The following is a 72089-nucleotide window of genomic DNA, read 5'->3' as shown; positions in this document are numbered from 1 at the left end:
TAGAAGTAGTAAGTGACCCAGGGGAAGAAAACTGTGTTATTAGTGGTAAACGTAAACGCAATGAAATTAACTACCGCAGAAATATAATAAGAAAAATAAACTGAAGGCATTGGAACGTAAATTCCATTGGGAAGTCTGTAGCAGCCCGTACGACAGAACAATGTGTGTAAGAAACTACTCTTTGTTTATTTAGGCGCAACTTTGGGTCATCAATTTTCAACATTCACAATTTCAAAGACAATACGGCGCACTTCTATTCCTATCATGAAGGTATAGGCCACAAATCTTCAAATGAAGTGTGTTCCTTCTGAACTACATTGAAAATAATGTCCCTTCTTCAGTCAAGGAATTGCATCTTTTCTCTGATAACTGTGGAGGGCAAAATAAAAATCATACCTTAATTCGATTGTTGCTTGCACTGACCCAAATGGGGAGATTTAACAAAATCATTCATTATGTTCCACAACGAGGCCCATTTCTTCCCTGTGACCGCAACTTTGGTGTAGTGAAGCGCAAACTAAGGAAGACAGACAGGATATATGTGCCAGACCAATACAATACCTTGATCCATCAGGCAAACACAAACAACAGATCTTCTTTAGAATCAGTTACTACTGATTATCAACAGTAGTAACTGATTGAATTTTAAATACTGGTGGCCAGAGTAATACAAGAAAACCACCTGCTCATTAGCCATACTGAGGAAAAAAAGGAAAGATGAGAATATTTTTCTTCAGCACAATTCAGTGAATTTGTTTACTCTAAACATGATCCAGGATGTGTGACTGCCAGTTTGTTGTTCATTGGTAGTGAAATGAGGAAACACAGATTATGTATGAAAAAACCAGGTTCTGGACGCATAGTAATGCCTATACAAAAGCATACAAAGGGAAAATTCCCATTAATACGAAAAAAAACTTGGAGATGTATCGAAAGTGAGGCAATACATTCCATTGGAACACACTTTCTTTTACGAAGAGATCCGGAACTGGCCACCTTGTGACAAGGAATCTACAAATGACGTGGTTTCCAACGTCCAACAATACACTCTATAACAATTGAAACAAATGATTTTCTGTAGTACTTTAGTGTATTTTTATTGTGCTCTCCTATATGCAGTTTTTGAGTATTAGTTTAAACGTAGAGTTTTGATTTAAAACTGTGATATAAAATCATATATTGATACAGTTCTGTAATAGGAATAATGATCAAAATGCAAAAATAATCATGTAAATGGTGACAGTAATGTAGTAATTACACACAAAAACATCGTTATCATTGTAATTATTAACATTTAGTTTGTTTTCAAATATTTCATTAGCCCAAAATTGTAAATTATATTTTTCTTTCTTTTATATTTAACAATTCCTTGCAGAAAGGGGATAAGTCACGGTTCGATTAAACAACTTTAAACAAAAGTGTTTGAGATGTCAGATGTCTCACATGATGTATTAGACTTCACTATTCATAAACAAAGTAAGAAAAAATATTTATGATGATTACTCAAGTATTGGAAGAAGAAAACAGTTTTTACTGATTACCTCAAAAATAAGATTTTATGACTTATCCCCTTTCTGCAATGACCGATTCAATTATGTAATTATTTTATATTTATTTCTAACAGGTGCAGCGGAGCGCACGGGTACGGCTAGTAAATAAATAAATAATTAAATAATTATATAAATAAATAAATAAGTAAATAAATAAAGAAATAAATATATATATGTATAAATAAATAAATGAAAAATAAATAAATAAATTATAAATAAATAATAAATAAATAAATATTAAATAAATAAATAAAAATAAAATGATGTATATATAAATAAATAAATAATAAAATAAATGGGTATTATTTGCTACTTCACACTATATTTCACAGAATGTTTACTTTAACAATCATTACCCATTTTTGACTTACATCACTTCTCCTCTGAACGGCTCATGTATAAAAACATAAATTTATATGTGAGTACTAGAGTGGTTCTAAGTCATTTTAGCATGCAATAAATAACATTTAATAAAACCTGTAATATGTTAAAATTAGTCTTATAATGATAACAACACTTCAATTGAGTCTTTAAATCTATAACCAATTTAAGTCATGTTTTTTTTTCATGTTATTGGGTTATTTTACGACGCTGTATCAACATCTAGGTTATTTAGCGTCTGAATGATATGAAGGTGATAATGCCGGTGAAATGAGTCCGGGGTCCAGCACCGAAAGTTACCCAGCATTTGCTCGTATTGGGTTGAGGGAAAACCCCGGAAAAAACCTCAACCAGGTAAATTGTCCCGACCGGGATTTGAACCCGGGCCACCTGGTTTCGCGGCCAGACGCGCTGACCGTTACTCCACAGGTGTGGACTTAAGTCATGTTGTATGCACATATTTGAAATTTAACCCGTATTTGTTGGCCGGTGACGGTGAGTACCCTAGCCATTGTAAGAAAAGGAGTCAGCGCAGGTGGATGTGGGGAGATACTTTTTTTTCTTTTCCATTGCTTATTATGCAGCCTGCTTCCCTAATTTTGAAGAAAACCTAGTTAAGACAAATAAAAGTACTTCATTATATAAATTAAATTTTCAGTTTGATTTTATCTGAGTGCTACGATACAAGTCTCGAAGTTGGGGTAAGTGCAATCCGCAACCTCATCAGTTACGTGACTAGAAAAATGCCTCACCACTCAATGGTTAAAATATTTAGGACTTTAAAAATAGCAGAAATACTCGCTAGTGATACTATGTTCAGATAAGAAAAGTCATTGAAGAGATATAAGTTGGCATTCTATGTGTGTTTGATTTTCAATCACTCGTAGCGATGAGTTCAATGTGCCATTTATTGTTTTCTCCACCTGAAGATGGCTTTTTAAATAAGTAAAAAATATTTGTGGAAATATAACTTTGCAATGTAATAAAACAGAAAATTAATTCTGTATTAAAATAGATCCATAAGTTATAAACTGAAATTACATAACTGTAACTTAATATAAATTTCAACGTATCTGAAATTAACTCTCAAAATGACTTTCAAGTAATACGTTTTAATCCAACAATTTTATTGTACAGATGTAAGTAATCAAAAACCCTTAATGGGACAAATACATAAAATAACCAATCTTTATTGCTATTACTAAAGAAAAACATTACATATTACGTTAATACAAAATTACAATTTTCACATTACATTATATTACAAAAATGGAAACGACCTTCTCTATGCTAGCATGGTGGTTTGAACATGGTCATTAGGATCTTTATCGGAATTTATATGAAAGAACAATCAATAATTGTCCATTAGTTAAGCTTTACACAATTGAATGAACCCGCCTTTTCTTTTAAAATACAGTGGAATCTCTTAACGTGACAGGATAGTATTTTTTGGTGAAAAATGAGTAAATTTTCAAAAAAAAATCTTTAAAATACACTGTGATATGCGTGGAATGCATAGCATAATATTTTGTGGGTAATTGTGCCCTTATCGGATGTTGAGTCGCCATTTTTAAACTTCCTGCGTTATGGATTTTTAAATCACTCGCCCACTTTTATTGTTGTTTCAGGTAAATTAAATTTCCATTTTTTTAAATACCCTTTGATATGTGTGGAATGCATTTCATAACATTTTGTGGATATTTGTGCCCTTATCGAATGTTGAGACGTCATTTTTAAACTTCCTGCGCTATGGATTTTTAAATCTCACGCCCGCTTTTATCGGTTTCCAGTAACTTAATTTTTTTCTACATTACCAGACAAAAATGAATATAATTTCTGAACTATTAAAGACACATGCATGAAATGTAGCATACACATTGTTTAGATAATTAGGAAACTTTTCTCTGTAACAGAATTTTGTTAATTGATTTCATTTAAAAAATACGTCCGTTTGTTTGCAAGAAAGGAAATCAGGAAATTGTTATTAAATTTTAATAGTTTATTTTACAATCGCAGGGACTAATATCAAAATTCTGTTACAGTCAGTATGTAGAACATGCGTTTGCAAATACATTGCAAAAAACCGTTTGAATCTGTCTTTAAAAACGGTTTAGATATATCGGTTTTAGTACAATCCTGCATTGGGTATATATATATATATATATATTTTAATTTGGGACCCCCAATAATTTTTCTTTTTGCAAAATATTTTTATTTGGTTGAGTTGCCACAGCTATGAGCTCTCTACATACAAAAAATTAATATTTTACACCAAATAGGAAAAAAGTTAAAAAAATACCATCCTCTTACCTTAAGTTCAACAGAAATCAAATTCGACATCCTTTAGTTCAACTGCTTACGAAGGAGAATTAGACACGCTCCTATACGGGAATTAAGAAATGGGCTTGCCATTTGAATGGGAATTGGTTTTATGTTTTGTAGTGACACTTTTGTTAAAGTAAAACAGAATATTTCATTGAATAATACATCCGTAATGATCATTGATTTTAAATTAATGAACTCTTCTTTTTCTATTTGAGAATTGTGCCGTTTGTGAGACGGAACTGTCGAAACCCACTGTGGTACTAGAAGCGCATACACAAGCACAGTACTATATTCGTTGATGCATAAACAATAAGAATTTGTATTCATTTCACCTTACCACACTCACTACCCTTATTGGACTGAACTTTCAATTCTGTTTCGTCAAACTTAGGAGAGTCCAATGTATTCCTTTCTACCATAACTTTAACTTCAGTAAGTAAGCGACTACAGAAAACATATATAGGGGAACATGGGGCAAGACGGGGTAGTTAATGTTTGAATGTTTTCATTTGGTATGAAATAATGTAAATGTATGGGTTTTATGACATATATGCTTTTATTACACTGTAAACAAGTAAAAAAATATACACTTCGAGTGAAATCCGGTCATTATAATCTTAAAATAGATCAGTTTATAGAAATGTGTGTTTTTTCCCCGTTTTGCCCCACGTATGGGGCAAAATGGTGTATCTATATTTTGTAATAATTAAATGGCAAAAGTGACAAAAATTATATACTGAAAGTGTGAATACTACAACATTTTACAAGTTTACATGAGAAAAAGTCATTCGCAAAATACGCAAATGTGCGTGGCATCCTCGTCTTCACTGTCTACTCCTGCGCAAAAATTGTGAGCCCATTTCAGACACGATACGCATCTAATCCAACCTTCTACTGACAAACAACAGAACGAACAACCCATTACATGAGGTGAAATTTAATTAAATATGACGTGTGGCAGGACGGGGTACTGCCCTGTTATGACCCACCCCGTTTTGCCCCACAGTCACAATTTCTAAGTTACGAGGTATTTGCAGGAAAAATTACGCACGAAATTTAAGAAAGTTTCGGAATTAAAAGCCAGGTAAGCATCTATAATATTACATTAAAATAGATTATCTAAATAAATCTCTTTTCTACTTACGTGTGACAAGAGAACATTTTAAAGTTGCAAATGAATGATACAATATGATGCAGCAACCGAATAACATACAACAGATGCAAGGAATGGCAGTAAGTGTTGTGTGATGATATATTTACATGAGTTGAAGTCCTAAAAAAAATTCGGTAGATTGCACTACTTGTTGGGAAGATAGGGGCTATACCCCGTACTGCCCCATATTCCCCTACAGAGGCAACGTTGTGTTCATTGAAGCAGCTAGTATTATTCATGTAGATATAAGCTACGGAAAACAATAATTACAAAAGTTAGTTCAACTATACAAATAAGCGGTTTCATGATGAATTTAATTCATATTTAATATGTACCCAACCAAAATTTTGAAAAATTACACGAGAGAAATGAACTTCATATCCTATTCTAAAACGTCAGTGCCAACAACTAAGAAAGTGCAAGAAGGTAATAAAGAGCAAATACTGCTTTTAATATCCGGCTAAAACGCCCGTGCTAGATTTACTTTATGTATTTTCATTACAGTTTATACAGCCATATTTCCTGTGTTTAGACGTGCTTTAATTGCCAGCGGAAACAATATATCACATGCAAACAATTGTTCATACATCAAAAAGACAGATAAACTACACTGTAATGTTACATGCCCCGTGCTTGGTTTACATCGCCGGTAGTGTGTGAGATGTGAAATAGTGGAGTGCATCATCGGCAATTACAATTAAAGCAACAAAAATAATAATCAGATGCTTTAAGAAAACGATGCAGATAATCTTTTGCTAAATTACTTACACTCTGAGAGTACATATATTTTCTTACAATTAGTAACACATTCTGATTATTCTAGTGGTGTTGTCAGGACATTTGTATGCATTTGCATTGTACGAATATTTCGGAATGAATTGGATTAGTGTAAAATTTCCTTTATTCTTGTAACCTAGTTAAGTTCAGTTTTTAAACACGTCATTCTTAAATACTTTTTCATTCAAGATGATGTACGAATATAATGTGATTGTGTGCTGAAGTTTATGTGTTTAGTAATTACTTTCTTTTTAATAGGTGGTAATGGACATTACGTATTCTTGTACCAAGGATGTCGTGTGTCGTTTTTTTACTTTTGGTTGTTTATTTAAAGACACTGTATCAACTACTAGGTTATTTAGCGTCGATGAGATTGATGATAGCGAGATGATATTTGGCAAGATGAGGCCGAGGATTCGCCATAGATTACCTTGCATTCACATTACGGTTGGGGAAAACCTCGGAAAAACCCAACCAGGTAATCAGCTCAAGCGGGGAACAACCCGCGCCCGAACGCAACTTCAAACCGGCAGACAAGTGCCTTAACCGACTGAGCCACGCCGGTGGCTTCGTGTGTCGTATTTACACAGATATGATATGATATATATATGATATATGATACGATATGATATGATATGTGATATGATATGATAAGATATGATATATGATATATGATATATGTTACATGATATATGATATATGATATGATGTGATATATGATATGATATATGGTATTATATGATAAATGATATGATATTATATGATATAATATATATGATATGATATGATATATTATATATGATATGATATGATATATTATATATGATATGACATATGATATGATATGATATGATATGACATGATATATGATATGAATATTATATGATTAAGATATGATATGATACGTGATATATGATATGATATATGAATATTATATGATATGGATATGATACATTATATATGGTAAGATATAAGATATGATATATGATAAGATATGATAAAACCCGAGAGGAGACTAGTCTTAATTACGAATTCAGTGGTGTTGTAATTCCGCAAGAACAATGTTGTAAATACCTAGGAGTGCATTTAAACTCCAAACTTTCTTGGGGAGAGCATGTTGATAATGTTACAGGCAAAGCATGGAGGGCACTTCACTTCATTATGAGAATCTTGAGAAAGGCTAGCCCCAAATCGAGGGAAATAGCATATCTAACATTAGTGCGACCGTTAATGGAATACGGAACTACGTGTTGGGATCCCTATAGAATATATCAGATAAATTCCTTAGAAAGAATACAGTATAGGGCAGCTAAATTTGTTAAAGGTAAAAGAGAAGATGGGAACGATACGATAAAAGAACTTAAATGGGAAACTTTGGAAAACAGACGTAGGAAAACTAGAATAACATCATTGTATAGAGCACATCTAGGTCAGAAAGCATGGGTAGACATAACGGCTCGGTTAGAAAAGCCAACGTACTATGGTAGGAACGATCATGATTTTAAAATCAAATGTAGGAAACAGAAAACGGATGTAGGTAAATTCTCATTTTTAAATAGAACTATAAATGACTGGAATGACCTACCTGCAGCGGTCTTTGAGGGCTGTCCTTCCTTAAGGAGATTCAAGAATAATTTAAAGAGTTGTGTATAAAGTGAAAATTAAAATTAAGGTGACATTCAACATTTAATTTTTTTAAGGTGACATGTATTTATCTAGCCTGAAGAGTTTACTTCCTTGGTTTGAATTGTAAATTATTTAAAAATAGCGTGTAAGAGGGCCTTAGACTAGAAATGTTTAGTTTAAATGTAGTTCTGTTTATAAGTATGCATAAGAATGTAATTATTTGACTTATTTGAACTGTTGTATCAGTGAAGCGAGGTGAGTCAGTGAAGTTATGGTTTTACAGTGCAGTGAACAGTTCCGATCAGTGATAATTTATAGCGTCAATGAAATGTGTTCTATAGTGTCAGTGAAATGTGTTACAGAGTGTCAGTGAAATGTGTTACAGAGTGTCAGTGAAATGTGTGCTAAAGTGTCAGTGAAATGCGTCATAGTGCCACTACAGGGAATGAGATGAGAGTAAAGTGAAAGACTATTAAAACTTGTGTAGGACCTATACATAATTATGTAGGTTGTGTTGTAAAATTAGGTGTTTTATTTTATGTTTTATTATTATTGTGTTAAATTGTATTGTGTATTCTTATTGTATTGTGTATAAAATTGTATATGTGTTGTAAATTGTATTATGTATTGTAAATTTTATTGTGTATAGCTTATCATTTTAACTGTGTATTGTTAATATTGTACATACCACTGCCACCGGGTGCTTGCCCACTTGCAGTGTAAATACATACATACATGATATGATATGATATGATATAATATGATATATGATATGATATGATATGATATGATATGATATGATATGATATGATATGATATGATATGATATGATATGATATGATATGATATGATATGATATATTATATGATATGATATATGATATATATTTGATGTTGACATTTACATCCAAGTAATGTAGACCTCACAATTTTGTATCCGGTGCCACAATTACATTCATTACAGATATACCTTTTGTAGACGCTCTTATAATTCAACTTTCGACCCCATACAAATTTGTCAGTATTCGCACCTTTAAAACGTAACGACTTAATTTAGATCATTAAAAATTGACACTTTTACAACTCTGTTCTTGATTTTCAGTTCATTTGTATCGAACACAGTTTCTAAGAATACTTGTTACTAAACCCCACTACACCATTGCCCAATAAGTTCGTTATTATGTTTGTTTCTTGTGTAAATTTCATTTTCAGGTCTCACTAATTTTCTACATATTATACTTCACTTTCTTAGCTAGCCTCCCCCGCCATACTCCTCATCGATTTTAATCATCTCTATCGTCTTACTTAACTTCCTATTACACTACTCTAATTCATTTTTTATTTTACTTACTATGTCCTTAGCCGTCTCTGGACAAGAAACATCCACTTCACTCTTTTCTGTTATAAACTCGTCTTTAATTTTCTTCTCTTCACTTCTCCCCATTTTAGTTCTTGCATTCACATAAACAATTTCACTTCTCGGCACTGACTTTGCTTCCTACTAATCTAGTTGAATCACTTCCCGAATCACTTGAATTTTTACTGTGTCACTAAACTTCATTGCATTTTGTCGTACTTCAGCCGTTCTTCTCTGATTTCTTCACATTTATTTTCTTCTTCTGTATTCTTTATCTCAGCATTTCCAGGTTCTGTCTCATTTACTCCGGCGCGATCTACAATTCAGCCACTTCTCCGTCGTCTACACGTACCTGGTCAACGAACTTGTTTTGATAGTTACTTTCCACCACAGTTGCTGATTGAAAGACTGTCCATCACCTGTCACGTATTTTTTGTCCCAGTTCGAATTCCGATCTTACTTAAGCTCTATTTATTTGGGCTAGTCGGTATTACTCTATGCCAAAGATTTCCTTCAATGTCCCTACTTTCCAGTTTGTGCGATAACTGTGGTTACTTCATTTTATTTTCCTGTTGACCATTCTTCCTCCTCACGATTGTTATTCCATCAGTTTGCCCGTTAGTACCTTGCGAACTCTTGTCCATTTCTTCAGATCTCCTATGCTCTTTTTTCATATTGATATTCTTGCTTCTTTGTATTTAACGCAAAATATTGGATGATATTCATTTGCCTTATACAGAGTGATTTATATAGAACTGACACATTTCTTTCTTTAATTATTCCGTTAGAAATTCATTCAATGACCCAATTTTAGCACCAAATTAAGCAGAATGTTCTGTAGTTTCCATTCCTTGTCACTAGATGCGCGGATGTTTATGTTTTATTCCTATTGTTGGCAGCACTGACCCAATTTTAGCACCAAATTTAGCAGAATGTTCTGGAGTTTCGATTCCTTGTCACTAGATGCGTAGATGTTTATGTTTTATTCCTATTGTTGGCAGCACTAGATGCGCAGATGTTTATGTTTTATTCCTATTGTTGGCAGCTGTTTTCGACATTTTGTGTCAACGTGAAAATGCAGTACACATTAAATCAACGACTCTTCCTTGTGAAGCAATACTGGATTACGAATTCAATTACAGCTACTCAAAGGGCATACCAGAGAGAATTTGGCGTTCGCAATCCTCCCAAAAGAAACACAATACTGGGACTGGTAAACAAATTGGAAACAACTGGATCCCTGGTGAGTGAAAAGGGCAAGCATTGTTCATCTAGGCTTCCCACGGTTGTTGTTGACGTAAGAGCAAGTTTCTTTGACGACCGAATAATTTCCAGGAACCTGTGGCCACCGAGATCTCCGGATTTGACAACGCCGGACTTCTTTCTATGGGGTTACTTAAAAGACAGGGTTTACGCCACACGTCCCCAGACATTGGACGATCTGAAGCACAACATCACACAGGAGATTCAAACTATTGACAACAGAGTCCTCCAACGAGTGGCCAGTAACATGGAACGAGGTGTTGAGTTGTGCCTTATGCAGGATGGAGGACATTTTCAACATTTGCTATAGAGGTAAATAATCTCCCAAAATTTCTCTACATTTTAGATATAACAATTTGTCGCTAGCACAATTCGTTTTGAAACAATTAATGAAAGAAATGTGTTAGTTCTATATAAATCACTCTGTAGAATTGTACGTCATAGGATTTCACATTGATTTTTAATTCGTCTCCATATAGCTTTTCAAAGTGTCCATTCGTTCTTGCCGCCTTAATGAAAGGGAGTAGTAGCATAGTCTATTAAATACAGTCACGAAGCTTAATGCGTAGTAAATATGCATCCATAGATAGTTGCTAACCACTAGGATCGCAACTATCGCCTCATTACAGGCAATGCGAAATAGTACCTGCACAGTCATTTGTTCCTAGCACCCTCACAACTCAAGCTTCGTGACTGTATATACTAGACTGTGGTAGTAGCTTCCTTTTATATCTGATCTCGTAGCTCAGGTCTTTTTCAACTCTCATTCCCGTTCCTCGCACTCTGTGTAAGTTTCTTAATATTTTTTCTTTGCTTGATATATTTGAGAATCTTATCACTAGACTTCGTGGAATTGACACGAGAATCGCAAGGTTTACTGCGCACGCGGTATAGACTTATGAGAAGGGGGCGTGCAAAGGATGGAGTATGCCTCTCATGTAAACACTGAGCAGTGTACTGCGGTTACATTAAAACCTGTATCCTGCATTCAAGAAATATAATGAATCATCATTGAAGTAGGAAATGTCTAAATATGTACGTACACAATTATTTTATAGTGGGATATATTAACTCTTAAAATGTAACGTAAGATACTCACATCATCCTTGAATATCTGCATTGCAGTGAAGAGTTACGTACATTTTGAGCGACTGCTGAGTAATCACCACGATGGTCACTTAAACAGTTTTTATTTTGGGGAAATGTACTTTCAACATTACACGATGTAATACGTACACATTTGAAGAACGGAAAGCAAATACTTTTTAGAACACCAACTTCAGACGTCTTGTCATGACCTGATGGTACATCATTTATAATACGAAGTTGTGAATAGGCAGAATTTTTAGCAATAATGTTTCGCAACTTACATTTCACTATTTCTGAAATTAGTGAATTGTTATTTTGGATAACGGTTTGTGATACTTTATCTACTATATTAAGCGCTTCTGGTAGTTGTAGTTTAGACGATTCTAATAGGATGATGCTTTTGGCACGATTTTAAAATTAGAATCAATGAACAGAATATCTTCCAATAGCTGTTCAAAAGGCAATGATTTTACAGCTGCAACAGCGGAACTGTCTGTGCTATCCAATGCATGAATTACCTCCATTATTTCGCCATATTGTTCTGCATAATAATTAACAGCATCCAACCACGTTCCCCAACGGGTCAAGACTGGCTGCGGGGGTAAGGGTATTCCAGGGGCAATTATTTGGAACAGAAACACTCTCATTGTAGTATGTTTGATTGAATTCTTCTCTGCACTGAACAAATGTTAAGCTTTTTCCAACCACAATAATGCAAAAACAAGTGCTTACATAGGTATACATTAGCTGTAGCTGCTCTATCTATTTGGCCCGGTCACAACTCTTAACATGAACTGCTTATACTACCAGACCGGGCGGTCGCCCACCTCCTCTATACTACCGTACATCGGCAACCTGATTGCATGCTGCATGTGGCTAATCAACGAAGTCTACTTATCACAATAGGCCTTTAACATCCTATAAGTCTCCTCAATGTCTTCTGCTCTTACCTCTGTGTACTGCCTCCCCGGTTTCTATTGCGAATTCACGTCCTTATTCCTCTACTCCGAAGAATAACAATGTCCTCTTTCTTTGACTTATTTCGTACTGCTTAATTTTCCTTTTCATTTGTTCTATTTCTTGTCTCAACAATTCAATCTTCTCACTGTGTCCTTTTATGTTTATCTTAACCTTTTTGAATCTCCTGTCTGTTGTCATGATTCATTATTATTTGTCCTTTCTTCATTTTTTACAGTCCTATTAGAACATGGGACATATTTAAGCAGGAAACTTTAAGACAGACAGTACTTGCTTTATTTTTAAGAAGGTGTCATATGCAGTCATTGGGGAGAGTACTAAAAGCTCTCGAATTTTAGTACAGCAGTAAAAAAAATTGATTAATGGATGGTATCTACATTATTGCCCGTTGCAAACAATATTTAAGAGCAATGAGAAAAATGAGGTATGTAATTAGGAACACCTATAATATTTGGAGATGAAATTATTTTTAGTTCAGTTCTCTATTTTGCGTCCATACACTACTTTCGTCGAATTTGTTTTTGTGAACTTAGGTCTAGTTATGAAACGTCTTAAACAGAAGCCACGCCTGGAAGTGAAGGTGTTCAGAGCGTTTGAAATTTCAGCGGGAAGTTTATTTCTTTATAAAAAACGGAGTTTATGCATGTTTAATCTCAATTTGGTTCTTCATCCGCTTAAGGTGGTAGGTACAGCTTAACGCAATGAATTATTGATCATATTGAAAACTTTTTCTTCGTCCACATGGCTTATACAAAACTGCACATTAATACATTGAAAAATATATCATTTTTAAATACATGAAAACTATTTTCTAAATTGTTACATGCAATTAAATTATTATTTAATTATTCTAAAGGACAGCTATTCGTTATCTGAAAGTTAGAATTTATAAAACAGTTATATTACCGGTTGTTCTTTATGGTTCTGAAACTTGGATTCTCGCTTTGAGAGAGGAACAGAGATTAAGGGTGTTTGAGGATAAGGTTCTTAGGAAAATGTTTGGGGCTAAAAGGGATGAAGTTGCAGGAGAATGGAGAAAGTTACACAACACAGAACTACACGCATTGTATTCTACACCTGACAAAATTAGGACCATTAAATCCAGACGTTTAAGATGAGCAGGGCATGTAGCACGTATTAGCGAATCCAGAAATGCATATGGAGTGTTCGTTGGGAGGCCGAGACGTAGATGGGAAGATAATATTAAAATGGATTTGAGGGAGGTGGGATATGATGATAGAGACTGGATTAACCTTGCTCAGGATAGGGACCAATGGCGGGCTTATGTGAGGGCGGCAATGAACCTCCGGGTTCCTTAAAAGCCATTAAGTAAGGCAGCTATTCGTTATGTCGGAATGAAGCGTTTACCTCAAAATTATTCCAATTTTTTACATTTTTATGTTCTTTTTTTCATTTTGAAGATTGAATACCTCCATCAGGGTTCTAAATATATGAATAATAATTTTAATTTGTATTTTAAATTACCGTATGAAACAGATTTTCAAGATATTTTAGCATATAAATTATTATTTTCTAGGCAAAATATTTAACTGAAGGTAATGATTGTGGTCAGTTTTGTGGATTCTATATGTGCACAAAAAATCATATAATTTTGTTCAGTAGTTTCAGAATAAAGAACAAAACGGATTTGGAAAATGTAGTTTCCGGAAAATGATCATGCCTTTCTCCATTGGCAGCTGCACGAGCTTATAAATTCATAATTTTGAAACTAATGCAGATATTACAATAATCTTTGTACTAAAACGAACTTAAATATTTAGTCCATATTTTAAAAATATATAGGGTAAACATTGGTAATTTCGTGATAATTTCATGAAAACTAATTTAAAATGCAAATGTGTAAATATATCCTTATTCAGATTTTTTCATCTAAAAGAAGATAACTTGCTGTACAAATCTGGAGACACAAAAGATTGGATACGTTCTTGAATATGTGCCAAAAACCATTTTTACAACCTAAGCTGAAAGATTGGTTATTTCGTGATAACCTTGGTAATTTCGTGATATTGCATTGATAATTTCGTGAGAGATAGAAGAATTGTGGAAAATTTCATTAAAGTCAAATTAAATTCTCATTTATTGTTACAAGACATCAAACATAGTAATTCCGTCTAATATTCATAGCAAGAAAACATAGAAATATATATCAATACATAATAAGAATGAAATCTAAGTAAAAATTGAAATTGAAAAGGGATCTTCTTTGCACTGAAAGGGTGAACACTTTAATTACAGACTTTACTATAGCTTATATTACTAGGGTAACTCCAAAAGTAATGCATAACTTTTGTTTAAAAAATATATATTTATCCTACAGCTTTGCTATTTTCACAGAATGTAGATGCATACTTAAGGAACAAAATGTCACTTTTCCACATAATCCCTGACCCTTTCAACTGCCTTACGTAACCTAGGGACGAGGGCCTGTAGACCAGCACGGTAAAAGTTTGGACCAACACGTCTGAGCCACTCTTTAGCAGTGTGCACAAGGGAGTCGTCTTCTAACCTCGTCCCGCGAAGGGATCCGTCAATTCACCAAAGAGATGGTAATCGCATGGTGCCAGTTCAGGACTGTAAGGCGGGTGTTTCAGTGTGTTCTATCCGAATTTTCTGATCTGGTCTGTGGTCTTGTAACTGACAGATGGCTGTGCGTTGTCGTGCAATAGCAGAACATCCTGCTTCTCCCGATGTCGTCGAACACGACTCAGTCGAACTTTAAGTTTCTTGAGAGTTGCAACATACCCGTCAGAATTAATGGTGGTTCCGTGTGGCATGATGTCCACAAGCAAGAGTCCTTCTGAATCGAAAAAAACACAGTAGCCATAACGTTTCCTGCCGAAGGTGTACTTTTGAATTTCTATTTCTTTGGTGAATTTTCATGATGCCACTCCATTGTCTGCCTCTGTCTCCGGTCCAAAATGGTGGAGCCATGTTCAATCTTCTGTCACAATTCTCGCAAATCATCTAGCACTTATTATTGACACTTAGCATGATAACAAATCAAACAGAAGCTACACTGAACCCATTGCGTCTCCGTTTTCTTTTTTGTTATCACATCTTGTCTTCAGATTTCTAAAATTCTTATTGTAATACATTTTATACTGTTTTAAAAATTGTAACACTTAATGCTCAACAAAATTTCGCCTCAAACAGCTAAGATTTCTATCAGTAAATCTAAGCCTATATGGCGACTATAGCTGTATCTAAAATTCCAAAAACATTTCCTAAAATTTCATGAAGATACAATAAATCTTTGTACCAAATAGCATATGCTTACCTTTATTAATAAGCCTGTACTGTAAATACAAACATCCACAAAATTTGTATGCCTGAGAAGTCGACGCAAACTTGCTTCTCCAAACATAAAAGCTCACTGAAGCAACTACAATAGTCACACAAAACTTAGCCGTATGTTTCTGGAAACTGGACAACATATGCAATCCCTTGGCGGAAATTTGGATCTCGTAACACCATTGGTTAGTTCACAAAAGAGCAAAGAAAAAGTATCACGAAATAACCACTGCCACGAAATTACCAATGTTTACCCTAAACAAATTATTTTTGAAAGTATTAAGCTATACCTATCCCCTTAAAAAATTCAACCTTATTAGTTAGACACTTGACGGATCTTCCACAACATGGAGTTACTACGGCAATGGACTTCAATCTGAGACAACACAGAACACAACACTGGAAATGACCACACATTGATGCCCGAGCTGGAATTCAAACCGTAGCTTCCACTCAGCAATGAGAATGATTCATCGTTGCATACTCCATGGTTACCAATTGGGAATGCCACATTTTTTTAATTCGATTGATGTTGCAACTGTAACATATTAAATAACATTGAAATTCTGATTACGCATCCATTCCATTTGAGAACATGTTGAAAACCTGCGGACCGGTCTCTGTTGGTATCTGTGACTCTGTATATTGAAACGTGACGCTCACATCGATGGAAGCTATTCAATGCAACACACTTCAAAGTGTCAAACGCATCAGATCTCGAGCCCTGACAGATAATTCGAAACTAAACATCTGATCGGCGTTACTTTCAGCTTACATTCCTTCAAACCAAACATCAGCAGCGAATTTTATATGCGTAGGCCTGTATGTCTGTGATGTGTGTGTGTTTGTGAGGAAGGGGGGGATATAAAAATGAGGGTGAGATGCCGTGAAAATTGCTGTTCAGCTCTGGAATATAAATGTTGTGTAATAAATATATAGCATGTATGGCAGTGACGGTAATCCATTCGTTCTATTACAGCTCTTTTAGTGCATGTGTGATCTCAGTAGAGGCATTACCAGTAAGCAGTCTAGGGCATTTCCTTAAAATAACAATGGTTAAAATTATACCATGTCCTAATGGAGTAAGAGATTGACAAGTGACTTTGTGTACTGTCGTATTCTTCGTCGTCTTCTACACTTTTTTTTATTAATTATAATATTGTCATGGCTGCAGAAAACAACAGAAAAATAGCACATCGTAATCTTATATTCACATGGCAAGTTTATCTGGTAACCGCACAATAACCACAAGTAACGGTAACAATTGACCTTTCATGTGGGTTGGGCGAGTAGGGGAGAGTCGGGTAGTATCGGACAGTGCGTTTCTTTCATCTACCACCATATGGTAGTACCTGAATGACATGGTTACGTTACTCTATGCGACATCACAGAAACGTAACCATGTCAATCAGGTACTATCATTGTGTGGTAGATGAAAGAAACTCACTGTCCGATATTACCCGCTGTCCGATACTACCCGACTCTCCCCTAAATTATCTGTACGTATTTTATGTGTAGTTTACATATAAAATACGTAATGTAGAAAACTATTTCATACACTGTGTAATAAACTAGCATTTATTGATTATGACAATCTAAACATCAATTGAATCACTGATTGGAATAAGAAAGAAACTCCAATTTTTTCAAAAACAAGCTGAGATATACATTTTTTTCTTGAGCCATCCACCCATCGATTAGTGGAAAAAGGAAGAATCTACCAGCAATAACAATGAAGTAACAGCCCGTTAAAGTTTTCAATTAGTGGAATAAGGAAGAATGTCCGGACTTTCTTCCTTTTTCCAATCACTATTGTAAGCATCACCACCAGATGTCAGGTAGAAAGTCTGTCTCTCGTTTTCATTCATTCATTTATTTTATTCCATAGATCTTACATGAGCAATGAAGCTTTAAGATGTGGAACATGTCAACATTTTACAATATTACAATTACAATTTTTACAAATTTTTATAGTTTTACAATTTAGTAATTTTCTACAATTTTTACAATGTTGTACAATTTTTTTTACATTTTGGCGAGATGTAGTGAGATGAAATGAGGTCCGAGGATTCGCCAAAATATTACCCGGCATTTGCCTTTTCGGTGGGGGAAACCTCGGAAAAACCCAACCAGGTAATCAAATCAAAGGGGGTAATCAAATCAAAGGTGTTGATGCCAAGGACTCGCCATAGACCATCCGGCTTCAGTCCCACGGCTGTGGAAAACCTCGGAAGAAACCAAAGTCCAAAGGGGGATCCAACCCTAGCCCGAACGCAGCTCCGGATCAGCAGCCCAGCGAGTCTGCCGATTGAGCTACATCGATGGCTCTACTAAAAGTATACAATACATAGCCAATCAGATTATTAAATTTACAAACGCAAACGATCATTCGTAAGTTGAGCTATATTATAATACAAAACAATTTAATTAAATTTAAGGCATAAACAATTCAACCATTTGTGATATACAGAAATTGATAATACATATCATACAAACTACTTCAAATTACAAACACAAACAATTTATCAGTAGAGCTATATAGATTACTATTCAATTTAAAGCATATACAATTCATCGGCCAAAACTATACAAATATATACAATACAAAGTAGCATACTTTCATTAAGCTATACAAATTTGTGCAATTAATATCAAGTAGATTAATTCAATTTATAATCATAAACAATTCATCAGTTGAGCTATACATATTACCATTCAATTTACAGTAGGTCTATATACAATTCATCAGTAGAGCTTTGCTAATATTGCTGCCAGTGTGGTTGTAAGTTAGTTGTCTGTAAATCATCCATAGCAACATGAGTGAAAGTAATTCTGATAATGAAAAAATACAACGGAGAAGAAAGTGAGTAAGAAATATTGATGAATGTGTAAAAGAAAAACGCAAGATAGCTAGATCTTTAAGAAAACAATACGTAACTTCAAAAGGAGGAGTTGGGCCAGCAAAACGGCCAGGTCCATCATGGAGGTAAGATCTGTTAAGTTTTATATGTTATTTGGATATATTTCTACTGCTAAATACTTCTATGAACATATAATATATACTGCAGTTTTGTGTTTGTTTTATTTCAGTTATTCCAGAAGGTGTTTTGAAAATTTCAAAGATGATGAGCAAATGGAAATAATCACTATTTTATACGACGATAAAAATAAAAATCATCGTGTAGGCGTACCATTTAATTGATAATTTCTCCTCTTTCACTATACTCAATCAATCAATTATCCATCCAACAATCGACTGATTGATTCATATATCCATGGATTCGTTCATTCATGGACTGATTGATTCGTTCACTGATCGGTTAATTAATTAACTTCATTTCTTCATTAGTTGGTTCATTCATTGATTGTTTCATTAATTCATGTAATACAGTTGGATATCAACATCATGTGTTATGAACATACAAGGCTTAGGGCTTCAGAGTACTTTTCATTGCGTTTATAACACTCCATCTTCTTAAAAATGATTAATTAATGAATTTTATTTTTATTTTATTGGGTTATTTTACGACGCTGTATCAACTTCTAGGTTATTTAACGTCTGAAAGAAATGAAGGTGATAATGCCGGTGAAAATGAGTTCGGGGTCCAGCACCGAAAGTTACCCAGCATTTGCTCGTATTGGGTTGAGGGAAAACCCCGGAAAAACCTCAACAAGGTAACTTGCCCCGACCGGGATTCTAACCCGGGCCACCTGGTTTCGCGGCCAGACGCGCTGACCGTTACTCCACAGGTGTGAACTTTTCTTAAATGAATTAACAGTGCAGCTGTTGAGAGTAATTAAAAAGGATTTTTTTATTAACACCTACTGTTTTTGAGGTATGGATTTTCAGTTTAAAATTTAAAGGTTACATAGAATGTAGGCTATGTACTTATTTTTGATTGAATGATTGAGTGATTGAATGAATAATTGAATAAATGAATGAATAATTGAATAATGAAAGGGTAATTGAATAAATGAATGGATAATTGAATAAATGAATGAATAACTGAATAAATGAATGAATAACTGAATAAATGAATGAGTAATTGAATAAATGAATTAATGAATTGAATAAATGAATGAATGTATAATTGAATAAATGAATGATTGAATATTTGAATAAATGAAGCAATGAATAATTGAATGAGTGAATGAATAATTGAAAATGAATGAATAATTGAATAAATGAATGAATAATTGAATAAATTAATGAATAATTGAATAAATGAAAGAATAATTGAATAAATGAACGAATGAATAAATTAATGAATAATTGAATAAATGAATAAATGAATGAATTAATTGAATAATTGAATAAATGAATAATTGAATAAATGAATGAATTAATGAATAATTGAATAAATGAATGAATAATTGAATAAATGAATGAATAATTGAATAAATGAATGAATGAATAATTGAATAAATGAATGAATGAAGAATTGAATAAATGAACGGATGAATGAATAATTGAATAAATGAATGAATGAATAATTTAGTTAATTAATTAATTAATAATTGAAGAAATTAATAAAGGAATAATTGAATAAATTAATGAATGAATGATTGAATGATTGAATATTTTAATAAATGAACGAATAAATAATTAAATAAGTGAATGAATAATTGAATAGTGAATAAGAAATTGAATAAATGAATGATAATTGAATAGTGAATGAGTAATTGAGTAAATGAATGATTAATTGAATAAATTAATGGATGAATAATTTAATAAATGAATGAATTAACAATTGAATAAATGAATGAATGAACAATTGAATAAATCAATGAATAATTTAATAAATGCATGAATAATTAAAAATGAATGAATTATTTAATAAATTAATGAATGAATAATTTAATAAGTTAATGAATGAATAATTGAAGAAATTAATGAAGTAAGAATTGAATAAAGTAAGGAATGAATAATTGAATAAATGAATGATTGAATATTTGAATAAATGAAGGAATAAATAATTAAATAAGTGAATGAATAATTGAATAGTGAATACGAAATTGAATAAATGAATGAATAATTGAATCGTGAATGAGTAATTGAGTAAATGAATGAATAATTGAATAAATGAATGAATGAACAATTGAATAAATGAATGAATAATTCAATAAATGAATGAATAATTAATATGAATTAATATTTCAATAAATGAATGAATAATTGAAAGAATAATTGAATAAATGAATGATTTAAATACATGGATATATGGATGAATGAATGACTGACTGACTGACTGACTGACTGACTGAATGAATGAATGAATGAATGAATGAATGAATGAATGAATGAATGAATGAATAAATGAATGAATGAATGAACGAAGGAACGAACAAAGAAATAAATAAATAATTAAATAAATAAATAAATAAATAAATACAAATATCTTACTACAGTAATGTTTACACTGAGCAAAAGTGAGCGAACAGTTCTGAACATAAGCTCCCTCTCCCGTCTCAGAATGTCTATATTTGTCTTCTCGTTTGGTAAGATAAGCGCTACTTTGAGTTTTGTTTCGGAACAAAATATTCCCACATGCTGTTCTCTTCTCGGAACTTTTAGCACTAGAGTATAATGTTATTTTTCTCCTATCTCTAAATCATGTTAGTGCGTGCCTCAAGCAGCATTGAATTGGCTTATCATATGTTCATACTTGTTTTATGTTCAGACAGTATAACAAAGGAAAAAAAAAACCTTCAAAATCCTCGCGATTTTCCGAAACTGACTTTAAAAACGTCAATCAGAGCGTCTTCAATCGTTACAAATCAATAAAATTAGCTGTGAAATTTTGTATGTCAAACACAGAAAATCCAAATACCACGTATGAATAATTAAAAAATAACACAGCCTGGTACGAATATTCTACTACCAAATTCTCCCTTTTCTCACGAAAATAGAAAGTAGACTGATAAATTGAACTGCTTTCGTGTACCTACAGCACAAAAGCAACTGGAACTGGAACTATATATATACATATGGTATAGTTTCGAAGCATTACAGCTGCAGATTCTGAGAAATTATTCTAGAGTAAAGGCACAACGTATGAGAACAATCTGTGTTGCTATGGAAACAAGCATGGGCAAAACTTTGAATATTAGTTTCCACCATTACTGTCACGTAGCTCGGCATTGTTTTAACTCTCACGTTCGAATTTTCGTTACGTTGGTAAACTTTTCAGCCCATCCTCCTCTTCCTACTGCTTGAGGGTTTTCTTGTCTTACCAACTTCTCCCTTCCAACTTAAGCAAACAACACGAACATGAAAAGAAACTTCAAATCTGCTCATAAATACCAACCAATAAAGGCAATATTTATAAATTAATCAAAGACCTTCGTTTAGAAAATGAAACTTCAAATGACAGTATTACTTAATAATTAAAATAGTTGGCACCATCATTAAGAATTACATATAACTTCTTGGGTAACTTTGTTGACAGACAGACTACAGCGTATTCATAATGCATGCGTTCGATTTATTTGCAACGTCCGTAGATCTGACCTTATCTTATCTTCACTAAATATGCTGTCCTGGGCCCGTCTCAAAGAGCGAAGAACTATTCACCCTTTCACGTTACTCTTCAATATTCTTCAAACCTCTAACCCTAGCTACCTACCTTCTCGTTTTCAACATTTATCCTCATATCACGAGATAGATACTCGCTCACACCATATGACACTCTCAAAATCCTAAACACAGAACATCCTTCTACTCTTCATCTTTCACCGTCTCTGCAGCTCATCTCTGGAACTCTCTACCACAACATGTCAGAGACTGTCGGACATTGTCTAGTTTCAAAAATAATTTAAAATTGCACTTTTTCAAATCAGATTCCTTTCAGTTATAAGCCCTTTTCTCTGCCATAGTTTCGTAAAAATATAGGCTATATATTTCTTTCCTTCCTTTCCCCTTTTTATTCTCTTCATCAGCTGATGAATTTATTATCAAGCCTTTTATTGTGAATTTTATTTAATTTTCTTTTTTTTTCCTTTCCTATTATTATTTCATTACATTCTATTTTGTTATATTCTTCCTTACGTTTTCCAAATTAACCATTATTTATAAATGAGTTCCTTTGTTATATTCCAATGTATTTTACTTTTTTTTCTATTATGGTATTATTTTCATGTCGTTTAATGTTGATTTTATTATGCTATTATTATTATTTTTTGTAATATGTTAGTATTCTCTTCTTTAACTTTTTGTTACATTTTCACTGTTGTATACTTTGTGACCTGGTAGAGTGTAAGAGAAGGACCTATGACCTTAACTCTGCCAGTATAAATAAAGAATTATTATTATTATTATTATTATTATTATTATTATATTACTTATTACTAATATTACTTTCCATCAATCCTAAACAGATGGAAAAACTATTTTTCGCAACTACTAAATGTACATAGGCCAAATAGAAATGATCAGGACGAAATTGAAATACAAACTGCTGAGCCCTTTATACCTGAACCCACGCTTTCAGAAGTCGAAATTGCGATAGAAAATCTGAAATAGTACAAGTCTCCAGGTATCGATCAAATTCCAGCAGAATTAATACAAGAGGGTGGAAGTGCATTATAAAGACAAATTTATAAACTTGTACTTGCTATTTGGGAAAAGGAAATTGTACCAGAACAATGGAAGGAGTCCATAATTGTACCTATTTTTAAAAAGGGGGACAAAACCAACTGTGGTAACTTTCGAGGAGTATCACTTTTGTTGAAGTCGTACAAAATTTTGTCCAATATTCTTTTGAGAAGATTAACTCCGTACGTAGATGAAATTATTGGGGATCATCAGTGCGGTTTTCGGCGTAATAGATCGACTATTGATCAGATTTTTTGTATTCGACAGATAATGGAGAAAAATGGGAGTATAAGGGTACAGTACATGAGTTATTCATAGATTTCAAAAAGGCATATGACTCGGTTAAGAGGGAAGTATTATATGATATTCTTATTGAATTTAGTATTCCCAAGAAACTGGTTCGATTAATTAAAATTTGTCTCAGTGAAACATACAGCAGAGTCCGTATAGGTCAGTTTCTATCTGATACTTTTCCAATTCACTGCGGGCTAAAGCCGGGAGATGCACTATCACCTTTACTTTTTAACTTCGCTCTAGAATATGCCATTAGGAAAGTTCAGGATAACAGGCAGGGTTTGGAATTGAACGGGTTACATCAGCTTCTTGTCTATGACGTGAATATGTTAGGAGAAAATACACAAACGATTAGGGTAAACACGAAAATTTTACTTGAAGCAAGTAAAGCGATCGATTTGGAAGTAAATCCCGAAAAGACAAAGTACATGATTATGTCTCGTGACCAGAATATTGTACGAAATGGAAATATAAAAATTGGAAATTTATCCTTTGAAGAGGTGGAAAAATTCAAATATCTTGGAGCAACAGTAACAAATATAAATGACACTCGGGAGGAAATTAAACGCAGAATAAATATGGGAAATGCGTGTTATTATTCGGTTGAGGAGCTCTTATCATCCAGTCTCCTGTCCAAAAATCTGAAAGTTAGAATTTATAAAACAGTTATATTACCGGTTGTTCTGTATGGTTGTGAAACTTGGACTCTCACTCTGAGAGAGGAACATAGGTTAAGGGTGATTGAGAATAAGGTGCTTAGGAAAATATTTGGGGCTAAGAGGGATGAAGTTAGAGGAGAATGGAGAAAGTTACACAACGCAGAACTTCACACATTGTATTCTTCACCTGACATAAGTTGGAACATTAAATCCAGACGTTTGAGATGGGCAAGGGCATGTAGCACGTATGGGCGAATCCAGAAATGCATATAGAGTGTTAGTTGGGAGACCGGAGGGAAAAAGACCTTTAGGGAGGCCGAGACGTAGATGGGAGGGTAATATTAAAATGGATTTGAGGGAGGTGGGATATGATGATAGAGAATGGATTAATCTTGCACAGGATAGGGACCGCTGGCGGGCTTATGTGAGGGCGGCAATGAACCTTCGAGTTCCTTAAATAAGTAAGTATTATTATTATTATTATATAAGGACTCATTTTCGAATGCAAGTCCATAAGGTGAGGAAGTTTCAAAATGTCGCACTTCATGTACAATTATTTCATTACAACAACATAAATGCTATATGGTAAATTTAGACAATGCCTAGCTCGATTATATCAGAGATATGGTCCTTCCTACAAGGATCATTTTCATTTCATTTTCATTTAGTATTCTACCCAAGAGCAGGTCTTTCATTGCAATCCAGCTTTCTACACTCTTTCCTATTTCCTTCATTCGTTTTTGTTTTCTCATATGATCCATTTATCTAAATGTCGTCTATCATATATCACCTCCTACACCGAACTCTTCTCCCGTTCACCATTCCTTCCAGTGCATCCTTCAGTAGGCAGTTTCTTCTCAGCTAGTGACCCAACCAATTCCTTTTCCTCTTCTTGATCAGTTTCAGCATCATTCTTTCTTCACCCATTCTTTCCAGCACGGCTCCATTTCTTATTCTCTTTGTCAACTTCACACGATCCATTCTTCTCCATATCCACATTTAGAATGCTTCTATTCACTTCACTTCACTTCGACGTAATGATCTTGTTTCTGCCCCATATAATGCCACACTCCACACAAAGCACTTCACTAGTCTCTTCCTTTTTTATTTTTCCAGAGGTCCGCAGAAAATGCTCCTTTTTATATTAAAAGCTTCCTTGGTCATCGCTCTCCTCCTTTTGACTTTCTGGCAGGAGCCATCCCAAGTATTTGAAGACGTCCGTGTTCTTTCTTGGCTTAAAGGAGACTGTTTAAGCCGAGCAAGAACACGGTTCGAACATCTGAACCACTTCGTCGATGTAATTTGTCACTGAAGATGGATAAGCATTCTCCGAAACATGTCTGACTAACATCTTCAATAAACTTATAAGTGTTCATTTAACTGTAACATATCACCTTTAATGTATTTAAGCTCGACCTTGCCGAAATGTAGTAATTATACACCTGGTAGCAGACCTTTAATGCATGTCATTAAAGTACACCTATTCATTAAAGGTCTGGTCTTTCAGCCAATGACGACTCAGGTTACAACTGTTCAGCCAATGACAGGTCAGCTTTCTACCGTTATAAAACCGCAAGTATCGATTATTCTCGGATATGCAATCGAAAGAGAATTACCGAAAAGTCACGGAGGTTGGAAATCCAATACTGTCGCAGAAGGTTATGTTCTGTTACTATAATAATTAGCGTTAATTGTAAATAATATTCAAATAAATTCAATTTGTCATCTCGTTTTTCAATTCTAATTTAATTTCAATGTTATCTCTATAGGTTCTTATGGCCTAGCAAGGTCAATGTGGACATCTGTTCCTCGGAAAAAATCAATACTTTCGCGTCTGCGCACATCTCACAACATACGGGACATTGCTCCAGGTCAGATACAAATAAAATTAATAATATCAAGTTAGAAATATGGTCGAGCATAAAAAGTCGTATGAAACTCGCCTATAATGGTAATTAAGAAGCTCGTATGAAAATTATGAAACTCGCTTACGCTCGTTTCATAAATATCCACACTCACTTCTTAATTACATTCATTGTAGGCTCGTTGCATAATGTACTATTATCGAATCAATGAACAATGTATTATTGACCAAACATGTATGTTTTATCATTAAATATACAAATTAATTATATGACGGTTTTTATGTACGAAATTCTATAAGATAATGCTATAAATTTTAAAGATATCAAATATTTTAAATTCTGAATAAAACAGTTTGTTATTCTTCTCTGTAGCAGTGTTTTGAAGGTACAAGAAACACAATCCCATCCTACAATACCATGCTGCAATATAGCTTGTAATAATGCAAGGTAAATCATTCGTAAAGTATGGTTAATCAAGTAATTTCGTAGGATAATAAAATAGTGAATAATTTTTGTTAATTTACTGCAAAGAAAAAGGAGCATGTTTATCCAAACGTATTATTCCGAGATACTTAACTTGAGAAGGTTCATTGGACAGTTACAATTATTAGAAGAACAATGGGTAGTAAGAATAAAATTTAAGTACTTTGTCAAGGTTTGTACAGGGACATCATTTTATTTTTACTTCAATTTTTATTGTACCTGAGTTTTTGAATGTATTTCACTCCCACCCCTTCTACTAAGGAAGTTCCAACTCCACACAGAACCAAGACCGCAGATAGTAAGCAGTACTGAGTTACTGAGAATAGTACGTTCCAGAAATATGTTCGCGTTTTCCAGTGACGAAAGAGCTTTCAATATTGAATCATATTTTCGCACAGGTAAGTTACTGTCCGTTTGCCTACGTCGCATCCCGATTTCCCCCACCTGCTTCTACACGCCCCTCTGTAATAGCTGGGCTGTCTTAGCTCTTTTCTGAAAACATTAATTTCTCTTAGGAATTGGAAGTTTACGTAATATTATACAGCTGTTTAATTTAACTTAAATAAAAGGGCCTCGTTAAGTAATTAACTGTCACGTTATTTCCTCCCTTTCTACAATCCTGCGGCATAACCACTTGGACGGACAGTAGATAGCATGTCTGAGTAATTTTATATTTTCGGGTCGGGCAGAAGTGAAGATTGAATTTACAGTACGTAGAGTAGGTACAGAATTATTTCAACATGAGTTACTAGTACGAAGGACGAAACTGGCAATTGGAATTAGATGCAATAGTCTATAGTGCGATAATATGCACAAAAGAACTGAAGCCTGTATCGAAATGAACGGCCACCATTTTCAAAATTGTGTTTAAATACTCATATTATGATTATTTTTCAATTTAACTTCTTTCTCTATATTGTACGCTAATGTGCTGTAGACAGTATAATATACACTGCATAATGAATACGTTCGCATGGATAACTCACTTCGTGAGTAAAAACACTTATTCTTAATACAGTACTGTACTTTGATTAAAGAAAAACCTAATGAAAATTATCAAACTCAAAATCGCGATATTTCCTAGTTTACGTAAATGGATGAACTACTTTTCTTCCTTCCTATACCTAGTAGAGTGATTTGTGTTTTACGCCAGTATCATCGAACTCCAGTCTTGGAGGGGGGAGCAAGCGGTGTTTCCGGTTCTCTAAAGCTATAGACTGGTTAATATTAAAAATGTTAGTAAAAATAAAATGATGTCCCTGTATTTATGAGTATGAGAATTTTCTGTGACTATATACTCGTAACAACTAGAACATACTCATTTTCGTAAGAATAAAGACATTCTACCTAACGCGAATATATACTAATCTCTACAGCCTTCTTGATCGTTTAAAAGTTAGTATATACTCATGTTACCTATCCTCTTTGACCACATTGCGCCCTGATGCTCAGTTTTTTTTATAGACTTCCACATGCTAGCGGCATGCTGTAGTGGTGTGTGTTTTGCTTTTTGTAAATTTTGATAATGGATAAATAAGTAAATAAGTAAAGGAGTAAATGAATAAATAAATAAATAAATAAATAAATAAATAAATAAATAAACAAGCACGAAAGAGAGAGTGAATCAGATAAGTGATGTTAATAAACAGGAAACAAGAAAGTAATACTGGGAAATCGTCATTACGGGATGTTGGAAGGAGATTACAATCCATTTATAGAATTTCAAGTATATTAAATGTATTTTTTATTATAGAGTAATTATATATTATATATCTTGAATATGCCATTAGGAAAGTTCAGGATAACAGGCAGGGTTTGGAATTGAACGGGTTACATCAGCTTCTTGTCTATGCAGATGACGTGAATATGTTAGGAGAAAATACACAAACGATTAGGGAAAACACGGAAATTTTACTTGAAGCAAGTAGATCGATCGGTTTGGAAGTAAATCCCGAAAAGACAAAGTATATGATTATGTCTCGTGACCAGAATATTGTACGAAATGGAAATATAAAATTGGAGATTTATCCTTCGAAGAGGTGGAAAAATTCAAATATCTTGGCGCAACAGTAACAAATATAAATGATACTCGGGAGGAAATTAAACGCAGAATAAATATGGGAAATGCGTGTTATTATTCGGTTGAGAAGCTCTTATCATCCAGTCTGCTGTCCAAAAATCTGAAAGTTAGAATTTATAAAACAGTTATATTACCGGTTCTTCTGTATGGTTGTGAAACTTGGACTCTCACTCTGAGAGAGGAACATAGGTTAAGGGTGTTTGAGAATAAGGTGCTTAGGAAAATATTTGGGGCTAAGCGGGATGAAGTTAGAGGAGAATGGAGAAAGTTACACAACACAGAACTGCACGCATTGTATTCTTCACCTGACATAATTAGGAACACTAAATCCAGACGTTTGAGATGGGCAGGGCATGTAGCACGTATGGGCGAATCCAGAAATGCATATAGAGTGTTAGTTGGGAGACCGGAGGGAAAAAGACCTTTAGGGAGGCCGAGACGTAGATGGGAGGATAATATTAAAATGGATTTGAGGGAGGTGGGGTATGATGATAGAGACTGGATTAATCTTGCACAGGATAGGGACCGCTGGCGGGCTTATGTGAGGGCGGCAATGACCCTTCGGGTTCCTTAAAAGCCATTTGTAAGTAAGTAAGTAAGTAAGTATATATTATATATTTTATATATATATATAATTTTAAAGTGACAAGTACTTACATTTTGCAAATCTAATTTTACAAAATAAACAGTAATTGTTAATTACATTTAACAATACAATTTAACCTTATAATTTGATAGTCATTCATATTTTTATAGGCCATGTTTTTATGAATAACAAATACGTGTTTAACCAATTTCACATTCACTTTTGTAAAGCGTTAAAGGCTTCTGAAATTCACGTCTTTTTCTATATTTTTCTATGAGGCACTACATCATTCTTAAATTCTGCCATTTTTTAAATTTAACTTAATTAATTTTTTTTAATAATTGGGTTAATTTACGACGCTTTATCAACATCTAATTTAACTGTAAACTAAACACAAATCAACAAATACTCAGAACTGAGCTTGCTACAAACCATACTCAGAATAACATGAGAACGAACTTATAAATATGAGAATATACTAGCTTTTATTCTTATCAAGCATGAGTATATATTCTGTACAAGATGGACGCTCGAGCATATTCTACTATGCTTCCATGTTATGAGTATGTAATCAAAATTGAGTAGGTACGCAAATGTTTTTATTCTTACTAACAACAGCATTTACTAAAAAAAAGTTCAGTATATACTATATAGTCATGTTTATTCTTACCACCCATTATGATGTATGAAATAAACACGTTGTTTGAACAATTAACAACTAGAAAGGTAAGATACTAAAATTATAGTGATATGCTTGAAAATAATGAAGTAGTTTATTATAATTCAGATTGCGGATTGTGATAAAAGTCTCTATACGCAAAGCGTGATTTATAAAAAAAAAACCGCGTATCTCTCCAATGCGAAACGGACATTCCATCTTGCGACAGTTTCGCTTAATGAATCCGATCCCCAATCAGTGTAATTCAAGCGTCCATGTTGCGTGCTGGTAGTTTTAGCTGTTTGTGATGTTATGTCAAGGGAATACATCGGCCAATTTGTTAAATTATTCGCGAACTCAATAAACACGTTTAAAGACGATAGTGTTGGACGTTGACATCTAGGAGCTGTCCAGTATTTTTCCCCAAGTCAGGCATCAGAACTAAATGATCGAAATACTGTGACGTGTACATTATGTTGTTCATTAAACAATACCATTTTGCAGACTTCTTCCTACCTAGTCATGATTTTCTCTAACAAAAACAATAATCTTGTGACAATTTAGAGAATTTCTATACAACACTCATTCACCGAACAACAAATTTTTACTTTCTATCCTGCTCCGAAGTAAAAATATGTAAATAGTATTAATATGTGTGCCCTAAATCTGAATTTAAAATCAAAATTGACCCTTCACGTACCATTTTGCGGGTAAAATGAAAAGATTTTTTATGAAAAAAAAAACTTGTCACTGCAAATGGTAAAATTACAACAAACTAGAGATTCAGAATTCCTCATAATACTTGAAAAATGTGTACTGGATACAAAACTGATGTTATATATATATATATATATATAATTTTAATGTACCGAAGTACATATGATATTTCCATGCAGATATTCTCCGTCATCATACGATGAAAGAGTAATGGAACGGAGAAAAATTCCCTCCGGCGCCGGGATTTGAACCCGGGTTTTCAGCTCTAGGTGCTGATGCTTTATCCACTAAGCTACACCGGATACAGCCCCGGCGTCGGATAGAATCGTCTCAGATTAAGCGCCGGAGGGAATTTTTCTCCGTTCCATTACTCTTTCATCGTATGATGACGCAGAATATCTGCATGGAAATATCATATGTACTTCGGTACATTAAAATAACATATATGATATGCGTAAATCACTTCGTGATTTAAGACGGCGCCTATTCCGTCGGATCAACTAGTCACTCATAACGAGTGCACCTCAGCACATGTGTGGACTTCGGTCCTACGTTCATAGACGTCTATGACGTAGTGCAGAGGGCGGCCACTAGAGGGAACCCAAGAGTTGGAGCTTAATCTGAGACGATTCTATCCGACGCCGGGGCTGTATCCGGTGAGGCTTAGTGGATAAAGCATCAGCACGTAGAGCTGAAAACCCGGGTTCAAATCCCGGCGCCGGAGGGAATTTTTCTCCGTTCTATTACTCTTTCATCGTATGATGTTATATAGTTTAAAGCACAACAATAAAAATATTTCATGCGTATAATGAGAAAAATCTCGGAATTTGAACTTACATTTAAAAGAATTTTCTGAATGACTTCTGTTTATGACTAGACCCGGGACTGTATTTTACAAGGAACCAACAATTGTCTGCAAGCATGCTGGATGATCTTCCTTTATATCGCCTTTCCATTTCAGATATTTCTTGATGAAATCTTTTCCCATGATTGTCGCTTACCGCCCCAAGGTTAGGAGGAAAGAATTCCAAATCAGAATGTAAAAAGTGTATTTTGGGAGACATATTACACCCCATTTGATCATATGCACTTGACATGATTTCTGTAACAAGTTCTATGTAGCTGTCTGCCCTAGAATTTCCAAGGAAATTTGAGCAAATATCATTGAAACCGTCCCATACAATTTTTTTTGTAATGGAAAGTTTTTCCTCAAACAAAGAGTCAGCCATAACTTTGTGAATTTGTGGACTGATGAAAATACTCTCTTTTAATTTGCCTTCACTCGACTGGAAACCACACTCATTTTTTTATTGCGTAGACCTCACTTTGAACTATTCTCAAATGTACTGAATATAAGGACCAATTTTTTTTATTTATATAAGTACAAAATAATATGCCAACAACTGTAAGAAACCGGAAATCAGTTATAAAGTCATAAAATTCATTACCTTCTGATTTGGTTTACAACCCCCAACCCGCGCTAGATGTTATCTGGAAGAACGCTTATCGAAAAGCGAAATCATAGCATATTTTAAAAACCTAACGTGACACGAAGAAAAGAGATTAATTTTCGGATTCAGCTCACACCAAACCATAAGGGGCACATTGTTTTAAGTCGGAGCAAAATTCTTGTGATTATCAGTATGGGTTATTGTGGTCTATCAACATATCTTCTTCCTGCTAAGATTCTTGAGACGCTTTAAAAATTATTATTCTGATCCTCTCGCAATATTGCCGATTCTTTTTATTTAGTTTGTTACTTAAAGACGTTGCATCAACAACTCGTTTATTTCACGTCGATGGAGTTGGTGATAGCGATGTGGTATTTAGCGAGTTAAAGCAGAGGATTCGCCATTGATTACCTAACAGTCGCCTTACGGTTGGGGAAAACTACACAGAAAACCTAACCAGGTAATCAACCCAAGCGGGAATCGAACCCACGCCAGAGCGCAACTCCGGTTCTGCATTGTCAATTTTTCTGATTAGCTTTACTTTAATTTTGTGGAAAATGTTTGTGTATCAATAAAAACTTTTTATATGTATGTATTTCTTAAATTACTTCCTTCATACTATGAATGGATACAGCACTGTTCCAGAAATTTATTTACATTAATAATATTACAATCTTTAATATATTTTGTAATGTTTTTGTTAAAAATATAGTGTGAAAATTCAGAAAGAAAGAATTGTTCAGAATTACTATTAACAATGTCTCACAATATTTTGAGAGTCCTATCTACTTTAGATTTGTATTTAACGATAATGAAACCGGCAAAGTATAGGAGAGATATTCGAGAAATCAAAGCAATATTTTTATTAGCCTTAAATTCATATTTGCATTCTATGTTGCCTGAATTATATTTAACACGTGTGTGTAAAAAAATGATATGTTTTATTTAACGACACTCGCAACTGCCGGGGTTATATCAGCGTCGCCGGTGTGCCGCAGGAGTTCTTTTACATGCCAGTAAATCTACTGACATGAGCCTGTCGCAATTAAGCACACTTAAATGCCATCGACCTGGCCCGGGATAGAACCCGTCACCTCGGACATAGTAGGCCAGCGCTATACCAACTCTCTAACCAGGCCGACTGTATGTATGTATGTATGTATGTATGTATGTATGTATGTATGTATGTATGTATGTATGTATGTATGTATGTATGTAGGTATACATGCATATTCAAAAGTAACTTCCCTTCTGAAACAGCTGTATCTTCTGTATATCAGCAATTTGGTTTCATATAAGTACCATTACTGTTTAGAAGGTTTGGGTTTTTTATCGATGCGTGTTTCGTTGCTATGGTAACAGTGTCACGCTTGTATAAGCAATAATAATAATTTTTTTCAGAATACAGATTGCAGTAGGAGAGTAAATTTAATAATTTTTACAATGATTTTACCTTTACATGATATCAATTTTACTGTATGGTGTGGTTTTATGTCACATTTCATAATAGGACCATATTTCTATGAAGAAATTTAAAATGGAAAAACAAAAACAGTGTCGGTAACCGGGCAGCAATATTTTCAAATATTGCAAGACTTTGCAATACCAGCGTCACAGAATCATGAAATGGAAAATATTGTTTTCATGCAAGTTTTTCCAACTTACATACACAATAACGTAAAAGCACTATTGCGCAACAAATTTGGTGATCATATGCATTTTCCGAACAGTTGGCCATCTAGGTCACCAGACATAAATCCAGCTGACTATTGGTTATGAAGTTATCTAAAAGAAAAGGTATTTCTTAGTAGACCTACTATGCGTGAGGAAGTGAAACAGTCAATATCGGATGGCATTGAAAACATTCCTAGAAATGTGCCTACTAATGCCGTATATAGCATAGAAGAAACACTAGGCCTATTTGTTATTGAACAACACGGTGGTGGTCATATTTAATTTCTTCGTGTTTTAATAAAAGTCAATTTCTTTACGAACAAATTGCTGCTTTTATTTTTGTGGAATCTAAAAATTTTACAAACTTATTACCATTTTGAAATGGCAACTTACTTTTGAATAACCTAATACATATCAGTCAGAATCTCAATCAGTGGAGAATCCATAGATTATAGCATAAAAATTGCGACAGATAAAACATATCGTTATCGGTAAGATATTTTTGGCGTGTTTCTTATTCTAGTTGTGAAGCGATGTACGAATACCATGAAATGTAAATAAATAAAATACAATAACTATAAAAATAACATTGAATTATTCAAAGAGAACCTCATACTTTACTGTCATGCTTCAAGCAATCAAGGAAGCGAAAGTGTCATGGAGGCTGAAATGTCTGGAATGGGATGGAGTTGAGTGGTCGACTTCATGCAATTTAGCCACCGAAATAGGACTCCTGACGCTAATTGGATAAAGAGAGAGGTAGCACTGGAACAAAGGAAGAACAAAGGGATGTAAGACTGGATAAATTAGATCCTCCAAAGAAGAACAAAAGAGAGGCAAATGAGAAACACAGAAAAGTGTTTCGTCGATAATAATCACTGAAGCACTTCGATTCATTGTGTTGGTGTAATTTCCTCATTAATAGCGACTACATTTTATATTCAATCAAATTTTCCTCAACTGCTTAATATCGTATCAAACAAATTAGGTTTCCCTATTGAAGCAGATATACACAGTATTTCTAGACTAGAAATGTTTCTATATTATACTAGCATAAAATCAATTCAATTTGAGTAGGAACAAATGTATTGCAGTGTATATTATACATCAAACTATGCTGCTTGTAATTATGTTACGATATTTCTTAATTACACTTCCTCCACTGAAAAAGTGAGATACATGTAAGATTAAGAATTATAGCTGCCAAAGTTCTGGATGAATTGCACAAGATATTATGCAAGTATTTCTATTTCTATTATTTGAGACGTGTAGTTGCAAAATCAGAAATATCACTTTTATCGAAAATGAGTTAATGTTATGATTTATATCTTCATATGATTCTACAACGGCTATAGCACTATTATGCTCCAAAACCAGATACATCACATGGATTTGTATGATAAAAGAATGGTATTGCTTGCAAATCCAGATAAGTCATGTGAGTTTGTTTGCAAAACCAGAAACATCACATGGATTTGTATGATTACAGAACAGTGTTGGTTGCAAATCCAGATAAGTCATGTGAGTTTGTTTGCAAAACCAGATCCATCACATGGATTTGTATGATTACAGAACAGTGTTGGTTGCAAATCCAGATAAATCATGTGAGTTTGTTTGCAAAACCAGAAACATCACATGGATTTGTATGATTACAGAACAGTGTTGGTTGCAAATCGAGATAAGTCATGTGAGTTTGTTTGCAAAACCAAATCCATCACATGGATTTGTATGATTACAGAACAGTGTTGGTTGCAAATCGAGATAAGTCATGTGAGTTTGTTTGCAAAACCAGATCCATCACATGGATTTGTATGATTACAGAACAGTGTTGGTTGCAAATCGAGATAAGTCATGTGAGTTTGTTTGCAAAACCAGAAACATCACATGGATTTGTATGATTACAGAACAGTGTTGGTTGCAAATCCAGATAAGTCATGTGAGTTTGTTTGCAAAACCAGAAACATCACATGCATTTGTATGATTACAGAACAGTGTTGGTTGCAAATCCAGATAAATCATGTGAGTTTGTTTGCAAAACCAGAAACATCACATGGATTTGTATGATTACAGAACAGTGTTGGTTGCAAATCCAGATAAGTCATGTGAGTTTGTTTGCAAAACCAGATCCATCACATGGATTTGTATGATTACAGAACAGTGTTGGTTGCAAATCGAGATAAGTCATGTGAGTTTGTTTGCAAAACCAGATCCATCACATGCATTTGTATGATTACAGAACAGTGTTGGTTGCAAATCCAGATAAGTCATGTGAGTTTGTTTGCAAAACCAGAAACATCACATGGATTTGTATGATTACAGAACAATGTTGGTTGCAAATCCAGATAAGTCATGTGAGTTTGTTTGCAAAACCAGAAACATCACATGGATTTGTATGATTACAGAACAGTGTTGGTTGCAAATCCAGATAAGTCATGTGAGTTTGTTTGCAAAACCAGAAACATCAAGGGTTTATGCATACGTTCATTCCACATCAGCTAAAAGAAAAACGCACAGCTAAAAGAAAAACGACAAGATGTCGTCATTAGTCCTAACCAGTATATAGATATTTTCTCTAATTTTGGAAACAGTCATAACTTTGTCAGATAAAACATATCACTGGAAAAAAGCTGTTTGAATACAGTACGGCCACCAGCTCAGTGGCACTTTCCATGTAAAAGGTTTTTCTTTCAGTCTAACAAGAAGAAGGATGACGTCCTATATAGTGAAGGGTGAAGTTCACTACAGCAGTGAGTCTGGTCAATACAAGAGTACTTGTAAGAAGAACAAAAAAATAAATATTGCATCACCAAGCACAATGCTGCCAGGAGTACGAATATTACAACTAAAAATAAATTATGTAACAGCTTTGCTGACAAAACATTTTGGCAATGACTGAAGTGATTTCCAAACATTATCCTACTATGTACGTACTGTGAATGTCAGCAGGACTACAGATGTGGTTCATGCACGAAGCGCACCAGCACATTTTGTCCGCAATGTGCATGAACACCTGACGCTGACATTACAGGACCGCTGGATTGGTCGGGGAAGCCCCACACCTTGGCCTGCTCGTTCCACAAACCTAAAACCCCTAGACTTTTGGTTATGGGTACACATGAAGGAATCAGGTAAATTTCAAAGAGTCGAAGGGCAGAGGAATGCATGCCATGAATGGACGTTACATTGAGCACCTCCTATGAAGAAGTGTTCAGATCTCAGAAAGTATTTGTTGTAGGATCCATATTTATTCGACGTTATTTTCTTGCTTTGATGAATAGGCCCTGCTAGCACCTCCTAAAATATTGGATACTTTTTTTAACACTCTGTATTAAACGTACAATAACTTCGTATTTATTAATAATAAATTTCATATTGGGGAATCATCACACATTACTGGTATACAAAGATAAAAATTAAAAAAAAAATTCACAAGATTGCTTATAAGAGTAAGTACGAAGCAAATTAATATTTTCTAGGGAAAATGATAAGATAAAAGTCTTATAATACAAAGTTAGAAGATAGTTTCTCCTTAGAATAAAACTGTATCTCAACATTTCAGCAATATATTTTTATAATTTGCTTCCTTTCTTACACATGAAGTGCAATATGTTACACTATCTTTCAGTAAATTTACACGTACTGTTTACAATTGTTTACTCCATAACAAGATATATATTAAACGAAAAAAAAAAATCTTAATGTCTCGGTGTGTTTAACAGCAGTAGTACTCTCGGGGTGTTAAAAAGAGTTTAGGCAATCCCATTTCTATGTTTCCTGCCGGAAACCCGAAACTCGGATTACCGTGTCCCGTCGTCATAGTGACGCAATTTGCAGTCACGCGATCTCACTGCCCGTCACGCCAAGTCCCACGATGCTGAGACGCAGAAGAAAGGGAGTATCACAGATTGTACTGCTGCTAAACCTACGGACATTGAAGCTTCTTCTATGTAATGCAAACCAAATGATTTGAGCCGTACATACAGTTCAAATAAACTGTTTTAATCAGCAAACATATGCAGTAAACTGACATGTTCACATAAACAGAATCTCCAGAAATTGCACAGGGACATCATTTTATTTTTACTTCAATTTTTATTGTACCTGAGTTTTTTAATGTACTTCACTCCCACCCCTTCTACTAATGAAGTTCAACCGTCCTCCACACAGATCCATATACAGTCATAGTAGCCTTACGGTCTTGTAAACAGTACGTTCAAAAAATATGTTCGCGTTTTCCATTGACGAAAGAGCTTTCAATATTGAACCATTTTCGCAGAGGTACTGTCGTCCATTTGCCTACATCGTATTCCGGTTTCCCCCAGCAGCTTTTATTCGCCAGCTAATGGCTGGGCTGTCTGGTAGTAATTGGACATCTACGTAATATTATACAACTGTTTAAAATAGCTTAAATAAAAGGGCCTCGTTAAGTAATTAATTGTCACGTGATCCCCTCCCTTTGTACGACCCTGCGACAAAACCACTTGTACCGATAGTAGATAGCATTTCTGATTAATTTTATGTCTTCGGATCGAGCAGAAGTGAAGATTAAATTTACAGTACGTAATGTACTATTTTATACTGGTAATTGGAATGAGGTACAATAGTCTATAGTGCGATAATATGCACAAAAGAACTGAAGCCTGTATCGAAATGAACGGCCACCATTTTCAAAAACGTGTTTAAATATCCATATTATGATTATTTTTCAATTTAACTTCATTCTCTATATTGTACGGTAATGTGCTGTAACAGTACAATATACATTGCATAATGAATACGTCCGCATGGACAGCTCAGTTCGTGAGTAAAAACACTTATTGTTAATACTGTACTATATTTTGATTAAACAAAAGCCTAATGAAAATTATCAAACTCAAAATCACTATATTTTCAATTTACGCAAATGGATTAACTACTTTTCTTCCCTCCTGTACCTAGTAAAGTGATTTGTATTTTACGCCAGTATCATCGAACTCCAGTCTTGGAATGGGGAGCAAGCGGTGTTTCCGGTTCTAGACCTTTAATCCAACGATATAGCCAGGTTGATATTAAAAATATTAGCATAAATAAATTGATATGCCTGTACTTCAGTGCTCTTTGCTAGGGATGTTATATCTCATTTCACTCCCAATCACCTTACTTAATTGCCTAAGGGTAAAACCTAACCATTTTTCCACCATTATTCATATACTAGTGGAATATGGTGATTTTCTAGTTTGAAGGTTGAATTTTCTTTTGCCAACTTCGTTTCGAATTTCGATACTGAGAAATACTACAACTGGTAGTGATTTTTCAACTGTTATGTTGGCAACAGGAACAGGTGTTGTCAGTAGTGCTAATTTTGAAAATTCATATTGTTCTATATTTCTGAGCCGATTACTGGAAGCTAGTGAAACTCGAACATACTAATAATTAATTAATATCACTATTATATTATACATAATAGTTATTTTCTGTATTGCGTTGTGTTGTGGTTACAATTGAAGATTATAGTCAGGTAAGTTTAAATGAATACGACATATGCTGTGATACATGCACTTGCAAAGATAATGCGCTCAGAGTCAGCAATTATAACTAGAACAGGAAAATTATTAGGAGTAAATAAATATCCTTAAGCACACATTTCGAAGTGGCATCCGGTTTACGGAGTTTGTACTAATTATTTCACGTGATCAAACAAAATACATTTTTAGGATACGTCTCCTCAATCGTAAACTGTTTAGTCAAAACAATGGATTTCATGTTGTCAGACAAAATACATTAGATCATATTAAAGTACCAATTTCCAACATAATGTCCGGAAGGTACAGGAAGAAAATATAGCCCTACACGTTCATATATTATTGAACCATTTAGGGAACACTTCCCAACATAAATATGAGACGTAGTAAGTGAATAAGCAAAACATCGTCATTGTTAATAGATTATTATTATTATTATTATTATTATTATTATTATTATTATTATTATTATTATTATTATTGATTTTATCCTCTTTTGCGATATCTGGTATTAGTTGGCAACACTGAAGAAAGGGCCAAATTAGCCTTTGATAAACTACTAGCTATTATGCGATCGTGACTATACAATAGTGCAAATTAATGTGGCCAACATTGTCTTTTATATACCAGGTTATTCAAAAGTAAGTTGCATTTTGACGTCGCCATAAACTTTTTAAGAATTAAGATATACACAAAACAGAACATGCTTATACTCATAAAGATAGGGGTTTATTGGATTCAGTTTAAATGATGAATATGTCCGCTATTTTGTGCTTCAACAAACAACAAACTTCGTAAAGATTAATTTTTGATCCTACAGAATATATCTGTTATGGTAACAATTGTTATTAGAGGAAAAAATTCGCTCCGGTATCGAGGACCGAACCCGGGTCTTTGGTTCTACGTGCCAATCGCTCTAATTAGTGAGCTACGCCGAAGTTCAATCCACAGCACCGGATCGAATCCCTGTCCTCTAGTGTTTTTTCATTTGTGGCCTTAAGCCATGTTTGACATATAATGTTGACATACGAGTATTATACTCTTATTAAGTGAACTGCATTATCTTAAGCTTGACGTAGATTCTTCGTCCAAAAGTGCATATACTTACTGTGGAATCCCGGCCACCTAGTCACTCAATTGAGTGTGCTTCTTATAATTATAATTGGCCGTTGCCTTGAGATTCAGGAAGGCATTTTTGAAATGTGATTTAAATCCACTCTAAATGAATGTAAGAGACTGATACATAATAGTAAATTGTTTGTATTTTAATATATATGAGCCGTTCAGAGCAGAAGTGGTGTAAGTCAAAATTGGGTAATGAGGGTTAAAGTAAACATTCTGTAAAATACAGCGCAAAGTAGCAATTAATATTCAATTTATTTAAACTATAAATATGCAGGAGATCTATTTCAAGAAAGATTACTAAGATTTCTAAACAGAATATATCTGACTGCCACTTTACCGGAAGAATGGAAAAATAGTGTAATTATTCCCATATATAAAACAGGAGATAAACAGAATGTTGAGAACTATAGGGGATTAGTATCCTCAACACATGTTATAAGATATTTAGTAGGATTTTAAATGAAAAATTTAAAAAAACATGCTGAAACTTTCCTTCTGGAGTGTCAAAATGGCTTTAGAAAAGGAAGATCATGTGTAGATCCATTATTTAGTAAGAAACTATTGTTAGAAAAAAGAAGAAAATTTAATTTAGAAACCCATATAGCTTTTATTGATTTTGTGAAAGCTTTTGATAAAGTCCGAAGAGACCTTTTATTCGACATATTACAAGAAAAAAATATTCCAAATTTGCTATTGCAAAATATAATAGAAATCTACACAGACAGCAAAATAAGTGTCAAATTAAATAACTGTATGTCCGAAAGAAAATTAGTTAATAATGGAGTTCGACAAGGCTGTCCACTATCACCAACTTTATTTAATATTTATATAAATGAAATTATTTTAAAATGGAACCAAATCTACACATCAGGAATCAAAATAACCAGTACTCTAACATTAAATACCTTACTCTATGCCGATGATCAAGTCATAATTTCCAATTCAGAGGATAATTTACAAAGAGGATTGTATACATTAAATAAAATATTAAAAGATTTTGGGATGGAAATTTCAGCACAAAAATCAAAAGTAATGGCATTTTTAGGACAAGACCCAGTCAGAAGTAAGATAATACACAATAACCAATGCCTCGAACAAGTGCAAAATTTCAATTATCTGGGTTGTGAAATATCTTATCAAAATGAAAAAGATGTGGACAAGAAAATTACCAAATTTACACAAATTCTAGGAATAATAAACAATGCATTAAAAGCTAAATTAGTACAAAAATCTACAAGAATAAAAATATATAATACACTAGCATTACCTACCCTTTTATACGGAAGCGAGATTTGGTCATTAAAGAAAAAAGACATGAACAGAATCAAAGCAACGGAAATGAAATTTTTCAGGAGGACAGCAGGATATACTCTTTTAGACCGAAAAAGGAATGAAGAAATTTTAGAACAATTAGAAGTAGAGTCAGTAGAAGAAAAAATCACCAGATACAAATTCAATTGGCTAGATCATGTAAGAAGAATGGAAAATTCAAGAATCCCAAAAATTATGATGCAGTATAAACCTAGAGGACATCGTCGACCAGGAAGACCTTTAAGAAGACTGCTATATGGGGCCGAAATAGGTCTACAGAGGCCTAATTCGTGAAGGATGATGATGATGATGATTTATTTAAACTATTAATAGTCAGATAATAGCACGAAGGACATATTAATTGCTACTTTGCACTGCATTTTACAGAAATTTTACTTTAAACCTCATTACCTAATTTTGACTTACACTACTTCTGCTCTGAATGGCTAATATATATATATATATATAATTTTAGCTAGTGAAATTCTGAAATAAAAGATTTTTCTGTTATTTTCAAATTAACATAACTCAATTATGAATGTGATCCCATGAATTCATGTACATTTTTTGTTGCAAATAACCTCAGGAATTACCCCATAAACCGAGGAAGAACCTCGTGAATCACAATGTAAGTTATAATGATATAATATAATAATGCACTGAGAATCAAAGAGAAATAATAATGTTGAATACTGGGTGTTAATTTCAAAGTGTGTCATGCCGTCACTGTTGTTGGGTCTCCGATTTGAAGCGAGTTTCAGCTTATATGTCAGAGAAGTTGCGTATTATTTAAGGCGTTCTTCAATCTGAACTTAGGAACGTGTACGGTATAACTTGAAGGTCGTAGCAACAGATGGCGGTCTGTACGGTCTGTGTGCTACCATAACCTCTTTCGAACTGTGTTTTGCGCCGGCAAGTCGTACGCAGGGTATTTGTTATCATCGGTTGCGTACGGTAACATTCCACAACACAAATCAAATGCTCCGTGTCCATGTTGACCGTCGAAGTTAATGTCAACAAATACGTAAGTAATCGTCTTAACCCTCTCCCCATATCCCGACAGTACTTATTTCCAAACAGTTCACATTCCTGCCACTACCGGCGTTACCGTACGTATCGGTACGTACTCTTCAGAATGAACGCCGTACTTGCTAGGCAACTTCTCTGCCTCATAGGTTATACATCTCTGCGGAAGTGTAGGAAGATTGAATTCTCTAGGCTCATCGGCTAGCCACATGACGGCAAACAGCGAGCCATGACACACTTTGAACTTAACACCCAGTAGTTAAAATAATAAATAACACGTAATAAAAGCAAGATAAAAAGTATATAAATTTACAAAATTAAATGGCATTATAAGACTCAAATATAATCACAGAGAAATGATATCAAGGAGTGCAACATGACAGAGGTCTCGCATTGTGAAACAGTTACGCAAATATAGCAAATGAAGAGTTAGGTTGAAAATTTTATACGATAGGCATCAATATCGAAATGAAAGAGGACATCATAAAATGTAATCTAATAAATGGAATTACAGTACAGAGAGACAACTGGGGTTAAAGTATGGTTTCACAAAAATGTAAATATACTGTAGTATTCATTCAAATAATGCAGTACCGGAGTAAAATAGCCATAATAAGTGCTTCAGAATAGCTTACAAGTAGATTTTGGATATTCTATTCAGAGTTCACAAACAAAGAAATATATAGTGACACGGGTTTTAAAATACAATATTATTTGAAAACGGGGTGGTATCAGCTTCTTGTCTCTACGGATGACGTGAATATGTTCGGAGAAAATCCACAAACGAATAGGAAAAAAACACGGAAATTTCACTTGAACCAAGTAAAGCCATAGGTTTGCAAGTAAATTCCGAAAAGACAAAGTACATGATTATGTCTCGTGACCAGAATATTGTACGAAATGGAAATATAAAAATTGGAGAGTTCTCCTTCGAAGAGGTGGAAAAATTCAAATATCTTAGAGTAAAGTAACAAATATATATATATGACACTCGGGAGGATATTAAACGCAGAATAATATGGGAAGCTTTTGACATCTAATCTGCTGTCAGAACATATGAAAGTTAGAATTTGAAAACAGTTATATTACCGGTTATTCTGTATGGTTGTGCCTCTCACTTTGAGAGAGGAACAGAGATTAAGGGCGTTTGAGAGCAAGGTGCTTAGGAAAATATTAGAGGCTAAAACGGATGAAGTTACAGGAGAATGGGAATAGTTACTAAACGCAGAACTACACGCATTGTATTCTTCACCTGACATAATTAGGAACATCAAATCCAGACGTTTGAGATGGGCAGGGCATGTACCAATTACGGACGAATCCAGAAACTCATATAGAGTGTTAGTTGGGAGGCCGGAAGGAAAAAGTTCATTGGGGATACCGAGATGTAGATGGGAGGATAATATTAAAATGGATTTGAGGGAAGTGGGATATGATGACAGAGACTGGACTGATTTTGCTCAGGATAGGGGCCGGTAGCTGGCTTATATTAGGGCGGCAGTGAACCTCTGGGTTCCTTAAAAGCTATTTGTAAGTAAATAAGTAAAGAAGTGTGTAAGTAAGTAAGAAGTAAGTATGTATTTGAAAACCACAGCGTGACAATGTTATTTCTTATTTTGTTCTTTAAGGGAACTTAAATAATTATTTTCGTAAAAGTAATAATAATAATAATAATAATAATAATAATAATAATAAATAATAATAAATTATTCTCTGTTATTTGCAACACAAGTATTTGTCTCAGATTCTAAATATATAATATACTTAACTGTAGACTGGGCAGTGCATGTAGCATGTATGGGTGCATGTAGAAATGGGTATAGAGTGTTACTTGGGAGAACAGACGGAAAAAGACCTTTGGGTAGTCCGAGACGTAGAGTTATGTTTTATTTAACGACGCTCGCAACTGCAGAGGTTATATCAGCGTCGCCGGATGTGCCGGAATTTTGTCCCGCAGGAGTTCTTTTACATGCCAGTAAATCTACTGACATGAGCCTGTAGCATTTAAGCACACTTAAATGACATCGACCTGGCCCGGGATCGAACCCGCAACCTTGGGCATAGAAGGCCAGCGCTATACCAACTTGCCAACCTGGTCGACTCCGAGACGTAGATGGGAGGACAATTTTAAAATCGGTTTGAGGGACGTGGGTTATGATGATAGAGACTGGATTAATCTTGCACAGGATAGGGACCAATGGCGGGCTTATGTGAGGGCGGCAATGAACCTCGATTCTCTAAAAGCCATGTGTAGATAATAATAATAATAATAATAATAATAATAATAATAATAATAATAATAATAATAACAATAATAATAATAATAAAATAATAATAACAATAATAATAATAGTAATAATAATAATAATAATTTATTGATAGAACAAAAACAAATCTTTAATTTTTATTCGTTTTTTTTTTACCTCGGCAAATCCTCTGTGTCTTCCTGGTGATATTCGACTACTTTCTAATGACTTTAATTTACATGGATCTCATTATTTTTATCTCAATTTATCATTTTATTGAAGTAGGTCCACCGTAGTGGAGTAGCGGTTAGCATGTCTGATCGTGAATCAATCGGACCCGGGTTCATATCCTGGTGTGGACAAATAACCTGGTTGAGTTTTTTCCGTGGTTTTCCCTCAACCCACTAAGAGGAAATGCTGGGTAGCTTTCGGCGCTGCACCCAGGAATCAGTTCGTTGGCATTATCACCTTCATTTCATTCAGACGCTAGATAAGCATAGCAGTTGATAAAGTGTCGTAAATTAAGCCATTAAAAATATCCTAGTACGTACTAGCTTAGAGTTAACGAAAAAAAGTAGATCTATTATTTAAACAAGTTGTTTTCAGGTTCGTTATTTTCGTTTTGTTCTGTTCCGCTTTACACTAGTTTTGTGTCAAAATATTCTATATGGAAATGTACAATATTTAGTTTTTGAAATGGACAGAATTTAGCGTAAGCATTCAGAATTTCATAATTTTCCTACAAATGACATATAACCAGTAAACTATCATTGAACCTTTCCCCTTAAATGTAAAAAAAAAAAAAAACATACAATTTTATTTCAATATTGTACTGGTTTTATTTTTAATTATGTTGTGAATTATTTCACAGATGACTTGAACCTATGTTCTCTTTTATTTTTCATACTTTAATTAATTTATCAGACGCGGCATTTGAAACCTGTAACTTGTATCAAAATACAGCCTCTGGAATTATTTTAACTAACCGAATGTTTCCGGTTTTAAAGTAATGTTATTTTTATACATGTTTTGCACATTTCATTGTACTTTTTATTCAATTCCATGTATGATTTTCATCCGTTGTTTTGTAATACGACCAAATTTATCAGAAAAATAAGTTACTAATATGGCTTCACATTTGGTTTTTCCTGATTATAATGACACGTTTCTTTCTTGTAACATAACTGATGTAGTTAATAAAAAGATATACTACGTCTCTCACCAGTTTCACAGTAAAATTTCAATATATATATTTTCTTGTATGATGGAGACTGAAGAAAAACGTCATTACGAGTTTGTAATCGTGTTTTTAGAACTGCATAAAGAACATGAGAAGCTCTTGAAATAGAAATATAAACAAACACTTTACCATAATCGCCAGCGGATTCCTTCAGAAGTATGCATAGTTATGTGCCCGAATCAGGAACTTTAATTAAGTATCAAGGCAATGAGTAAATAAATTTTGGTAGTGAACATTGATTATCAGACCTAATATAGACAAGATATTTTACCTCAAGCACGAAACATAAATGTAGCAAATTGTTTCGCTTCTTATAGTGAACATGCTTTCAGTAAGAAACCAAAAATGAAGTGGAGATGGTTGTTAAGGCATGTGAAAGTTGTGAAAATATTATCATAGCTTAAGGTCTAATCCTCAAAGTTATATTATTATTTTAATATGGAAACGACTACGACCAAGAAATCCGATTCATTACAAGGAACTGTAATCTGAAAAAGAATTAAATATAGTCAACATATCAGCAAGGAATAATAATCTCAAAAAACCTGAGGAACTTTAAAATTACGAAATATTTCATAGTGAAGTAAACGAAGAGAAAAGAGCTGGAGAATGCATAGTTATTTTAATAAAAAATAACTGGAGAATCAAAATACAGAGCTATTACCATTTTAATGAAATACATAATTTTGAGATGCAAGACTGTAAGATGAAGTTATTTAACAATTACTGCAATAACAAAAAATACAACATACTTCTATGATGATCTTCAAAAGGTAAGAAACAAAACGAATTGAAATTAATTATTTAATAGTCATGGGCGACTTTAATGCAAGAGTAGGGAGCCGAAAAGTAAAATATATCTTAGGCAACACTAAGGAAAACATACAGAATAGTAATGGAAAAACCTCAATAGAATTCGCAGCCTGTAACTCATTCAATATTATAAACACCTTTTTACTTCACAGAACTATTTATAATTACACCTGGAGGCAAAGAAGCACACGAACAGTTATGGATTATATACCCACAAAGAACAAGACTAGCTTTCTAGTTTCAAGATGCAAGAGTAAATCTAAGTGTTAACATGGAATCAGACTACTTCTTCTTGTTGAGTAACTTTAATATGCCAGGTGCAATAAAGTACAATACTCGAGAGCACAACACGGAAAATAAATACTTGCAGTACATCTCTTAAAATAGGAAAGTATTAGAAATTTATACGAATGGAGATGAGAACAGCAGCAACAAGTCGTCGTTGTCATCACAGTCATCGTCGTCATCGTCATCATCGTCATCAACAACAACAACAATAACGCTTCGGGTCCATTTTGACCAATTCTTTCTATAAATTATAATTAGTCGCAGTACGTACCTATGATTATTTGCAATTTAACTGGTTATGATCATTTTATCTCAACTTTGGACGCGTATTCTTTTCTATCATTATGTGTTTATATATAACCTACTTTAGTATTAGGATTACTTTAGTCTTAGTATTAGAATTATTACTTTAGTCTTATTTTCCAGCCTTGATACATATTTTGTTTCATTTATTGCTACAATTTTCAATGATTTAATTAAATTATTTATAGCTAGTGTTGTAAGTGTATTATTATTCCTTTCTGTCCGGGAGACAATAACCAACTATCGTCCTCAAAAACTACATTTCGAATGTTTCTTTAATTTTATTCGACTTTATTTAAACGTCTAGCTTTCAGGTCCATATGTGAGGAGTGGAAAGGCGATCACTTAACAACATTTGAATACAGTTTCCTTCGTTATACTTTCCAAGTATTTATCCTGATTACGACAAAATTGCCTAAATGTTTTGATTTTTAGATAAATATCTTTATTTTCCATGTAAGAAACTTGACACCACAAATAATTGAAAAAGTTGAATTGTTAAGTAATATAAACCTCAATGATTTTTTCACCGCTTTTTGATCATTAGTTTTCAGTCAAGGTCATTATTTGAAAAAAAAATTCGTTCCAGCACCGGGAATCGAACCCAGGACCATCAGTTTGGCGCTCTGAGTGCTTTTACCATCTGAGCTATGTCGGGATCCGTTTCACAGCGCCGACCGAACTTTCCTCCTTTGTATCGTAGTGGACTACTACCTGCATTTTAGACTACTATATGTCAGATATGCAGGAGTGTACTCAGTGCGTAAAGCTGAGGGTCCTAGGTTCGATTCCCGGTACCAGAACGAATTTTTCTTCATTAATAAATACATATGTTATGACTACATAAAGGCATTAATTACACAATATTCAATAGAGGACGGCAAGGTCCTCAAATAAGCAAACTTATATATATGTATATACACATATACATATATACATACATACTGTATATAAGGTCAATATTTCTGTTTTTCTGTTAATATCTTCATATTAAACTTTCAGGCTATTTTACTAAGATTAAAAACAGCTTTACGCAAATATTTTTTTATCTGGGAATAACCATGTGCTCGTCTAAAAAAAAAGTATAGTTGTATGATTCTAATCAAGTGAAGTGGTCTTTGAGAGAATCTGGTTCTTAATTTCGAGGACATAAGCAACTATATTTTCTACTGAATATTTGCCAGCTCTTTGCATGTGAGGTCTCAGTTTGGGGTTTCCTAGCCCTAAATTTTTTCATTATGATTATGAAAAAATTCAATGGATTATTTAAACGTCTGCGCAGGTTGTCCACGATCTCTTAGGTCTGAATTCATAGTCACCACTTATCGTAAGGAAACCCTTAAGCAGTTGCTTATAATAATTATCAATTCATAAATCCCACTTATTCAAATAAGGTAGCTTGTCAGCTTACTCAAGTGTTTCCTCATATGCATTGTAATCAGCTCATTCGGTATACAATGGATGATGATTGTGATTTTGATGAATTTATTGAGTTCTGTAATGAAAATGAAAATAAAAATGTGCTTCGGCAAAACAAAAGGTATTCCAAAGATATTGAAACCCTTTAGAGATACACAATTACCAACAATTTAAGAGGAGATACCGTTTCGAAAAGAACACTGTTGTGGATATTCTGGTGGCTGTCATTGAAATTCACAATACAGCCATGAGAGGCTTACCGATTTCACCGCTGCTGAAAATAGTGGTTGCTTTGAGATTTTTATGCTGCATCATCATTTCAGGTAGGTTTAAGTGGTATTATTTTGGTCGAAAATTATTCACGTTCCAACAAAGTGTTATTTGCATTTTCGTTTGTATTCTACCCAAGGAATAACCTGTTAAAATATGAGTAATTATACCACTTCCACTTTGTATATCATAAAAATAACTGAAAAATAAATTAAAATGATTTACTTACAGGAATATTTACAGAGTTTGCGTTAAACTAAACTGCAATTTTGTCCTATGTCAATTTCTTCTTTTGGAGAGAACAATTATCAGATTTTTACTTTCGGCGATATCTCTATATTTCATTACTAGTTCTCTTAGCTCTTTTTTATTTTGTAAAATGTTTTCTCGACATTTACTATAATTTTTAGCTCTGTAATATTTACTTCTGTATTTGTGTACAATAATAATGCTGATTTAACAATTAGAAGGCGCTGGAAAACAATTGAATGTACGAAAGCACTCATTCTTGCCATGGTACCATATTTCTCTCGATGTCAAGGGAATGGTCAGTGCATATGAAGATGTAGCGTCTCTGCAATACGATCTAAAATAAGTACTTTTTTTAAGTTGATTATTTAGCGACGCTGTATCAAATACTATGTCATATATCGTCGATGAGATTGGTGATAGCGAGATGGTACTTGGCGAGATGAGGCCGAGGATTCGCCATAGATTACCTGGCATTCACCTTACAGATGGGGAAAACCTCGGAAAAAACCCAACCAGGTAATCAGCTCAAGCGGGGATGGAACCCGAGCCCGAGCGCAACTTCAGACCAACAGGCAAACGCCTTAACCGACTGAGCCACGCCGGTGGCTAAAGTAAGTGCCAAGGAATCGCTCTTTACTAAAGTGTTCCCTCATTTTATAAGTGATGACTAGATCATTCATTTTTAGCCGTTTACCTTTTAGTTGTGCGCACATGGAGTTCATGTCGTTTGTTGACATCAGGTCGAAGGGGTGGAGTACCTGCTGGGACACACTGGACACGTAAACTCGCATTAATATGAAGGTGAGTCACTTCTGTTAATCGTCCTTGAGCGAAACAAATGAACTTCAGCCGCTGCAATTTATAACCAAAGGCATGCGTAATGTATCGAAATTAAAGCTTCTCCTGCGATCACTCAACAACAGTTTGTATTTAGAGAAACGTCTCTCAAAATCACAAGACGTTACTGGAGCAAACAGAAAATAAGGAACGTTACTGTCTTTTACTCGCCCTTGTGCCAGTTTTTTTTGCCACAATGCCGAATAACCAGGGATCTTGTGTAGGACGCCTGTAAGTTTATTCTTAACTTTTTCGCCAACAGTATTACCCTGTACATCTAGAACATTCACGTTTCTTTCAAGTTTTTCTATTACATTAAGGGCGTCTGACATTTTTAGATCGCGAGCTTCTAAACGTGTAATTGTTTTCGAGAACCCTGAAACTATCAAGACCTGCAACACTTAGCGAACGATTCATTGTGGATAATGTTTCAGAAAGTCCTTAAAATAACTATTTTCGAGCTTGTGAAATGGTGTATTACATTTGACCATCATTTCACAAAAATCTCTGTAAAATTCCGAGTCCTTAACCTGATTGTCAGTAGAGATGGACGATTGTTCATTGCCTACCCTGGTGAAAAAATTTACGTGGTAAATATGTTTCTTCGAATTACAATGTTGTTTCAAGTACTTACTTTTACTTCCCCTTATTGACGTCTTACACAGAACAGATATTATAGAGTCGCCATGTGACTTTATACCCATATGTTCATTTCCAAAGTCCTCCAAGTCTTATTCAAACAATCCTGTAAAGAATGTTTTGCTTTCGGCATTGTAAATGCACTGATCTTGTACAACTAAAGATAATTGACGCGGTACGTTCGCTATGTGCTCTACGTGGACGGTCCGTCTTACAACTCCGCAACTATTTTGTATGTGATCCGTACGCACGCAAGGTCAAGTGACGTCATCCATACCCCGTACAGCTAACTTAACATTCGTTGTCTGTCGTGTTATGGGGCTAAAAATGAATGCTCTAGTGATGACTATGAATTCAACCCTTAGTTAAAGGTCTAATTCCACTTTAGAATCTCTATTACTCTTAATTGTTATCAAGTTTATGTCGGGATGAGCCTAAAAGAAATGGGCCACGGACCTGCACTCATATCCCCATGAATCTCCCTAATTAACAATTACATCTCTCCCCCCTCTTCGCAATTGAGCCATCATATAGCCAAATGCCTGGTCTCGAAATTGAGACAAATCAACAAGGCTCATGACCTCCTACATAATAGCCAAATTGGCTAGTCTCTTATATGAGACAACTCATCCTGCCTAAGGTATTCCGTGGCGTAAGACAAATGTCGGGATGAGCCCTATAAGAAATGGGCCACGGACCTATATGCCCTTCCCCATATATATTCCACCTTTATTATAAATTATGTATGCCCTAGTTCAGATAATATTAATAGTCTATTAAACATACGAGGTCACTCAATAAGTCGCAAATTGAAAGGACAGGGACCTCTCAAATTGCAGCTTAGATTTCACGGCGCTTCTTCCGACGGCCTTCACCTGCTTTGTCATCGAACAACAGATGACGGCGTCTTGCCATCCTAACGGCAAACACCAGCCAACTCCTCCTCGCCCCGTTCCGTGATCAAATGTTCAATCTCAGCCCCCTCGCGTATGTGGTACCTAAGAGGTTACGTCCAATTTCGGCTTCCCCTTCAAAATGTTCTAGAGCTCCTTCAGGGGAGCAGCGTAACCCGGAGTGAGACTAGTGGCCAACAGGCTTGGAGCTCACATATTTAGTTTTGTACAGCCCCCAACCCCTTGCAAGGACGCGTTTTGCGTACCTTTTAAATTTTCCTCCCAATTCTCCTTCGATTTTTCGATTTTTCGAAGTTTTTTTTTTTTTTTTCAGATATCTTTAATTATTCCTACAATTACTGTATGGTCTCTGTCGTTCAATATTGTTGCATTTTAAATAAATGTTTATGTAGAAGGTATATAGACTACATTTTCTACTTTAATTATTATTCCTTTTAAGTTACGGAATTCTACTTCCATGCAATCGACTTTGAGACAGAGCAGAACAAAATATTATCGATTCTACTGCCTCACTGTTAGAGTGTAGCTTTCATCCATCGCGACTATGTTATTATAGAATAATAATTTGAATGTAGTTTTTTAAATCTTGTTCCTCACACAGCTGCGTGTTCTGCGGTTGTCTCGATCGCAGGATGGATTATGATGGATCACGTGACGCATAAATTTGTAACAAGTGTTGAGTTTGTGAGAGACAATTCTGGTGGCAGCGATAACACACACACACACACACACACACACACACACACAGATAACATGCGCCATACTGCAGTATAATCTGCATTTCCGCAAAAGTGAAATATTCCGTTTTGAATAGAAGGGCTTATTGCCTTTTGAAATAGCACTTCCATTTTGGGAAAGCTCATTTCAATATTGTGACCTTCCTTCGCTTTTAGCACTTTTGAAAGCGTAAGATATATATATATATAGGGCTATTGCATACACAGAGTGACTCTAAAACTTCAGTTAGGCTCAATTGTATAAAACTCCCTGACTAAAGATCAATTTTGATCGAAGATCGGAAAGTGAACTGAGTTCAGACACTTCTTCAATTGTATAGAACTTTTCTGCGATCAAATTATCTAGGTTCAAATGCAATCTGAGTTCATGTGAAAAGGACTTGGCAACATCGCATAAACAGGTGAAGTATCTGATGCGCGGGCCATGTTGTACAGGTTTGTTCAGTGTAGCCAATTTAGCGACTTTAACTCTTTTTCGACGACAATTTCTTTTAACTTTTATATTGCTTAAATAGGGATTTAGCGACCTTTTTGGCACCTCATTAGTGACAAAATTTAATCTTTCTTTGTTGATAATAAGAAATCTAGCGACTTTCCAACTACTTTTTGGCGATTCTCTGCACACACTGTTGGAGACACTGGTTTGTTTTGTGCGTTGTAAATAATGGCGGACAATAAGAAGAAGATTCATCGTTCTCCAAATTATGTTATGTTATGGTGTTTGATACTGCTAAACATAATAAAGCTTTATAAAACGAAAATTTTCGTTTAATAATGCAGTTAATTGAAAATTTATGAATGTACCTGTCATATCCATGAATAATTAATGGTTGTTATTAACATAATATAATTATAGGTTATGTTATTTCATACTGCTGAACACGATAAAATATAAGAATGTTTGTATATTAAGGCAAGAAATTTAAAAAATATACAAATATGTCTACCATATATATTAATAATAATGGTTATTCTTTTTGAACTCGTATGCTTCAAACAGAAAGGACATAACTGAACTTGGATCATCTGACTTAATCGGAGAAATTTCTTCAGTCAAGTTGACTTTAGTTTAAGACAAATTAATCTCAGAGTAGACTTTACACTACACAAAATTCCAAGTTCAGCTAGAACGAGGATCAATTTAACCTCTGATCTAAGATTAAATGGTTCATACAATCGGCCCATAGGGTTTTGAGATCGTGAACTTGGTTCAGAGTATAATGGAATCGGTAATTTTGAAAATTTGTCGTCTCCAATTTTTTCAAAAATTCACTTTTTGAAAGATTAGCATTCCTTGACCGTCTACGCATATATTTCAAAAGAAAACAGGACTTTTTCATCCGTCAAAGCAATTTTATATAGGGTCATATTCAAGTGTTCATTTGGAAAACGTGTCATCTCCTAGAAACCTAGAGATAACCCGTTTTCAAAATGATCTGTGTGACCGCCTATCTGTCGCACAGATGTTTCTCCCACCACGCTTCTGTTTTGGCTGATGCAGTGGGCTTATAGGTAGTTAACCAGCAATAATCTGGAAGTGTTAGTCATGTGCTGTTATTTATTTATGCCAGAGAAGTTGTCGGGTAGTGCAAGTTTGTCAAGTCCTTATTCTCCAGTTAAAAAGGAAATAAATGCGTCATAAACACGCTTCGGTATAAATAGATTGCAATAAGTAAAGTGAAACGGAAAGGAATATCTAAACCACGTGAACAAACCAACCTCGCCTCAAGGAACTGGCTCCATGTGCATGTAAGTTCATATTCGTAGCTACTTACCAACTTTTATTTTGTCAAACAAATTCATAATTATTTACAAACTGTCCCCCATTGAGAGTAGCCCTGACGGACTCGGCATTTCATTAAAAAAATCCATACGTAAACACAGATAATTAAATAAAGAAAGACATCAAAAATTACAATTGCTAATTAATGTGACACCATATGATTAATCAGGAATTGACAGAATTTTTTTAACACAGCTATCACAATGTCCATCCCTCACAAATGTTGGCAGAGGAAATTTCCGTCGACATTCTTCGAAACAAGCTGGTATAGCCATGTGATGAAGAGTTGAGTCAAATAGTGTGTGTCATCTGATATTGATATGTGTGTTGAGAATTTCATTAGGGTGTGTTTAAGTGTGTCTGTATATTTCATATTGTTCTAGTGTGTTGAGGTTTTGGTTTTTGGGTTGTATGTGTAGGTTTTCCATGTCTGTATTTATGTTATTGTATGTGTGGTTAGCATTAGTTATGTGTTCGGCATATGTAGATGTATTATGTCCTCTGGTTATTGCTTTAATGTGTTCTTTGTGTCGAGTTTGGAATGATCTGCCTGTCTGTCTAATGTAGAAACTGTCGCAACTATTGCATGTGAGTTTGTATACGCCTATGTGGTTGTATTTATTTGTTTGTGTTGTTTGTGTGTTGAGATGTCTTTGTAGCGTGTTTTCTGTTCTCTATGTTGTATTTCTGTTTTCTGAATGAGGATGCGATCTTGTGTGTTTTTGTTTTTGTATGTTAGTGTGATATACTTCTTGTGTTCTTGTGTTTGTGTTGTGTTTTTGTGTTTGTTGAGTTTTTGTTTTGTCTTCCTTATGATGTTGTCCATTATTTTTGGGTTGTAACCATTTCCATGTGCTATGTATGTGATCGTGTTCACTTCTTCATTGTAGTGTTGTTGGCTCATGGGTATGTTGAGTAATCTGTGTACCATTGTCCTGAATTCAGCATGTTTGTGTTGTGTGGGGTGATTAGATGTGTTGTGTATGTGTGGTGGTTGGTTTTCTGTGTATTTTGAAGGTGTGTTTGTTGTCAACGTTTGTTATGGTGATGTCTAGAAAATTTATGGAGTTATTGTTTTCAAGTTCCAGTGTGTATTGGAGATTTGGGTGTATTTTGTTTATGTATTGGTGTAGTTTGTGTACTTGTCGTTTGTTTCCTTTGTATAGTATGAGTATGTCGTCTACATATCTGTGCCAGTATGCATATTTGTTGTGTTCATTGTTGAGTATGTATGTCTCTTCTATGTTGTGTAAAAATATCTCTGCTAGTATGCTACATATGGGTGATGATCCCATTGGCAATCCTTCTGTTTGGGTGTAATATTTGTTGTTGTGTGTGAAATAGTTTTGCTTTGTTATGATATCTCCGATTTTGATGATTTCTTCCATGTGTTCTTCTGATGTGTTGTTGTCTATGAGCATTTGTTTTAGTATCTGTAATGTGTCTTGTATCGGTATGTTAGTGTATAAGTTGGTGATATCGAAAGATGCTAGTGTTGCACTGTGTGGAATGTGTTGTTGTTTTGTTTCGTTGACTGGGTCTATAGTGTTTTTTTATTGAAGATCGCCATATTCAAGTGTTAAGAGTAGTGTACGATAGATTCAACATGGATCTTCTACATACTGATTTCGTCCATGTGTTTAGTACTCCTTATTATCATTAAAAATATTAATAATAATTTCCTTAGGGTAGTTGATACTTGTTACAATGAAATAGCACATAACAGTGTGATTGCAGTCGAACACTCAGCAAATAAGAAGTTAACATTCGGATGTGACCTCTTCAGTGAAGAACATTTTTTTTATTTATTTTTTTTATTTATTTATTCTGGTGTAGTTAAGGCCATCAGGCCTTCTCTTCCACAACACCAGGAATACAAATACAATAACAGAAATAAAAAGGAAAAAAAACACTATAAACGAAGTAAAGTCACACAAAAATATACACAGGTTGCAGTCACACAAACTTTAAATGAGTGATTAAGTATAATTAATTGTATCCTAATTAACTAACATAAACAAGAAACTTGCGATTTTAATCTGGAGTAAAAAAAAAACACAAATCAACACTTCTAGCAATATCTAAAAAGCATTAAACAAGACAAAATTTTCCAATTTAATTTTCAATTGTGATAAAGTCCGGCAGTCCCTGACATCATTAGGTAGCGAATTCCAGAGACGAGGTATTTCTACAGTGTAGGAGGATGAGTATAGAGACGTTCTATGATGAGGGATAGAAAGAAGTGCTTGATGTCGGTTTCGAAGAGTTGTAAGAAATTGAAAGCGCGATAAGAGATAATTCGGAGTAGAAGTATGCATGATTCTAAATAGAAGAGACAGTGAATGTATTGTTCTTCGTTCCTTCAGACGCACCCACGAAAGTAACTGGAGGGAAGGTGTTATATGGTCCTTCTGTTAAGGATTTCTTATTACGGAGGGTCGGAAATAACGATGGAAAAAGATGTCAATGTACATGGAAGACGCGGCTGTAATTTTAAGACTTCCACAAAATATGGGGACCTGTGGCATCAAGATTATAACGACTAACGACCGATGAAACATCCCGTAACGTAGAACTCGTAACATTTTTACGATGCCACACATTCCTTATCGCCATATTACATCTTCCATTCAGTTGATATTGATTTTTGAGTAGTGCCCCTCTCCTACCAAGAGGAGCTAATGACGCTACTTATGGGAGAAGTGTGTATATGGAAGCCTCAATGTAGAGATTAGCACGCCTTGACCCGCCCGAAAACTTATTACGAAGTATTCGTATTACACAACAAAATCATATTATTAACAGTAATCTCACTAGACGTTTTGATTTATCTAGAGAAAATCAAAACTCGAGTGGGATTTAATTGACTATTACATGATTAGAAGAAAGTATATAAAGATTAGAAGTAACGAAGTACTCCAATACAATAAAATATTAATTGACTTACGAAAACACAACTGTCTTCAAATGTATTATTGTACCATCTCAACATTACAAATATTACGCTAGATGCATGCTAGATGGCATTACAGTAGACACTGTAATGATTACTATTCAATAAATCTTAATATTAAACAATCTCTGATACGTGACTATCCATAATATATAGCAGAAGTTCATTTTATCCTCTCAGAGCAGAAGCTATAACATAACCTAACTAATATACACAAGTGTTAGAAAAGTTTTAATTAACGACGATGACATAAAAAATAAACATGTATAATTTTAAAAGGAATAATTATTGAATGTACAATTTTCAAATTTGAATGTGGTTGGTGGTTAAATTGATGTTATATTGGACGTGTGCGTAATAGAAGTGGAACTCGTTGATATAGGCCTACATGGTGTATTCAACTTATTCAGAATTTCCGAATGAATAATTTTAAAAGGAATAATTATTGAATGTACAATTTTCAAATTTGAATGTGGTTGGTGGTTCAATTGATGTTATATTGAACATGTGCGTAATAGAAGTGGAACTCGTTGATTTAGGCCCACATGGTGTATTCAACTCATTCAGGATTTCCGAATGGTTCTCTTCATTTATTTGTAAATCGGATTTCAGAAGATGCATAGGTATGACCAGTAATTTTTATTAATTCTTGTTCTTGAATGCCAATGCGAGTCATATTTGAAACTGCTGTGCATTGACTGGAGTGGTTTGTAATTTTATATATATTTTTGACGTCCAGACCAGCGCAGTTTCAAAATGTTGGCAAACAAAGAAACAAATGCTAGGGACGCGGTAAAATTAAACAAATGCTAGGGACGCGATAAAATTAAACAAATGCTAGGGATGCGATGAAATTGTGCGATAAACAGCCATGATTGGTTGAAATACGTCCTTTCGTACCGTTTTATTGGTCAAAAGTAGTATGACGTAGTAAGAGTGTAATAGTCATATTAAATATCAGTGAACATGTGAGGGTGTTTCTGTAGTATGAAACACTTTGCAACGAGATGAGAAAAATGTAGAATAAAATTCGTAGTGTTTTTTTCTTTGTTATTAAGAAACAATGCTTACTATGTGCTTACTATGTAGGTATAGTGGCCACGTTCAATTAGTAGGCTAGCGGTGTCAAAGAGGACGGAAGCTTTGTAGTTTCAATAATTTTAATTATGCCGCGCTTCCATTGTCGTCAAGTCTTTTGAAGGCCGCTCTAATACTCCACGCGGAGTGTATGGACGGAAGCTTTGTAGTTTCAATAATTTTAATTATGTCGCGCTTCCATTGTCGTCAAGTCTTTTGAAGGCCGCTCCAATACTCCACGCGGAGTGTATGGACGGAAGCTTTGTAGTTTCAATAATTTTAATTATGTCGCGCTTCCATTGTCGTCAAGTCTTTTGAAGGCCGCTCCAATACTCCACGCGGAGTGTATGGACGGAAGCTTTGTAGTTTCAATAATTTTAATTATGTCGCGCTTCCATTGTCGTCAAGTCTTTTGAAGGCCGCTCCAATACTCCACGCGGAGTGTATGGACGGAAGCTTTGTAGTTTCAATAATTTTAATTACGTCGCGCTGTCCATTGTCGTCAAGTCTTTTGAAGGCCGCTCCAATACTCCACGCGGAGTGTATGGACGGAAGCTTTGTAGTTTCAATAATTTTAATTATGTCGCGCTTCCATTGTCGTCAAGTCTTTTGAAGGCCGCTCTAATACTCCACGCGGAGTGTATGGACGGAAGCTTTGTAGTTTCAATAATTTTAATTATGTCGCTGTCCATTGTCGTCAAGTCTTTGAAGGCCGCTCCAATACTTCATGTTATATTAATATATAGCAGCAACGAACAAGACGTGATAACGTCGCATTTCCATTTTATTATCGGTGCATGCAATAAAGATCTACAAATCTTAAAAGGAATGCCGCTGCCTTATAATTAAACGAGGCTACTATATATACTGTTTCAATCTAAATTTCTAATAATAAATGACTGTTTCATTTGTCTTCAACTTCTCCCTTATTGCCTTCAGTTTTTCCTTACCCAACGCTAACAACATAAAAAGAAAGAGGGTTCCAGTATTTATAAATATCTAATGTTCCATAGTTATTTTAAAATAACGCGATCTGTTAATGGAACGAATTATTCTTCACTGCAAACGACTTTTAGAGAACACGGAGGTTCATTTCCTGCCTCACATAAGTCCGCCATTGGTCCCTATACTGAGCAAGATTAATCCAGGCCCTAGCATGATATCCCACCAACCACAAATCAATTTTAATATTATTTTTCTACCTACTTCTCGGCCTCCGCAAGGGACTTTCTTCCACTGACCTCCCAACTAACACTCTATATGCATTTCTGGATTCTGTTTTACGTGGTACATGGCCTGTTCATCTCAAATGTCTGGATTTCATATTCCTAATTATTATGTCAGGTGAAGAATACAACGCCAATATTTCATTAGCTACACGAAAATGACGGTTGCGACAACAAATACGAAAACGACGACGGTAATAATGATGATGATGATGATAATAATGATGCTGTATTATCATATATATTCTACACTCTTCCTTCTTAGTCATTAGCATAATTTTCATAAAGTCCCATTACTGAAAAATGGATAATAAAGTCATGAAATCATCGTCACAAATCAATGCTGTTAAATGACTTATTTCCTATATGTGACTCCAATAACCAGACCTCAGATTCTTGTAACAAAAGATCCCCCAACCTCTTGGGAGACCTAGATGTCATCCGTCAAGCGACCACCAAAACGTCACACAATAAACAGATGACGGTTTCATTGCGCACTGACTCGAAACAAAGTTCTATGTCGAAAAATCAAATGGGGCAATAAAAATTCGCAATATGTCAAATCCTTGTACGCTACTTGTCTGGAATATAAATAAATGTTTATATCAGGGACACATATATCATCGATGCTTGCAGTTCGAAATGAACATGAATACATGGGTCATATTTTATTTCTCGCTTGTGGAACTCTGTTCCATATTAAATGTGTGACATACGACACAAAAGCAATAGCATGAATAGCAACGTTTTAACGTTGCAAAGAAAGAAGGCAACGCACGCGTTGTAACCAACGATTTCAAAACAAATTTTTAAAGCTGTCCTTCTCTGATAATTTTCCTTGTATTTATATAATATACGATTTATTACTGTATAACAATCTTTATAAACTATTTATTTCATTAAAACTTGTTCATGTTTTGTGTTTCTCGGTTCTCGAGCACGATGTGCGCCTAATGGAGGGTAACCAAGGGTAAATGGGGTCAAAAAGTAACAAATCCTTAATTTTATTGTTAATTTCATAATACATTACACCCATGACATATCATTAGTTACAGCCACATTTAAGTACTACTTCCCCAAAAATGTTTCTTTTTTACTCTAAACTAACTGTCTGCACATGAACTGAAATATTTCACTGCAGTGACCCTTTTTACAATTCTTTGTAAGGATAAATGTGGTCAGTGTTTAGGGCAAATCGGGGTTACAATTTTGCCCTCTATATACCTGGACGGAAAGTTAAAATCAATATTGAATTGATTTGATTTAACACTTTACACCTTCCACAAACAAACACTGTTTTCTTTTCTGCACCAACGAACTGTGTTGCAGTGTAGTCCAAAATCACATGCGTACAGTTTCAAAATTCTAGACACAAATTCATTTTCTTCTTCTGGAGTAAACGTAGTTTCACGGCCTTTACTTTTCAAGTGGTTGACCTGGCCACTTTAAAGACGTCGTTGCAGACATGAATGAGGAACTTCTAACAACTCAGCAGCATGACGTTGGCTTCTTCCCCCGCGAAACGCTTTAATAGCCTTCTGCATGTCGTTCTCAGTCCACGAATTTGACGTTTTCCTCTTACATTTAACCATCTGTCACAAAGAATTGAATACTTAATTTGAGTGCGCGGATTTGAAACATGTTGACCCTATTTGTCCGATAATACTGACCCTATTTAACCCAAATTTAGAACTTTTTTGCGCTAGAGGTTGGTAGTACTGAATACTGCTTCGACGAAAGCGTTAATAGTCATAATCTCTTCTAAAAAGTTTAAACTTAATATTGAAATTTAATCGCACAAATTCTCTGCAATAGTTGTTGTGAAATAATAAAGGAACAGTAAAGCATTATTTAAAATGTATAAAATACTCTTAACTCACCTTTATATTCTCTCTATTCTTTTATTGTAAACACAAAGAATACACACACCAGCTAGCATCAATGGCACTCAACGCGTACAGGAAGTTCTCTTCCTGACCAGTATATGGTAGCATTTGCTTGAACTGGCTTACGCTTGAATATGGAGACAGGGTTTTGAAATTGGCCCGATTTAACCTCTGACCCGATTTAGACTGAGTTACCCTATGTTTCACTCCACACTTTTACTATAGAACGGTTAGTAGTATCCGGGGCCGTTAGAATCAGTGGCGTGCAGTCCACTCAAGCAACCCAAGGACTGCTTGGGCCAAGGCTTCTATACACTCAATAAGTTATCTCATTTTTCATTAGCCAATCAAATGGCTAATTGGCTGATGACGCGCGAACAGCCCATGCTCATTGGTCCTTTATTTTCAAATTGATAGCGACATCAGAGTACATTATAAATATAACCGCCTGAAATAAAAACATTACAATGGGTATAAACTGTGTACGTATTATGGCATAACATAAATACGTTGAAAGTGTTTATACCGTGTATATAAAACCTGTACTTACACTTGTCACTGCATTATTTTTCTGTTATGTTTTTTTTTGCCTTCTTATTTCATATATAACTCATAATAGGCCTAACTACGCAGTGCTTCTTAAATACCTAATTCTTTCTTATAGTTACTAAGAAAACAACGATGAAAGTGTAATGGAACGGAGAAAAATTCTCTCCGGCGCCGGGATTTGAACCCGGGTTTTCAGCCCTACGTGCTGAAGCTTTATCCACTAAGCCACACCGGATACCCACCCCGGCGTCGGACAGAATCGTCTCAGTTTAAGTTCCAACTCTTGGGTTCCCTCTAGTGACCGCCCTCTGCACTACGTCATAGATGTCTATGAACGTAGGACTGAAGTCCACACATGTGCTGAGGTGCACTCGTTATGAGTGACTAGTTGGCCGGGATCCGACGGAATAAGCGCCGTCTTAAATCACGAAGTGATTTACGCATATCATATATATTATTTTAATGTACCGAAGTACATATGATATTTCCATGCAGATATTCTGCGTCATCATACGATGAAAGAGTAATGGAACGGAGAAAAATTGTGTCCGGCGCCGGGATGTGAACCCGGGTTTTCAGCTCTACGTGCTGACGCTTTATCCACTAAGCCACACCGGATACCCACCCCACCTAAGCACATGTGTGGACTTCAATCCTACGTTCATAGACATCTATGACGTAGTGCAGAGGGCGGCCACTAGAGGGAACCCAAGAGTTGGAACTTAAACTGAGATGATTCTGTTCGACGCCGGGGTGGGTATCCGGTGTGGCTTAGTGGATAAAGCATCAGCACGTAGAGCTGAAAACCCGGGTTCAAATCCCGGCGCCGGAGATAAATTTTCTCCGTTCCATTACTCTTTCATCTTATGATGACGCAGAATATCTCATAGAAATATAATATGTACTTCGGTACATTAAAAATAATATATACTAAGAAAACAAGTGAACATTTTAATTTCATTTTTCTCGAAAAGTACATAGTGTAATATCAAAATTCAATAAGTAATATATTAAAAACTACAGCACCTAGAACGATGATTTTTAAATGCTCAGGATTTCATCCTCTTTTAGAAACTACAACAACCAAAAAATGAAAAATCCTACTTTAGGTCCCATTTCCTGTAACTGGTCACATATGCAGTACTCAGAGTATGAATTATACTGTCTCGCCAACTGATGACGAATTAAAGTGCTTAATGAGATTCATTCTCAAGTTATTCATCACGAATTAGTAATGATTTTTGCGGAACACTGTCTTGTACTGGGATAAAGAGCGCCCTGGCCATAGAGATATAACATGCTCTCACAAGGGAAGGGTTTCGGCTCGAACAGGAATTTCATATCCAAAATTCGTATACAGGCCCATCTTTACATCTCTGTAAAGCTCCCAAAAGCATTCGTTTGTGTAATGTGTGGTTTGTCTGTTAGAGCACTGTACAATTTGAGGGGTGGGGAGAGCACTGCACAAATTAAGGGGATGGGACACCTTCCCCGTAAGCCTAGCCTAGCCTAGAAGTTAGTACGAGTGGTAAAATATCTAAAGCCCATTTAAAAACATTTTTCTCAAACGTTCTGTCTGAAAATATTGCAGCTAATCAAAATTGTACACTGTTGTGTGAGTCATTGAATGCGCACAAGGACACAACCTTAATAAATTAATCATTCCAAGGCTAAGACACAGAATATATGATCATTTCACCTAAAAAAAACTAAATATTTCCAGCCTCTGGATATATATTTCCTTAGACAATACAAAATATATGCTCGGAGGATAACAGACTGCATAAGGACTCTTGCTGAGAATCCAGAACTTAACTTGGGAAATCGAGTGTTTATAATGAAAATGCACTCTGTTATTCATAACCAGTTGTCTGCTCCAGTATACCGCCCTATGCTTCAGTATTCCTGGCAGTCAGCTGGTTACGTGAATCCTGAACAAGTCTCAGACGTCAAAAATGTAATTCAGGTAGCATTTGATTTTTCAGCACTGGAGTGTGGTTCAGAAGATTGTTCAGGTGTTGCTTCTGCGTGTTGTGCTTATTGCTCTGCTCCATGCTGTTTCATGCATTTTATAGAGAATCTTCATGTACGTTTTTAAAGAAGTGTATTGACCAATACCAACCAAACGGAGAGTTACACAAATGAATGCTTTTACAGACTTCATCACCATTGTGAGGTAAGCCTCTGTACAAATTTTTAACCAAAAATTCCTGTTCGAGCCGAAAGTCTTCCCTTGTCAGTAGAGACATGTTTATGATTGTAAACTAAAACAGAGGTAGCTGATGTTTATGAAATTATAATTGCTTACTGAATCATCGCAATGATAACATACAAGGCACTCCTAAATGACACATAAATATTTGTGTGTGTTAGTTACAGTAAAATTTTATAGTGCTAACAACTCTTATCGCTTGTAGTGAGAGAGCAGGTTATAGTTTCCACAGGTCCACATGCAATTCCTAAAACGTTACCAGCTGTCACGTCTAAGCAACTGCATTGAACATTCGGGTGATGATTAATGCGAAATAGGCTTTCGTCGAAAATTATTTGATGAAAACTTAATTTTTATATGTTTTGAGTGAATGTCTGAAAATATGTATTTACATTAAACATTACATTACCGAACGTTCATCATATGGTAATGCAGAATTCCTTCACGGAAATAACATACGTACTTCGGTACACCAAAATAATATGATATGCGTAAATAATCATTCAGTGATTTAAGACGGCGCTCATTCCGTCAGATCCCGGCCACTTAGTCACTCGTAATGAGTGCACATCTGTAGGCCTACATAGTGTGTTGGACATTGTGCCACTGTCACATATCTGTGACACAGTACATGAGGGTTGGCCAATAGAGGGAAAATATGAGGTGGAACTTAAACTGAGAGGATTCAATCCGATATCGGAACTGGAATCCGGTGTGGCTCAGTGGATAAAGTGTCAATACGTAGAGCTGAAAACCCAGTTTCGAGTCCTGGTGCCGGAGAGAATTTTTCTCCGCTCCACCCATCCTTCATCATATCGATGGCTGAGAACCAGACTGTTCTAAGTCCAACATTTCATAACAAAGGAATCTGTATTTTATTGTGTTCCAGTTCTTGTCTGAATATATGAGTTAAACAAAATTGTTGCTATGAAGCTATTCCAAATCGTTTCATGAAGTATTAAATGTCTGGAGCTTTAAATAGCTCTCCTGAAATAATAATAGTAAAATGGACTTGGAACAGTCTGGTTCTGAGCCATCGATACGGTAATGCAGAAATCCTGCACGTAAATATTATACGTACTTATTTATTTATTTATTTATTTACTTACTTACTTATTTACTCTTACTTACTTACAAATGGTTTTTAAGGAACCCGAAAGTTTATTGCCGCCCTCACATAAGCCCGCCATCGGCCCCTATCCTGTGCAAGATTAATCCAGTCTCTATCAACATACCCCACCTCCCTCAAATCCATTTTAATATTATCCTCCCATCTACGTCTCGGCCTCCCTAAAGGTCTTTTTCCCTCCGGTCTCCCAACTAACACTCTATATGCATTTCTGGATTCGCCCATACGTGCTACATGCCCTGCCCTTCTCAAACGTCTGGATTTTAAGTTCCTAATTATGTCAGGTGAAGAATACAATGCGTGCAGTTCTGTATTGTGTAACTTTCTTCATTCTCCTGTAACTTCATCCCTCTTAGCCCCAAATATTTTCCTGAGCACCTTATTCTCAAAAACCCTTAACCTATGTTCCTTTGTCAGAGTGAGGGTCCACGTTTCACAGCCATACAGAAGAACCGGTAATATAACTGTTTTATAAATTCCAACTTTCAGATTTTTGGACAGCAGACTGGATGATAAGAGCTTCTCAACCGAATAATAACACTCATTTCCCATATTTATTCTGCGTTTAATTTCCTCCCGAGTGTCATTTATATTTGTTACTGTTGCTCCAAGATATTTGAATTTTTCCACCTCTTCGAAGGATAAATCTCCAATTTTTATATTTCCATTTCGTACAATATTCTGGTCACAAGACATAATCATATACTTTGTCTTTTCGGGATTTACTTCCAAACCGATCGCTTTACTTGCATCGAGTAAAATTTCCGTGTTTTCCCTAATCGTTTGTGTATTTTCTCCTAACATATTCACGTCATCCGCATAGACAAGAAGCTGATGTAACTCGTTCAATTCCAAACCCTGCCTGTTATCCTGAACTTTCCTAATGGCATATTCTAGAGCGAAGTTAAAAAGTAAAGGTGACAGTGCATCCCCCTGCTTTAGCCCGCAGTGAATTGGAAAAACATCAGATTCACTCATTTATATATATATATATATATATATATATATATATTTATAATGGCATAAATATCAAGGTGGCTGAAATAATTTTTCCAGTGAAATTGTTAATTAATTTTGAAAAACTGCGCATTTCTCGACTAAATATCCAGAAGAGAATTCAGAAAATTTCTGATTGTGTTCATTGAAGAATATTTTAATAAAAGCAAGGAAATTTGTACGTATTATTTATTGGATCTTGATGACAGTAGTGACATTACTGATACAGCAAAGCTTGCTATTTTTATTCGCGGGGCTGAAGAAGAAATCAATGTTAGGGCACGAACCGCCACTGGTTGTAGTTTTCATGCCACGTACCTCTCCCCCGTCTCCTTACTTCTTAAACTGTCTCTCGCGTGTAATCACTGTCGTTCGAGTTTTCGTCACCTCTGGTGTAGTGATTAATTTCCAAAATCTGAATTACTAGACTCTGTCATTTCAATTGCAATAGTTAGGGTGTAGTCAATGTAAGACTCAATGAGATCATGTAGCCACGTTGCCGTTTGTCATCTCGCTAACGGAACTAGGACTTGACTCACTATTGCAGATGAAGGACTGGAGAAACAGAATCTGATATGTTCAAAAAATGGGGTAACTCTACTTACCCCATTATTGCACGTGGGTGCTCAATGAATCTAGTAGTGAAGTTATTCATTCTGCATATTTAATTTAATCTTTAGTCTCTACACTTTTCTAAAAGTCTCTGACGTCCTATCTTTCATGTCCGTGATATTGCAACACTGCTAATTTATAAATATGTTAAAAGTGCTTGGGACAAGAAATATAGCGCAGAAGAAATAACAACAAGAAATCAAGCTGGATTTAAATAAGCAATTAAAAAGGTAAATTATGGTTTATTTAACGACGCTCACAACTGCCGAGATTAGCATCACCGGTGTGTCGGAATTTTGACCCGCAGTATTTCTTTTACTTCATGTAAATCTACTGACATGAGCCTGTCGCATTTAAGCTAGAAGGCACAGAATGCCAGGGTTATATCAACTATGCTATCCAGGACGACAATAAGCAATTAATATCTGAGTTGATATGAAAAAATTTAAATCAATATCAGTACACAATATTAAGGGAAGATTGTACTTCCATATATTATAATCCATGTTGAATCTTTCGTACTCTAGTTTTAACACTTGAATATGAATAACTGATTAAATGGCGATCTTACTCGTGTTAATTGTGTAAGCATGTGTGGCTTACAGCTGTTTCGGTGCTTCTTCACACCATCCTCTGAGCCTACTAGATCTCGGCGTCATCTCGAACTTCGCTGTCTTTTGTGTGGGTGCGTTCGATTGTTGAAAAGTGTTGAAATGTGGTGTCAAATAGTGTGTGTGTTCTGAAATTGATCTGTGTGTTGAGAATTTGATTAGGGTGTGTTTTAGTGTGTCTGTATATTTCATATTGTTCCAGTGCAGTGACCGGCATGTTCCGTGCTCTGTGACGTCATACCAAGGAGCCGCCACGCTCTTTGCTCGGCAATCTCTATATACTGAGCACAGCGAGGAGAGAAGTTTCAACTGAACAGTGGTGGTACGGCGCCTATGCACTGACAGAGCGCGATCCATTCGTCTGAGGTAGTATGGGAACAGCATAATTACAATACATTTGTACAAAAACAAAACTGTACATCCGTGATAAATCAATGTAACAAAATATTTTGGTTAGTAATCAGATTTAATATACTTATAATAATATGAAATTCATAATACAGCCAGCTGCAGAAGCGTTCGCATTATGTAAATGAGGCACCGAAACTGCTATAAATATACAAATATAGAAATAAATAATTTAAGCAGTACTGCAACAGTTTGTCTACTCGGAAACTTGAAAACAGTTCAAGTGTTCTTAACATACATTTTCTTACACAATATACAGATTGAACTATATAGGCCCTAACTTGGTGAATAGTATGCAAAGTATATTTCAACTTTTGAAACACACCATCACTTTGTTTTACTACCGTGCCCAAGTTAAATGCTTTGTCGAGATCAAACTGTGTTATGGAGTATGGAGGAATGGCGAAGTGTTTGATTTGTGGCAGGCTGTTTCAGCATGTAAAGAAATTCAATATACAACGCCATTATTCTGTATGCCACACAAATGATTATGACAAATATGGGGGAGAATATCGACAAGTACTAGTGCAGCAATTGAAAGATAAATTGTTAAGTGAAGCTAGGGAACACACTGTCAGTGAATCAATGGTAAGCTTAAGGCTTAAGATATAGGATTTCACTAGCCATTGCAAAGAACATGCGTTCTTTTAATGACGGGGAATTTGCCAAGAATGTTGCCATCATGACCGCAGAGTAGTTATTCCCTAGCAAAATACAGGAATGTGATTCCATCAGTTTATCTCCAAGAACTGCCGTATCATTGCTGCACTGACGCCACTGCGCTGGTGCGTGTTAACAGTAATACGACTCAACTGCTCGCTCTTCCAAGCTCTTGAGGCCTGACTGGCTCTTACGTCATAACTGCAGCTTCTGCCGGCCACTGTTCTAGTGTGTTGAGTTTTTGGTTTTTGGGTTGTAAGTGTAGGATATCCATGTCTGTATTTATGTTATTGTATGTGTGGTTAGCATTTGTTATGTGTTCGGCATATGTAGATGTATTGTGTCCTGTGGTTATTGCTTTAATGTGTTCTTTGTATCGAGTTTGGAATGATCTGCCTGTCTGTCCTATGTATAAACTGTCGCAACTATTGCATATTAGTTTCTATACGCCTGTGTGGTTGTATTTATTGTTTGTGTGTTGAGATATCTTTGTAGTGTGTTTTCTGTTCTGTATGCTATGTTGTATTTCTGTTTTCTGAATGAGGACACGATCTTGTGTGTGTTTTTGTTTTCGTATGTTAGTGTGATGTATTTCTTGTGTTCTTGTGTTTGTGTTTTTGTGTTTGTGTTTTTGTGTTTGTTGAGTTTTTGTTCTGTCTTCCTTATGATGTTGTCTATTATGTTTGGGTTGTAACCATTTTCTTGTGCTATGTATTTGTGTTCACTTCTTCATTGTAGTGTTGTTGGCTCATGGGTATGTTGAGTAATCTGGGTACCATTGTGCTGAATGTAGCATGTTTCTGTTGTGTGGGGTGATTACATGTGTTGTGTATGTGTGTGGTGGCGGTGGTTGGTTTTCTGTATATTTTGATGGTGTGCTTGTTAACTTTTGCTATGGTGATGTATAGAAAATTTATGGAGTTATTGTTTTCAAGTTACAGTGTGTATTGGAATTTTTGGTGTATTTTGTTTATGTATTGGTGTAGTTTGTGCATTTACCGTTTGTTTCTATTGTATAGTATGAGTATGTCGTCTACATATCTGTGCCAGTAAATTATGTTGTCTGCATAATTGTTGTGGTCATTGTTGAGTATGTATGTTTGTTCTATGTTATGTAAAAATATCTCTGCTAGTATACTAGATATGGGTGATCCCATTGGCAATCCTTCTGTTTGGGTGTAGTATTTGTTATAAATAGAAATTCCCCAATTTTGGGTATACTTTTCTCGGAAGTTATGAAAGATACAAATGCAGAAAAAAGAGGGCATATGTAACATACCTTTATGTATAACCGGTTAAATAAATTTAAAATTCCACTCAGCGGTTTGGAAAAAAAAAAATTCATTGATAACATATTTTGCATTAACGATGACTGAAAATTACTTTTTATTTTTGCTGGGGATGGAAATACATTTAATTTTTTTAACCTACTGTGTAAAATTCCATCACATTGATATGGTATATAAATTTCATCCTTCTGGGTACAATACTTTCTCTACCAATGTCACGTCCACACCTGTGAAGTAACGGTTAGCGCGTTTAGCCGCGAAATCAGGTGGCTCGAGTTCTATTCCAGATCGGAGCAAGTTATCTGATTGAGGTTCTTTCCGGGGTTTTGCCTCAACCCAATATGAGCTGGGTAACTTTCGGTGTGGGACCCCGGACTCATTTCACCGGAAATAACACTTTCATCTCATTCGGACGCTAAGTAATCTAAGATGTTGTTAAAGCGCCGTAAACTAAACTACTAAAACGCCAATGTCACAAAAAATGTACAGTAAAATGGTGTCAAAGTTTTCATATCTTGCAATGTTAAATTCCTCAAATTTGGGTGCATTTTCTCAGAAATGCAATAACATAACAAATTTATTTTACAGAGAAACGTTTCCCTATAGTCTAAAGAATAGCCTATGTGTCTCAAATATCATGCATACGAGTACAGCATTAATAATACTGAATATGTACCTTTTTGTAAAGAGTAGAACAAAAAATTAAAGTTACAGTAAAGAGCAATCAAAGTTTATTTTAATTTAAAAACTCTGTGCAACAGAGCTTCAAATATGACGTCACAGCAGCAGCTGAAAGGCCATACATACGTTTTAAATTTTATGTAATATATTTCTCCCATATCAAAGAATATTATAAAGCAAAAAAAAATAATAATTTACTGGTTTTCCAGCATATTTAACCAACCATTACCCTTTTAAACGCTCTGCACCAGACCTTTAAATACAGAGCTACAAAAGCTACGAAGGGCATAAATGATAAATAAATTTTGTTTAAAATACAGGATGAGTAAAAGTTATGATATAATGCTTCTAACTTTTTTATTTCTGATTTTATGAATAAACAACTTATACAAAATGTTAGGAGAAAATCCACAAATGATTAGGGAAAACACGGGAATTTTACTGGAGCAAGTAAAGAGATACGTTTGGAAGTAAATCCCGAAAAGACAAAGTATATGGTTATGTCTTGTGACGAGAATATTGTACGAAATGGAAATATAAAAATTGGAGATTTGTCTTTTAAAGAGAGAGAGAGAAGTTCAAATATCTTGGAGCAACAGTAAAAAATATAAATGATACTCGGGAGGAAATTAAACGCAGAATAAATATGGGAAATGCCTGTTATTATTCGGTTGAGGAGCTTTTATCTTCCATTCCGCTGTAAAAAAAAACAAAGATAGAATTGATAAAACAGTTATATTACCGGTTGTTCTTTATGGTTGTGAAACTTGGACTCTCACTTTGAGAGACGAACATAGGTTGAGGGTGTTTCAAAATAAGGTGCTTAGGAAAATATTTGGGGCTAAGATGGATGAAGTTACAGGAGAATGGAGAAAGTTACAAACACAGAACTGCAGGCATTGTATTCTTCACCTGACATAATTAGGAACATTAAAACCAGACGTTTGAGATGGGCAGGGCATGTAGCTCGTATGGGCGAACCCAGAAATGCATATAGAGTGTTTGTTAGTAGGCCAGAGGGAATAGGATCTTTAGGTAGGCCGAGACATAGATGGGAAGATAATACTAAAATGGATTTGAGGGAGGTGGGATATGATGATAGAGACTGGATTAATATTGCTCAGGATAGGGACCAATGGCGGGCTTATGTGAGGGCGGCAATGAATCTCCGGGTTACTTAAAAGCCAGTAAGTAAGTAAGCACTACTGATACAAAAGTTGTAGAA

This window comes from Periplaneta americana, chromosome 13 (assembly GCF_040183065.1).
Source record: "Periplaneta americana isolate PAMFEO1 chromosome 13, P.americana_PAMFEO1_priV1, whole genome shotgun sequence".
Classification (NCBI taxonomy): Eukaryota; Metazoa; Arthropoda; class Insecta; order Blattodea; family Blattidae; genus Periplaneta; species Periplaneta americana.
Note: the sequence above shows the minus strand (reverse complement) of the source record.